The sequence below is a fragment of the Corvus cornix genome, chromosome 9, assembly GCF_000738735.6.
Source record: "Corvus cornix cornix isolate S_Up_H32 chromosome 9, ASM73873v5, whole genome shotgun sequence".
Taxonomy (NCBI): domain Eukaryota; kingdom Metazoa; phylum Chordata; class Aves; order Passeriformes; family Corvidae; genus Corvus; species Corvus cornix.
The window spans coordinates 18,251,903-18,323,991 of NC_046339.1; the positions used below are offsets into that span (position 1 = coordinate 18,251,903).

The 72,089-nt window shown below is 37.9% G+C and overlaps 1 long non-coding RNA gene across 1 annotated transcript; it reads right to left on the bottom strand.

Annotated features, from left to right (window-relative positions):
• Window positions 1-34,818: 34,818 nt before the first annotated feature.
• Window positions 34,819-57,676, bottom strand: LOC109145458. Its single transcript, XR_002046831.3, has 3 exons — window positions 57,447-57,676; window positions 55,097-55,196; window positions 34,819-35,227 (listed from the first exon to the last, which is right to left on the bottom strand). It is a non-coding gene; the product is annotated as an uncharacterized LOC109145458 (long non-coding RNA).
• Window positions 57,677-72,089: the final 14,413 nt, after the last annotated feature.

A 72,089-nucleotide genomic window follows, 5' to 3' on the forward strand; every position in this document is an offset into this window, starting at 1 on the left:
AAGTCCTTGATAAGTGGGCAGAGACCAGTTCCAAGTCTAAGCTCATACTTTTTTTCTAATGTTCCTGGAATGTCTTGAACTTAGAGCAGGATCAGAATTCCTTGTTCATAGTCCAGTTCATGTTAGTTTCACCAGCGGTTTTTTTTCTGATCAGACCTTGAACTAACTGAATAATTCAACACGATAAACCTGTTCATGATGCTCATTTCACTACTGGGTGAATGAAGTCTATGGGACCAGGAAGGATACCTTTTTTAACAAAAGGATATCATTGAAATCTGTGAGGTACATTCAAGAGCTAAGCTGGCTTTTTTTTTTCCATAATAAAACTGGCTTTGCTTCAGAAGCAATGGCTATTTTTGAAGGACTAAATATTACAGCTGGCTGAAAAAACTCTTTCTTGATAGTCAATGGAAATTAATGATTCTTATTTTAGTCTGGTCTGTAAAACATTGTACAAATAAAAATTCAGCAGCTTATCAATGTGCTATGCCTTACCTTCACAATGCCTATGATTTTGTTTATATATCTTTCTGTAGCATTCATTCAGCTGAGGAAAATCCTCTGTCATAATTTTTTTTACAGAGCTAGTGGTGTCTGCTAACTTCTGTTGGACAGATTTCTGGTTTAGCCCAAAGGTTATTTTTAAAAGAGAAAGCAATTCTTTGGCAAACTGGGACACAAGCAAAAGAATGCTTGAAGGTAGAAGTAGGACTTTGGGTCTTCCCACTGATTAGGTGGGGACCAAAAGCATGCAAAGCACCATAAAACTCGGTCCATTATTTTAGAAGATTATGGTTCTCTCTCACTGGATGGTGCATGAAGCCCTCGTGATTGATTTCCATATTAACAAGGAAAATTGGCCTTCATTTAGTTTAGTGGAATTCAGCAAAATGGCATCAAAGACAACACTGAGCAAGATGAACCAACTGCCGTCAACAAGTGCTTGGGAAATTTAAACAATATTTTACAAAAAGGGATAATTAATTATGAATTAATTAGAAACCGCACATGTAGTTGAATGTGCATGTATGTGGCACACAATAATTCTGAGAACATTAATTGAAATTCCCCTTTAAATTACCTGAATTTTGTACCAAGAGGCATGTAAGAACTTTGAGACTACTTTTCTAGATGTGTAGGATTTTCAGGCAAAAATTATTCTAACTCCCCTAAAAGAAACATTTCACATCTCTTACTGCTCATTGAATAAAAAATTTGCTCGTTTTTTAAAGCATTTATGTAAGAGTTTTGTAGGCATACAGGTAACGTACATTGTACACAAGGACTGTCTTTATCTCAGGCCTTGAAAAATGGTGTATGCCAATTCTGGAGTAATTTATTTCATGCCAGGTTTGCTACATCTTTAAAGTTTAATTTTCCTCTTTCAAGTCAGCTTTGGAGAAACATGTAACTGCAGTTGCTTCTATACTTCACTGAGCATCAGATTGAAAAGAGAAGGAACACAGATCTAAGAATATTAATGTTTGACGCTTCCAACTGATATGTGTAAAGTCTAAAGAATGTACAGCAAAAGACCACTATCATGCTAAAGTACGAACATAAATATATACAAGTCTATCTGAGTTGTGTTGATAACTGAGCTTGAGGAATGTGCATTATGTCCTGAGCTCTGACAGCTTTAACTAGACAGGAAAACACAAGCACCTTTTCTCTGATAACAGCTGGTGCATTGATAGTCTTTACCGACCTTATCTGAAGAATAATAAATGCTTCAGCTCCTCAGTTTGTCATTATTGCATTTCTTGGTTGATTTTTTATTTCCTTTGCCTTTTTAGTGTCAGATTCCTCAGATAATCAGGAAAAAAAAATCCAACCTTTCAACCTGCTCTAAAGGGATGACCGAGAGAAATGGCAGCAAGACACCTTCTAAGTGCTCGGTGGATTAAGAATGGCCAGACATTTTATAAGGCCCTGTGAAGTGGTGGCTGTGTTGACACCAGTGTCAAAGGCATGCAGAGCAGTTACCCCTGTCAAGGTAAGACCCTGCTGCACAAAAGATGCCAAAGAAGCTGATATGTACAAACCCCAGGGCTTTGAGTCTGGTCAGGTGAATACTCTTCCCTAACACCCCCCTCCAGCACACAGCCCAGGTGCTTCAGCCAGAGCACACTATTTTGTGCAGATGCAAGCAGCAGGAGAGTTATATAGGAAGCAAACTTTCTAGAAATCCCAAGATAACATGGGAAACATAATGATCTAAAGTGTGAGTGGTTGTCCTACATATAGCACCTTCAAGTTGGCTGGACTGTCCAATTATTGATCAGGAAGAAAATCTCACAAAAAATGTCAAACCAAAAGCCTTTTGTTTTCTCTAGTCTTAACATGTTGAGGCTTTTAGGTCAAATTCCAAAGGACACTGAGACAATCATGCTGTCTTCAAGAAAGCCAAACACTTACTAGTAATTTCACTACCTTTACTGCATATAAAACTGCATTGGGACTATGCAGTTTGTACTTCTAATTTTTTATTTTTAAAAAAAATTTCTCTTCTCCAACAAATAAACAAAAATACTTTCATGTAATTTTAAAAATGTTACTTTTTATTTAACACCATCCTTTGAATCAATTGCATAAAAGGCCACAACAAATAGGCATAAAACAAATATAGATATTAAAACACATCATGGGCTCTTCCTGTGTTAGCCTAATTCAGTTTCTTTGTTTACAAAATAAACATCAGTATAAATATTTAATACAGTAGCTGCAGTAAGAAAAAAGGAAAAACTATTATTATTGTGAGAATGCTGAGCGCCGTGGAAACTATCTTTTAAATTACAACTTTCTCTTAGCTTGAGCTAGAGCCTTTTTTCATAAAGGAAAAAGTCATAGTACATTAATGGCAAATATCCATCAGGAAATAAATCTAAAAGCAACTCAGGAAGTATATTGCTCTGAGAAAGACGGCTTTGCATTTGTGCCATGTTTATAATAAGCTCAATTCCAATATCTTGAAAATAACAGTAAATATTTAACACAAGGAATATTTCATAAGATTGCAATAAATGTTTAATACTATGCAACTTTGCAGTACTTCAAAAACGTATTGCTACAAATATTTATCTAGAAATTTAATTAAATACATGTATAATCCATGAAATAAACTACCTCAGCTTTGATTCAGCAAGCTGCTCTGCATAAATGCAGAGGTATGTCCCCATGCAGCTCTCTCTGTGCTGGAGCCTGAGACTGTGTGTTTGAACTCCCAACCCTTGCCCTGATCGAAGATTCATCAGTGTCAGGACTATTCCTCTCTTCTAACTACTCCTATACAAATTCACTGACTAACAAAATCAGTGTCTGACTGACCCAGTGTTGTACAAACTTAGGACTGTAACCTTTGCCTGGTATTCCTCGGAGTTAGATGATCCTTTCTCCTCGCACAGCCTGCCAAAATGGAATCATAATTGCATTAGCCTCAGGAGATGTCCTCCTTCTGGATTGCTTCCAGGATCCTGAATATCCAGCCTTCCTTTCCAAGGCTTCACTACTTGTGAAAGAAAATCACATCCTTTCATGTGCTGGCACAGGGCTAAATTTGATTTAATTCGTGTACGGGAAAGAATAGAGGGTACATTGAATCCAGGGAAGGGCAACTACAGACACTGGTAGGCCAATGTGGGGAGGAGTTTCTGGCTCAAAATCGCTCTATGGCTTTGTGTGGAACATGTGGCAAGAGCATGTAGATGTAGCCCCTTGTGGTGTTCAGTAACGTAAAATGTCTGATTGTCCTGTGCACCTCTTCAGTATATCCTTGCACCCGAAGGTCACCTGAGCTCACCTATTTTCCCCAGACTGCATAAGTTCCTAGAAGTCATCAGTCAGCCTTATATTTACTCATTTTTTCTGAAATGCCATTGTCTTTAAAAACACAGGCAGGGATTATTTTTGCACAGTTAGATTTCTTGTGGCCTAAAACACTTATAAAACCTTCTGGAATACTTTCTAGTAGTGCAGTGTTGCTGCAGGTCTGGAGTGAGATGCTGGTAGGGCCCCACTACAGCTTTCATTAAAAAGAGTTATTGGCCAGTTAAACCACTCCCTATCTGAGCATCAGGACAATAAGAAAACAATTCTGATAATTCTTGATTTAATTCTGTAGTGGAAATGTATTTCTGGCAATAGCATGTTAACAAAGCAATGAACATTTCCTCCTTTTTGTAAGTCATAGTGCAGTAGTCTGTGATCTCTTTAACCTATATTGGAATGATTTCCAGTGTAAAAAAAATTGGCTGTCTGGGAGAGGGGAAGTGAGGAAAAATAATGCAGGGAAGAAATTATCTGTAGCTTGAGTCTATTTGCTACTTTCTCTTTTGGAATCCATAACTTCATTTCCTGATTCTGTTTTTGTGGTACTGGTTATAAAAACAATTAAAGAAGCAAAATTCTGGTGTTTTATGTTTTCATAAACTATAACTAAACCCATTTTCTTTAAGTCCCCTTTCTCTTATATTACTATTTGCAAAACTTTATTACTCCTTTTGCTCTTTTTAATGCTGAAACGATACTATCATTGAACAGCTAAAAATATAGAACTTCATTTGACACCTCTTGTAGTGCTGTGACTATAATTTTTTCTACTGAAGTGCTGCTAGTCAGGGTAGAAATAGGCCCCGAGATTAAATAGAATTGACTGATTTCAGCAGGATTTGGATAAACCTTCAGAACTGCACAGATAGAAAGTGAGCATGACATGAAAAAAAGAATGGAGATATTTCAAGGAAGAGCATCTGCATGTTTTGTGGTTACCTAGTAGTAGTGATCATTGCTTCTCTTTTTTTTAGTTAAACATAGCTGAGCACATTAGGTGTGTGGTACCAGAGCTAAGTGTGGAGTTCTAGCATTTGACCCACTATCCATGTAGTCTGAAAATAAACTTAAGCACAAAATCAAGGAATAGTTTTCAATCTTTACAGGCTTTACATGACAAAATTACATTATGTTCATACTGAAATAAATTGAATTTGTAGAGCTGATTTTGGCAGGACAACCTCAGATGTTAGGGACCTGCATGGTCTCTGGACAGTACATGACCTACCTCAGCAATTTCTTGCATGAAGAGGCTTCCTCTGTTACCCAGGGTCCTGCTTGCTATCCTTTATAGTCCACACTGAAAGATACTCACTCCTCAAAGCTCCCTTCAAACTGATGACTATTTTCAAGCAGACCATCCTGAAAGGACCATTCTATATAATTGCTTTTCAATCTGCACCCTTTATTAGTAGCCCATTTGAACAATCAGCAAATACATACTACATGTAAAGGCATTTCTGAAGTCATATTTTGATGCTGCTGAATGGGGAGCCCTTAAAAAATACCCAACCTCTGTGTTGCTATGTGATGTGCTTAGAGAAAAGTCAAGTATTAAGTCAGACAGAGGGACTCTGTATGCATAGAAAAGATTTGGATCACAGCTTGATAAACCTGCATGCTTCTCAGGTTGAAGAACTTTAAAAAAAATACTACTGCTGTAGCTTGGGCCATTAGTTATTCCATGCTGGGCTCTGTATTCTTTGTGTGCGGAATACTTTGATAGAAACATTCCTTTCTTTTGAACTGTGTACTGTTTGTCATAACAGCATGGGATGTTGTGAAAGTTAAAAATGACACTGTCAGATTAATCATTTTAAAAACATTCCTTTTACTCTTTGTAAAAAAGGATAACCTTTGAAAATGCAAAGATGAAGTCAAGTAAATGGCTTTCTAGAAGACAAAATTGGTTCAGATTTTTTCAGATGACTCTGCAGATGATCTCTTGTTGTTTATGTTTAGTAGTTTAGTATTTCTGCTCTTCAGCAGACTTTGTGTCCTGCAGCCTAGCTCAGTTATTGTAGTGGGGTGTTACAATAGATTTACCTGCATATCCACCCTTTCCTGGTCCCCTTTTCAGAGTGGATCCATGCACTCCCTCTGTTTCTTATGAGTTAGACTGGCATTTTCAAAACTACAGTGCGTGGTGAAATTCTGTGTAAGCAAATCATCATTATACCTGCAGTATCAAACCAACGCTAATTGCAGTTTGAAGGGAATGAGGTTCATTTTTGTGAATATTATGAGAGACACATTTGTAAGGAAAATAGTTTCTCTGAACAATAATGTAGTGGCCTATGCTCATTCTACCTATGAGGAGTAGGGAATTTGGCTTTACTTCCTTGTGCTTCTGTTTAGGTAGGTGGCAATCTCACTCCTAACAAATACAGGGAAAATGTTTACAAAACAGGAGTATTTCCATCCAGATTAGTTTCTGGAGAAGATGCCTTTATCTGAGCAATGTTCGGAAATCTGGGGAGAGAGAGTCCTGTGTGCTACATCCATGGTACAAGCTTGAGGAAAATCTGCATGGGGCATTGCAAAGAGGGGATAAATGTGGACAATTTGTTGTGAACCTCACCTCAAGGTTAACAACCATTTGCAAAATGCCATCAAGTCTTCCTATAAAGAGCAAAGGTGCAACTGGTTAGAGGCAGTCAGTGTTTAACTGATACTGTCTCTGCTGTTTACAGACCCATATGTACATGTGAAATGCTGAGCCTGTGATTCACACATAAGAATTCAACCTTGCATTCTTTCCCCCCTCCTATCCCACGATCTGGCTCACTTGTTTCAGAGCACTGGGAGAAGAGTGCTGGAACCTTCCACTCATAACACCAGGACTCTGTGAGGAATCCATGGGACTGCTCTGCAGCTGGGGCTGTGCCATTTGCTGGCAGAAACCCAACAAGGCAGAGCAGGCCTCACCAGCTGCTGGGACTGTGATTGCTCCACTGTGTGGGACCTCACATCCTAAAGATATGCTTGACAAGGGCATAGGTCATTGTGCTGACACAGGCACCAGGAAAGGAGGTGTTTAAAGGACCTGCAGAAGAGGTGACAGCTGTAGATAAGCACACAGACATGCTTCATGTCAACAGGAACTGCTCATGGCCAAGCACTTCTGAAAATATTGGTACACTGCAGTAAGATGGCTGAATAGGTGCCAGAGCCTCTGGAAAATCAGGACTCCATTGTGAGGGCTGAGCACTTCTGCGAAGGCAGCCTGCAGAACTGCTGCAGATGGCCTGGCCCCCTCTCAACAGGCACAGATCACAGTTCCAAGGGCAGCAGGAGGGATCGGGCTCGGAGGTTGTGGGGAGGAGAGGCAGACAGGAGCTGGCAAAGGACAGGGTGTCAGGTGCAGCAGCTGTCCCAACAGGCACATTTGCCATGTCAGGATACTGCTCTCTCTCTGATCCAAGCACTGAATTCTAATTATATTTGCAATGTGTTGATTATCATGGTCAATCTTGTATTTTTGTTTGAGAGTTGTGTATTTCTGTTGTTTGAGAGTTTGCCAGCTGCTGGCTGAGGAGATGAACTAAAAACTCAAAATTAACCACAGCCACCTGAGAATATCAGAAATTCCCTTAGAGGGAACTCAACTGTAGTCTTGACTCTCTTATTCACTAAGAAACAATCTACCTGATCCCGAAATTTCCTTGGTTAATGGAGACATATTCTTCCCCTCTTTTTTTTTCTTTTGAGACCATGTATTGATTGCCTCAGCCTTTTCTACCCCCTGTATGAATCCTTAGAGAAATGCTGTAGTATTTCAAATCCTATAAAAGCAAACTTGAGTACCTTTTAGGGAAAAAAACCCAAAATAGTTAAGCTTATGACATGGTAAAAATTATAGTTATTGTCACTCATGTAACCTTGACTCTGAACCTAACTAGGAAATGGAAACAAAAATTAGGTCACTTCAGCTTCAGCTTCCTGCTCCCTCAAGAGCAAATCACTCCAGCAAGTAGGGAGAACATAGATGGAAGAGAGATCAATATCTTACCCCAAAGGTTTGCTAATATGGATGCAGGTGTAACAGTAGTAATATCCAATAGTTATTGGAATGAGGCCATTGCACCCTGTCAGTATCTGTTTGTGGAAAGTTAACACAGCGTGGGAACAAATTTCAATAGTAAAGCCAACAAATAATATTTATTATTGCTTTAGAAAGACATGAAAATGCACTGTCTTGCCACAGAACTTACTAGAGACAGGAGAAGGGCTGGTTAAAAGAACAGTGAAGCTGGAGTGGTTTAGCAGCACATTACCCAAGCCACACTCGCTGCAGAGACCACACCTCTGCCCTGCTTCCAGCTCTGGCACACAGGAAAAACAGCTCCTGAACACATATACACCTGAACCTTGACACTACTGAGCCAACACAGTCTGAGGTTTTGGTTAAATCAGCTGTATTCCAAATGATTACACAGAGTATTTTGCAATAATTTAATGTACAAGAATTTAAATTCAAAAAGGGCACCCAGAGGATTGAAATGGTGGATCTTGGAAAAGAAGTTTGGCACAAACTAAGTTAAAGTTCTTTATTAGGACAGCTGTGCTCTGATCTTTTCAGTATTCAACTAGGCAAAAGGAAAGAATATTTGAAGATTCAAAGAATGAAAAATTTCAAGGAATCTTGGGGTTCTATTATATGAATGAATTTAGGAGTTTATGTTAAACTTCCACAAGATCCTGCTGCAGACCCAATGTCACTTAACATTTCCATTGCTGTAGAGCACATACTCCATGGGAGTAAGGGTATCAGTGGGAAGGGCTTTGAGGAGAAGGTCCCAGTCCCAGGGAAGAAGGACAAGTTCCATATCAGAACTCAGCACGGGGAGTTATCCCACTGCATGGTGTGACATTTTCATTTAGGGGGTGTCCTAAGGAAATGGGCCCCTGTATTTTATACTGTGGCATCTGCATAAGAGGAGATTCTGCTCCCTGGAGCTTGCAGAAGATTATGCAAAGGAATCACAAAAGAAAGGATTAATTTTGCCAAACTGTATGTGCTATTTTTGATCAGTGAGCTCTCCTAACACCAGGGAGTGTGCTCTAGTAAGTGATAATCTATGTAGCTGAAGTAGGGGTGGCATATTTAGTTATATCAAATTAATGCACTGAAAAGCCTAAAATAATTTTGCCAAAAAATACCTACTGACCTTTCTGGTTGATTTTCCTATAAGGCAGGCATTAAAACCAGATCATATCTGTCACTTTTTTTTCAGGTAATATTTTGCTTAACTTTCACATGGCAGTCTCTTCCAATATAAAAAGGTGCTTTTTAAATCTTGATGTAAATAATATGCTTCTGCCATCCTAAGATTAACTCTTCAAACCCCAAATGCAATGTCCGAGTGGGATTTTATTGCTGATAGGTGAGATTACCTTGTACCAGTACTGAAATAACTACAGTTTTACTCACTTTTTGCAAGACGTGACCCTTAATGTGATAATTTGTATTGTTCAAAAGTCATGTATTTCATTGCCTCAGTTTTTTGAAAACTGTTCTAACCTTACCTTGTGTTACCATTCAGCAGCAGTTAATAATTGGAACGGGATCATTAAAGCAGGATCATCGCTCTGTGGAAGCAGAAAACAGGCATTGTTCCTGATTGCAGCTCTAATGATTCCAAGGGTGCAATCTCATAATTAGGTATGTCTTTAAAAGTTGTTTACTTTACTTGACTTCACAGAATTCAAGGAAGTGCAGTTAACTGTGGGTGAGTTTTTGCATGTGCTGTTGGCATGCTTTAAAATGCTACCCAACCTGTCCCCATCTCATGTCCTTGTGACTTGAGCATAATTAAATTTTGGAAAAATTTGGGTTCCCTTCTGAGCTGACATCTGATGGTTATCACCCAGGCATAACCTTCATTTTCAGCAAGCGACCTGGGCTGAACAAACACAGAGCACTTACATACTTTACAAGCCCACAGTTTATACAGAGATTATTTTATGTTTAGATATCACTCTTGAGCAACTGGGACAAAGCCAGCTGCAGATCTGTATAAACAACAGATTTTGCACATTAGATAGTTCTAAAGGATCTGTTATAGTATGAAGTATACTGAAAATCTAGCAGTGGAAATCTAGCTCCACCCAGAACTTTAAATTTTTTTTTGCCAAGAAAAGCAATAGGGTGGCATTTAGACCAAGAAAATATTGAAAGCAAATCAGATATGTGTACTGTTCTGAATGAGGAGTTGCTAGTGCTTTAAATGACTGCCAGATGTCAAATAGCAAAAAGTGTCTCCTTCCACAAAAGAATAGTTGACTAATAACTCACTTTAGAAGGCTGAGAAACCAGATCTCTTTCAGAGATATACTTAAACTGCAACATTTGATACGGGATAGGGGACAAGATGCAAATATGGATGTAATAGAGTTTACCCTATAATCAAAGGAGGAAGAAGAAAAGTCTTTGCATTTTTGGATACTGGACCTCCATAAAACAAGAATTAAGAACAAATGGCAAGAGCAACTTTCCTTTCTTCCACCAAAGAAGAAGCAGTAACTTATGACATTGGTTAAAGATTGATGGTCAGTATGAGAGCATATATTTCCCTGTGATAAATTCTCATATTGCAGGATGAATCATGGCTGAATAAAATGTGATACTCTTCTACATGCAGATCCTTATATCCCTATGAGTGACAGCAGGTGGAAATTGCATCTGTTTAGGAGGTTTTAATTTCTATATTTTAAAGACCTTTCTATCATATACAGAAATTAAACCCAGTTTAGTGCATGTCTCCTATATAATCAAAACATATATTGCTTATGAATTGAGATTTTTTCAAAATCATGTCCTTAAACTTGATATATTACCACAGGTTCAGCTAAAGAGCATCATGCTACACTATTATTAGTGTAGGTGGAAGAAATCCGTGCAGCAGTGGACAAGGAAGGAATTCTGACTCTATAACTTGTTTACATTTCAAAAGACTTTTTAGAGGTATAATCACAAGAGACTGGAGAAAAAGAGAAGTGAGGAAGTTAAAGTACAGTAATTCATCAAAAGACCATGTGAGGCAAAAAATACGAGTAATGAGAACAGAAGGTGAACTTTTATATTGGAAACCATAAAGTTTTGTGCTAGGACTAGAGCTGATCTGGAAGAAGAGGATAGACAGAAAAGTGTCAAAATCTGTTACTTTTGTGAAAGACAAGGAGAAAGTTTTGGAGAGAGTTGCAAAAGACTGGTGTTATATTAATTTCAAATCCCATTGTTTCTTCGACTGGAGTGGGTGCAAATGAAGTTAATGTGTTAAATCCATCCAACGGTTGTGACAAGTTTAATAATTTTTACTATTAAGCTATGGTTACTGCTAAAGGAAAGAGTAAGAGGTTTTATTAATTGTCTTAGGACTGCTTCTTAAAATTAAGGACCATTATTAGCCTGCATTAGGCTTTGATTAAAGTATGCTGAATGCATTTTTTTACACTGTATGCTGGGATTAGGAATTTTCGTTAATTGTGAAAATGAGTAGGACATAAGAGGATAGGTTATATATGTTAATTGGCAAATAACTGTATGTATTTTCTGCCTGGTTTTGAACAAGAGAGAAGATTGAGATAGATTTTTTTTTTCCAATTAAAAATACCACTTTTCTTAACTGTGATGGTTTAATTGTTTGCTGAGCTTGAAGTGCAAACCAGATTTTTTTCTTTTCTTGCTCATTTTAAGACGTTGGTTTATGGATACTACTTCTGGACTCCTCAGAAACACATCTAGTTCTATGATGAATTCTGCTTAAATTGCCCAAAATTATTTCACAAACAAATCTTTTGGCTGAGCACTAAAAGCAGGGGACAAGGTTAAACCTATCCCCACTGCAAGCCCCTCTCATTTGTAAGACAGGTGGCTTTGCTGACAAACTTAATAAGTTGAGGAACGCTTTAAAATAACTGGTAAAATATTTCCCAACATACAGGCTTTAAGATGTTACTCAGGTTAATTTATTGTTAGAGGATGATGCTTTATGCTTTCTACAAGCAGCAATTTGTGGGCAACTTACAGGACTGTAATTCTTGTGTGAGAAAGTGGGAGTAAAGAGGAGTTGAAACCCCTTCAGCCCCCGAATAAAAGGCTGGGGAAAATATGGTCCTTTAAGATTACATTGTTTGTACAGTGTCAGACAGACAAACACATGCTACAAACACAAAAAACCAGCAGGTTTTTAGGGTTATTCTGTTCCAAGAGAACTGTAAATTAAACTGAACATAAAATAACTGGGAATGGTAGTGATGCATGTAGGAGGAGTCGATCTCTGTTGTGGTATGCTGTGAAAGAAGTTATTTTGGCTGAAAAGAGCTACAACCTGGAGGAATGAGATATGTATAAAACCAAGATTACTGTGATTTTTATAGGCGACAATCACATTACGCTGACCTGGTGAGGCACGTGAGGCTTGAGGCTGTGGAGGATAACTGTATGGTGCCACAAATTATACTCTTACTTGCACCTTTTTTCAGCATCTGGTTTCTATTCCCTCTTCTGCTGCACTTCTATTGTGTAGTTTTGGGAGCTTTTTTTGTACTCTCAGCACTGTATTCACAAGGCACAGTAATGCATTCTACCAGAACGGTAATTAAACCAAAGAAAAGATTATTTTAAGTTTGGTTACACCCAGCCTTTTAATGTTTCCTGTAATATTTTTCTTTCCATTTCATGCTAATAAAATTTTGTTCTGGTTTTGGAGTCCACAGAGGGGAATTCACGGTGTATACAGCCAAAGCCAGGAGAAGCCTGAGGAGCAAACTGGCTGATCTGTCAGGAGAAAGCTGGACAGGGACTTTGCTCAGATGTGGCTTGGCTCCAGCCCCGTGTGTAGAGGATGCATGGTTTAACAGCCATGTGGAGCTCCCCTGCAACAGCGGGCTTTGGTTTGTTTTTCGTGTGTATGTATGTGACAGAGAAGAGGGGGAAGTAGCTGATTCCATTTACTTATTTTAGAACAACTCACCACTGTTTGTGGTGATGCTTTTTGCTTGGACTAGTCTGTGAGGTGTCCATAAGACATGACTCAGTTTGGAATAGCGTTTCAGCAATGTGGGTCAAAGGTAACATACCCAAAGATTAGCCAGGAAATGTTTTAGCAGCTGCATTTAATTTGCAGTGTTAGTCACAACAGTGTCTATTCGTTTTTTAGCCCATAGTGTGGTAGAACTGACAGCTGTGGGGTACTCCCACCTTCCAGAATCCTCCTCTTGTATTTTTATTTGCTCTTCTCCAGAGTCAAATCTCTTTCAGATTGCTAAGAGGCAGTCTTGTTTCCTGTGGTACTCAGTCTTTGAGCAAATTATTTTTTCATCAATCCAGATTCTATTTTGTTCTCCCTCTCATAGAAAACCATTCAACTATAACACGTCAACACTATGTTACCTTCAGGAAGGTCAGTGGGAAAAAATAAATAAACCATGTGACTTGAAAAGATATCTCTGAAATACACTTGCATACTCTTTTTGTTGGCATAGTCACCCACTCCCTGAAGAGTTTTGCTATGCCCAGGAGTTCAGAAGGCAGATATGCAAAATAAACTCCATTATTGTATTAGCAACTCTTCATAGTTTCCTACTAAACCTTTAGTATTTTACAGACATTTTTGGCCATGTGGTTAGAGCACAAGACTGCATTTTAAGAGCTCTGGTTTGATTCTTATTTCTGTCAGTGTGGTAGGGATATGCTTTTACTCCCTCAGTGCTTCAGATCATAAAGTGTTCATAACAAGACTTTCTTTTTTTCCCATTCCTTGTCTGTATTGTCTATTTATAATGTAAGGTCTTACTGGAAGACACCGTTTTTACAGCTGGGTGTTGGTATTTTTCCAGTCTCAAAGGTGTGTCTCAACAAAAATACATACATGTAGAGATTTATATACTATAGTGTGTATTTATTCATTATAATAGAATAGAAACACAATTGTTTCTCTATTATACATGAAAGGTAAATATAAATGCATAGAGATTTTTGAGTGATGCTTACTTTCACAATAACTAATATGAATAATTCAAAATTTTCAAGTGACACAGTTTTGATTACATCTTTGCATTATTAAAATACTGATAGTAAGATGTTTTTACACACATATCAGTAAAAGGGAGCTATAATGTGCAGAGGGACATTTAAATTCACATAAATCAATTTATGCTTATGGTTCTGTATCCCTGGTACTTTTAAATTAACTTCTTAATGTATATTTGCCTCCTGTCAGTGTATGGATTCAACTGGAGAGCTATTTTCAATAATTACAGTTCATTTCCCAGGAATCAGATGTTAGTGTACATGAAAGATCATTCCTGGCTGGTTTTTAGCCGCCTTGAGAGTTTTTGTTATTACAAATTAATTGAACCAGAAAAGTTGAGGATAAAAGTTGGCTTATCAGATTGAGTTGTGTTAGAGTGACTGATTGTTGCATAAGGAGAAGCAACAATAGGTGGGACTATCATCACCTGCTTGTTTTTAAGGACTAGATCAAAGAGACAAAGAGGATGTTTGGTTCCTCATGGATGCCTGAAGTCAAAGCCTGGATCTGCAATCTTTTGGTAACTAATTACACATTGGATTTGCTACCTGAGCTGTGTTGGTGCAGCCCTGGGCAGACTCATGCTGTAAATTGTAACAGAAGAGCTCTATTCCTTTTCCCATTAAAAAAAACCCCTTGGTGGGACTATTTTTTCAATCTGCTTGTCTTGGGTTAAGCAGGTGGGGCTCATGTGAAGCTGTGAGGTTTCCTCTACCTTGGTGTTCAGTGCTGCTTCATGAGCCCAGAAATTTTGTGAGATAGGTGCACAGTCAGCCAGCAAACCACCTTTCTAACCTGCCGCTAAGAAAGTCTCCCTTCCTCTTCCCATTTAAATGAAACAAAAGGAAAAATTAAAATAATTATTTAATTTAAAAATTATTTTTTGTTACATTTATTTGTCATTTTCCTTTTATTAGCAAGATAGAAAAATGAGGGCAGATGCAAAATATTGAAGTGGTAGTAGGTGAATGGAGAAAATATTGCTTTTAAAAAAAACTCCTTGTGGAAAGAATGTTTCTCTCAAAAACCTTCTATTAAATATACATTTCTATGTGAAAATTTTCATTTTAAGGTAATGAAGGCAACAACTGTTTTCCAATATTAAAATCATGTTGACACTGCTTCTTTGCGCGACTGAATTTTAAGGTTGATGTGATCATCCGTGCTGCCCAGGGGATTTGGCTACTCAGATCCCATTAGAAAAATCTCAATCTTCATCCCAATATTGACTGGAGAAACCATTATATTAAATTCTATTATAAGTTGTTATCTAACATGCTCAGTGTTGAGTGACAAGGAGAAAATGATAATGTATTCGCCTAGGGACTGTAAGACAAATGTTTCATGTGTTCCGTGGACTTCTGTTAGATAACATTATGGTCATGTTATACTAAATAGGCACTTCTTTCTGTTTATACTGAAGAAAGAATTTGAATTATTGACACAGGCAGATTCTTAAAATCCAGATCATGGTTTTTCAGCTTGATTTTTGAGATGAGTGCATTTTCTTGACACATTTCTAGAATTGCTAAATACCTCAGAGCTCACATTTAACATTTTATCAAGTAAATATTCTCCATGTGAGTTACAAAATGGAAATCACAAATACCACTGTATATTATGCAAATTACAAAAAGGCCTATCCCTATTTTTCAAACGGCTGCCTGTTCTTTAGGTGACACTAAGAATTTTTTTGAAAGGTACAGAAATGTGATTTCAAAGAAAGCTGTTCCTTTAAAACAGACGTTTTAAAATATATTCCTTACTTGGTACAGCATGGTTCCATTTAAACCTTCAAATTAAGCCCTAGTGATAACCAGGCTGGTGGTACTTGGCCAGGGGAGGACAGAGCCTGTCACCTACAGCCTGTTCCACGGCCCCTTCTCATGGCCCATGAGCACAGCCCTCTGTGCTGGACTGCAAGCTGCCCTTAGCCTGGGCAGCAGCTTTCCTCTGCTCAGTGAAGTGCTGAACAACATTCCTTACGTTCAACATTTCAGGCAGGCCAAGGATGGAAATGCTACTTGTTTTTTTGTTTTCATAGATGACCTCTTCTGGGTATCTTTAATAACAATATATTTCCTATAATTTCTTTGGGTGTGACATATTATTGCTTGCTTATCTCAAAGAGTTTCATGGGGTTTCTTCTGAAATATAGACCAAAATTGCAACAGGTCTTGTAACAGGAAAACAACTGATTGCTCTGAAAGAGAATTTATATGAGGACATATCAAGGCAATCAGTAAGATCTCAAACTATAAAAAATAGTGCAATATTCTGCTAAAATCTGTGAAGCTGGGCAGACTTGGAATGATTTTTCTCTTTTTCTATTTGTCTTGGATGCTAAAATAGAATAGAAATGTATTATGAAAAGCTTCACAAGTGATCAAGCCTTCTGAACTGTCAGATTTCTATAATAAAATGCAACTCAAGATGAAGTTTTTCAGTACAGCTGTCATTTTCAAATACCAATACATTCTCTGTGATTATGTTTCACAGACCTGTATTTCATCTCTTGTAAATACAAATCCTTTCCTTCAACTAACAAAGGTGACTCCAGCGAAAATATTTTAAGTGTGCTTCCACCTCCTCCCTTTAATTATATGATTCAAACTGAAAATAAAGAGGGCTTTCAAAGGCTTATTTTTTAATAAATAGTCTCAAAGGAACAAAGAACCATGGATTTACTCATAAGGTACAGTAGCTTCATGGCTGAGAGCAGAAGAGCACAAAGATTCACATTCTCTTGTTGCTTCAGTAGCTCTTTTCAAGATGTTTTCCATTTGACCTTTGCCACAAAGATGAGGTCTGTCCAGAATCTTTGAAAAAAGTAAAGGAAGGTCATGCAGAGATGTCTTAATATGAGCTTTGCACAAAGCTCTTTTCATGTCTACCTAAAAGCGGTGGACTATAGCAAATAAGTTGTGGACAGGACCACTCAAGCCCACATGGCCCGAAGGGACATCTTTTAGAGTGATCTTTTACCATCCTTTGTCAGTAATCTGCATAGATGCAGTCAATTGTCTAAAAGCTCTGTCCTTGTCTGGCAAATAAAGGATAGTGAATGTCTCAGTAGTCACATTCCTCTGCAGAAATGATGCAAATCAATTGCTCTAAATTTTTATCTCCTATTGTCTGAGATTCTAGAGGCTATTTTAGAGAAGCAGGGGAATTGCTAATTTTTAACAGTTCCAAAAAATTTAATCAAAATTATTTCATACTGACAATCAATAAGAAAAACTAAACTTGTCTACTAAATTGTGCTGATCTCTAATAGAGTTTCCTCTGATGTATGATTCTGGTTGAAAACTGTCTTTCTCTAAAAGGAAGTATATGGAAATAAGAAGTCTCACAGTCAAATTTTAGAGCTGTATTTCTCTTTGAGCAGGCTTGATGAAAGCATAAGAATAATAAATTGAAATGGTGTCTGAACTGAAAATAGGTTCAGAACAAGAATTTTCTTGCTTGTTTCTTAAATATTTTCTTGCCTTTCACTTTTAAATTACATGAAAATCTCACACATTCTAAAAAGTTTTCCAAATACTGGTGTTTTTTTTTGACAAAATAAACTGTGGAAAGGTTTCAGTTCCTGCCTGCAGAGTAATTGTATGTTGACTATGTGATCAAATTATCAAGTTTAACTGAAAGGAAGGTAAGAAGCTGCCCAGCCTGACAAAATGTCAGCTTAGCTGGAATGGAGGATGTGGGGGACCATTCAAATGGGCAAAGCTGATTAGAGTTACCAAACTACAGGGTAGAGGAGACTATAAAAGGTAAGATCTCTAATTAGCTGTTTGAGCCAGAGCTTCAAACTTCAGAGGTAGACTTGTGAACTGCATAAGAAAGGTTCTCAATAGGGGTTTTATTGTGGATTACAAAACTGGTGGCGAAACAAAGCAGGGAGAACAAGGAAGAATGACAGTTTTGGGGCACCTCCATCCTTCTCCTGTCATGTGTCATGCAGTCAGGTAAGAGAAAATTTTGGATTACAGTAGTTGACTTTATTTAAAGTCTGTCCAAGAAAAAACCCAGAATCCAGTCTGCAAAGGACTGGAATAGCAATAGGAAAGTACTAAAAGTTGTTACCAGATTCAGAGAAAAAGGGAATTAAATCCAGTAATAAGCACTGGTGAAGCTGCACCTTGAATACTTTGTTCAGTTTTTGGCATTTCACTGCAAGAAAAACATTGAAGGCCTGGAGTAAGTCCAGAGAAGGGAACAGAGCTGGGGAAGGCTCTTGAGCACAAGGGCAGCTAAGGGAGCTGGGGGTATTTAGCCTGGAAAAATGGAAACTCAGGGGGGAACTAATCATTCTCTTATCTAATCATTAACAACTACCTGAAAGAAGGGTGCAGCCAGGTGGGGGTCGTTCTCTTCTCCCAGGTAACAAGTGACAGCACAAGAGAAAATGGCCTCAAGTTGTGCCAGAGGAAGTTCAGTTTGGATATTAGGAAAAATTTCTTCACAGGAAGGATTACCAAACATTGGAATGTGTTGACCAGGGAAATGGTGGAGTCACCATGTCTGCAAGTGTTTAAAACACCTATAGATATGGTGCTTAGGGATATGATTTAGCGGTGGACTTGGCAGTGTTGGGTCAATGGTTGGACTTTATGATCTTAAAAGTATCCTCCAACCTAAATGATTCTGTGATCTATCATTCCATGATTGTATTTGCCTGTGGAAGATTTACAGAAAAGGCTTTATCATGTTCATTCTGTAAGGAACCATGTGTTTGATTTGGCCAAAACCAAAGACAGCCTGAATTCTGAGTATTTGGCCAATGCTACAAACATTGTTTTCCATGTACCAGTGTGTGTTTGAATAATTCAGTCTTCTAGTGAAAATTCCATAAGCATTACCTCCTGAATTAAGTTCTATGTTAATGATTCATTCATCATCATTATTGATTACTGTGGCTTTGGAATGGCAATGTTTAGGCTCATGTCTACTACTGCTAAGAAATTAATGCTATACATTATATAAATGTATGTGTACAAAGCTCCTAATGATTCTAAAGACATCTGCTATAATCACATTGTATTCCTTGGTAACCAGCACTGTCCATCATTGACAGTTGTGCCATGAATTTGGTGGCAGCACAGCTGGGTCTTCCTATTAAAATCTAAGGTAGATTGATGAATGAGTTCAGCAGTAGACCAGCTATTCAATATCACAGAATAAGGAACAATATAATTTTCTGGGAGTAGCAGCAAGTTTAAGCACTCAGAAGCAGCTGATTCTAGATATGTTGTAGAAAATCTAGGCTTCATAGGAAAAGAATAAAATGTGGCTGGACAAGCCAACCTTTTCCCAGTCAGTGGTTTTGAAACAGGTAAATTAGACATTGTCTAGAAAGGCAGTCCAGATGAAACCAACACCAACACCTGCACTCCTTGGTTATATTGATGTTAAACCTATGTGTGTGCTTTCTATTTCCACAGTTCTGAATCTGCCTGGGATGGCAGCATCCCTGTATTCTGAGAAAGGCACATCCTGATCTGTTGTGTGCCTCTTGGACATCTCCCTGATTTGAAACAGAACCACTACCACCCCATGAAGCTTTTGAAAATAATTGAGGTCTGACCAAAAACATGCAGTGGTTTTATAAGAAATTCATTTTTTCCTCTTCCTTTTTCTATGGAAAAGTTCTGGCTCCCTGGTTTATGGAAAGGAAAATATGTTGAGAACAAGCGGTTTTCTTGGTGCTGCCTAATGATAACTCTTTAAAATCAAACTTTCCATTGAGACATAGCAAATTCCCAACTCTTAATCCTTGCCACCAGAAAAGTGGAGCATCACAGAGTTAACAGTAATATTTATAGTCTTTTAAGTCCACTTTGCATGATTCATTTTTATTTTTGCAATATTGAACAGAATACTACTGAAAAGAATCCCTAATGATATGTTTTTAAAGATGCTAACTGAATACATTATTACTGGTTTTGAAAAGAACAAAAAAATTGCACACTTACAACATAATGCTTTCTTTTCAATATTTTCTATGAAACACTGGGAAAGCCTTGCTTGTTTTGTAAGACATCCATGAGACAGAACTCTAAACCTTGGTTGTGGTTGTAATCAATGCCAACAGAATCTCCCATTAACATCATCATGTTTTTGTTTTTCTGTCCTTTATCTACATAAAAATAAACCAATAGCCACATAAAAAGCTCAAATTTTTGGTAACCAACTAATTTAAAATCTGGAGTGAATTTTAAAAAATGTTGCATGAAAAACATTCCTCATGAAAACCTCATATATGAGTTTAGAGATCAGAGTTCCTGTCAGTAATATCAATTAACTGATCTCGTTTTTTACTTTGTTGGTTGTTGATTTAGGCAAAGAAGCTACCATTACAAGGACAGCATGCTTTAATGAGTCTAACTGAAGGAAAAGATGCAACAGTGGTGGAATTGGTGTTAGAAATTATGTCAGAGAAGGATGAAAAGTAAAATAGAACTGTTGATGTTGAAAATACCTTGCAATTTTAGTAAGTATAAATATCAAATATCTCCCTGAAATTGAAGAATTTGGTAAATTAAATGTGATTAACTAGAAAAATTGAGAATTACTTTAAAGGTCCATGAAACACTTGAAGGCAACAAGCCAGCATCCAACCAAAAGAAGGTTGTCATCTGGCACTACTGCTGCCCATTCTTCAAAACAGAAAGCATTCCTGACTTCAGTGGGTCTGTTTTTCTAGCAGACAAAACAATTATTTTTGGAAGCTATGTTGTTCACACAAGTCATCTCTGGCTGACCTCCAGCTAAGCTTTTCAGTCAGGAGACTGATCATCCCAAACTTAGCTCCTTCTGGCTAATTCAAGTGAATTTAGCATTGGACTAAACTTTTAAAAAACTATTCCTTTGTCAGCTCATCCACATGAATTTGTTTTTGTGCTGGTATGTCAGGTACTATGAGCAGAAAGCGACACACGTGTTTGTGTGTTCTAAATAAAAGCCTTTTGTGCATGGTTCATTACATAAATGATCTTTCTGTTTGATTAGGGGGTGGCAGAGCAGAGCTCATGTTTGAAAGATCAGGAACATTTTCACAGGTCACTGACTCTGTGTGTTTGCAAGTGAGCAAGTCTGGTGCAGTGTGTGTATCCAAGAGAGGGAGGGCACACAGTGACAAAGCTAGTCCTGCTGGAGATTTCCATGGTGTTTGAATGTGAATTTGGTTTTATGCAGACATTTTCTGTTGGGTTATGTGTGCAGCTGTAAGACATAATGAGATGTGCAGCCTTCCTTTCACAGTTACAGGCAAGCTGCAAGTGTGGTTCAGCCCTTCCTCTGAAAAAGGACCTGGCCCAATATGAACCCTGAATATTGCAACAAAACACCCACTGAAAGAAGAGAGAGAAGACAGAATCCGTGCCAAGTAGGTATTCCAAGTACGGGAGGCTCATTTTGCAGAGCCTAATGAGGGCTGAGAAACGGTGCTTCTGGGATCTGTCCAGATTTCATGAATGAGCCATGGGGAGACTGATGAAGGCTAATAATAGTCTCAAATTCCTCACTTAAATTTGTGTTCATCGTAGACTTACAGTCGTTAGGAGAGCAGCAGCCTCTGCTCTGCAGCAGTGTCCCAGCCTCAGCCACTGTTGCTGTTGGCCACCACGTGCCATTAAAAATGTTTTTTTCACAAACATGACCCTTTAAAGTACTTTTGCTCTGACATTTTTTATGAAGGCATGTTTGAAAACTCACTTTATGGAAAAGTTTTCCTTACTCTGCAAAGCCTTTCTGATGGACAGTTTGTTAAATTAGCCCCACCTTAATTTATGAAAAGCAATCTGGAAAGACCAGGATATTGGCATTGCATGGGATAAGTGAGGGAAGGGCAAAATGTGCCTGGCATTCTGTTGCTTAGAACTAAAAGTGACAGTGACTGTAGTTGGGACATATCAGAGGTTTTATCAGAAAAGCCTTCTCTGAAGTCATAACTCTTATTTATGTCAGGTGAACCCCCATATTCATCCAGGGAATTAAGTGTTGCTGTCACATGTCCTGGCTATTAGCTTCTGACAGTTTTTTGGCACATGTTTTAGCTTTGTGGGATTGATCCTGCACAGCTTAAATGAATGGAGACCTTGTGACTTGAAAGGGATGGAGGATCATTTCAGAGTCTGTAATATGAACTACGAGGGCGCTAAGTCCTTGTCAACCAGTTGTGGTTGCCTTAGATTTTTCAGAATTACTTGGGTACCTTGAAGAGCCTTCAATATCTCTGGCCCTTAATATCCCTATCATACATTTCCTCCCACCTGAGAACAGAATATCAGGAATCAGTTCTAAAAGTGCAAACATACACAAGTTGCAACACTGAAAATTATTTTCCAAAAGACTTAGCTCTTGGATGTAGATCAAGCGGGAGAAAGAATATGGAAAGAAAAGTAACTGGGAGGAAAAACTAAAAAAGTAAGGTATTTTCTCCTGTGTGCTATAGGCACATAACTTTTATTAATTTGCCTAGAGTATAACTCTGTTCTGACTTGATAATGACTCCAGTTCAGGTGGAATCTATAAATGGTTAATGGCAAGTTAGAGCAAATTATTCTTTTTGACTGCAAATTGCTCAAGTCTGCTGTGTGGAAAAAGAGGCCGATGATGAGTGCAGAACATGGTTTTTGTAAAAGGGTTTTCTTTCAAACATCCCAACCAAGATGTTTATTAACAGGGAAATAATAGCAATTTTTTGCTAAAGTTTTGAAACTGAAGGGACCATCTATTTACCACATTCAGCTCTGGTTTGTCATTACACAGGACGATAACTTTCTCACCATTACAAAAAAAAAAAGGAAAGAAATATGAGAGTGCTATCAAAGGGATAACAACACACATCTTGCTCTAGGGTTTGTGGCAGTAATTCATATGTATACCAACAGTGGCATGACATTAGGATGCTCTCTCAGATTTTTCCTTCTCGATTGAAAAACTAATTCAAGATTATAAGAACCCTTTTGGGCTCATAATTTGAAATTTTTTATTCTTATTAAGATTTTCTTTCAAAGCTGTTTCCCAAAGCTGTTCTTGGCAGGCTGGGGTGGATGGTTTTTTTTCCATTATCTGTCTTTATTCCTAAATTTTTACATTCTTGCTCTTTACCTTTTTCCATCTTCATGCTTTTGTTTCACTATCACCTTTTCATTCCCTGGACTCCTATTCCTAGTGTGTCCCAGTATGAACAAGGCTGTTCCTTGCAGCTCGACTGGTGTGCTCTGGGAGCTCTCCCAAGGTTTGGGTCAGAGAGCTGCAGAGGGTTTGACTGGGATTTACTGAGCCTATGCAGAAGCTGCAGCCATAGGTCACAGCTTTAGGGCAGGCAGGAAAACAGAAAGAAGCTGGGAAGAGTTAATTCCTATTTCATCCAGAAGTATTGGAAAATTAATGTGGGTGGCCTGTGGTTTGGGTGGATTTGAGGTAATGTTTCCTCACCTTTCTTGTTACTCCTGTCTGTTCTGTGCTTCTAAACCTGTTTGACAATTGTCTTCCCCAGCTGTTTCCCCAAATTGGGAAACACTATTTGCCAACAAACACCCTGCTGTTTTTCTTCCTGCAATACCCTTATCAGTGGAAGTGAGCATTTTGTTGTGATAGAGGGCCATTAGTCAGGAAGATCTACTTTTATAAGAACAGGAGGCTGTACATGGTGTTGCGCAGCTGAACTGACGTAAATGGCACCACTCAATTTTCAGAATGAGAACTTGGGCAACACTGAGTGAAGCAATGTTTAATCCACTGAAATGCTTGGGCCTATCTCTTTACAATGCCCTTTAACACATTGGAGGGAGGTCTTATCCATGTAAACTGCTGCACACAGGGGAAGCTTCTGGCACCTGCTCAGAGAAGTCACTCCTGTAACTCCCCCACTACTAAAAAAATCTTGCCATGCAACCCCAATACACCATGGCATTTACACATGGGCCAACATCAATTCTCATTTTAAAATAGCCTATTTCCCCCTGTTTCAGTACTACAGAGCAGATATTTGCTGCAGTTTAACCAGGTTTAATTTTAACTGAAAATCACTGGAATGGAAGAAGGGGAATTACCTTTCTTTTTCTTTTTTTTTTTTTTTTCTCCAGTTAGTGAACTTAGAAATGCTTTGAGAAGAAAGGCAAGAAATAGAACAGGAAATTTGTTTGTGGCTTTCTTACCTGAACTATCCATAAGGCTCTGAGGGTCACACCTGACTTGGAGTTATAGAAATGGCCATGGTTCAATGATGGTACTGTCTAAGAGCAAACCATGTGGCAAGGATTTAGTTTCCTCTTGACCTTTGATAACCTCCATTTGTGTCCAGCTGCATGCTAGGACTTCACATGCAGAACAACATTTGGTAGTAGATTTTGTCACAAAAAGGATGAAGGATGTATTGCAGCCTAAATCTGACACAGAGTTTGACTTTTAAGTGGTGGGTTGTGAATGAACAGTACCCACCTTGGGATGTACTTTTACTTGCACTCTCCTCCTTGTGGAAGAAATGTTTCTACAGAATCTGCAGTCTTCTGTGTTCAGGTAACCCCACAATTTATACCATTATAACTAATAGCTTTGGAAACATCTCCAGGCTGCATAAAGAGCTGACTCCTACAAGGGAGAGGAAAACTTTGATGGTTGTAGTTATATTTTCACTGTTTCAATAGGAAACTTTACTGTCTCTCATTTAATAGATTCACTTTGAATTTACTTCCTGCCCTTTAAAGATGGCCTATTCACTTCCCTGGACTTATTATTTCAGAAGCTTTCACTTAAGAAAGTTCTTTCTGTAAATTAATTAATCTGTAGTGCAGATTTATTCTTCAGCATGTCCACATTTGATATATACAGTATTTAAGTTTGTATTCACTTAGCAGAGCATTTACTCCATTATCATGTAATCATTTCCAGTCCAAATACAGAATCTAAAGATTAATGTACTATAAATTTCTCCTTGCAGAAGTTTTATTGCTATATTAGTTATTAAGTTATGTTTGCATTGATCTTCCAGATTAGGAATGGTAGATAAGAGAGTTGTTTATGTTTTAAATTAAAGTGAGTGTTTTACAGTCAGTTCAGACTGAAAGGCTAAAGATGATGGCACACACACTATATTTACAGCTGGTCAAATGATGCCAATCAAATTTGAAAAAATCAGGAAGAGTTTTGACATGGTTTTATGAACTGCCATGCTTTTCTTTTTTCCTTCATTTTCTGGGAAAGCGATAGATTTTTTTTTAAAGGCCACTAAATGCATGATTGGGAAAAAGTGGAAAAAATACTGTATCTATCTTCAAGTTTTTTTACTTCCCCAGAACAAAATGTTATCTCACACTTCCAATTCTTTTTCTGTTCAATGTGTCCTAAACTCCTTCATGTCAAGGAGACTAAGCAAAAAATAAGTAACTAAGGCAACCCTTAGCTCCTAGAGAAGCTTGATCACCTCCATGTGGAGCTGGCCAGTAGCTCAAAATGGAACATAAATACTTAACATCAGCTTAAGACAGGGTACAAGGGTGTTGAGGATTCACTAAGCCATAACTTCATTGTAACTGAAAAATCCATAGGGTCACTATTTTCCCTATGAGGCAGAATGTTCTTAACTGACACTCCCACTGGTATCTGCTCCATTTAAGTGTTGTTGTATTTGTTGTACTGTTGTGAGGAAAGTTGCTGAAATCTCGGTCTGATCTGTATGGAAGTCTCAGAGATTTTAGGGAAGAAAAGAAATTATTTTCTGTATTATTTTCTCTTGATATCCAAAATTTCTTTCCAGTTCCAGGAATATAATCTTGGACTGTAAGCCGAAATGTGTCATGTATTATTCTCTATATGCCATATTTACACACTGTATGATTATGTCATACACATTATATGATGTGATACGTAGTTATTTGTTGGACAAAACCCACACTGTGTATATCAGATTTAAGAACATATCTGTAGCTCCAAAGGTTGTGTGCTTACATCTGTTTGCCCATATGGACAGTGGTAGTGCCTGTATGGGTAATCCTGAAAAGTGTTTTGCTTGTTTTCACTTCTCTTTTCCTTTCTCTGCTTTCTCTAATCTTTGACAAGTTACTACTCTGTTACTACCCTAACACTAATCCCCATTAAGAACAAGACAAAACAACAGCAACAAAAAAGCCATAAGCAAAGCTTTTGAAGAACATTGGTGTATATTATTTGGAAAAATGTGTATCATCTGTATTAAGATCTGTTATACAAGTTACATAGAGGTATAATATAAACATTTTATGAGAGATGCATGCAGTTTTCATTGTCCCAGCTAAATTTCTAGCCCTCTGAAATGCAACTCAAGCACAAGCATGTTGGGTTAGTCAAGAAGAGAAAATTTACATTCTCTGTTTCACTTCCTGAATGTCATTCCCATCCCTTTTTTCATCAGTTATTAAAATGCACAAAGCCGCTTCTGCCAGCCCACTTATCCCCTGCACTCTGAATCAGAGTATCCACAAAGAGTGTTTCCTCTGCACTTGGAGCTGTCACAGATGGACTGGAAGAGCTGCTTTCTGGTGATTCAGTGCAGCAGGGGACACATGCTCCAATGACAGTAGTGGTGCACAATTAACATCGGCTAAAAGAGCGCAAAGGAAATTGCAGCGCAGAGTGAAAAGCTGCAGAGCCCTTAGCTGTAACTCACTCAGGGCTTTCCAATTCTCTTTGCAATAAGGCAAAAAGGCAAGTTAATAAAGCACTGAATATTTTTGTAAGGCAAACTAATGGCATATTTTAATATAGACTTACGAAATATCAATAGACTAAGGCTGACTTCCATACAAAAAATGTTCCTAGAGAGAATTGGCGGAACTCAAATTATGAATTGTCTTGGGTTTGCCATTCTTTAGTAAAAATTTACAAAACACAACCTCAGTTTCCTTGATCATTTTAATACTTTAAAAAAGAAAAATGATCCCAACGGATCTTTACTGAGAAGGAGGTTTTACTGTGAGTCCCCCTGTACTGCCATGCTAATCAATAGTTATGAGTGATTGCTACAACTAATCCGTAAGATATAGGACTGAAGGATGGAGAGTTTTTCAAAATTTTGCTCTGCATCTCCCAGGATGGGAGCAGCCCTTCCACTTGGATATGATGGGCTTATTCCAATCAGTGCTGTTATTCCCTAATTCTATCTGGGCATGAAAACCACCACATTATCTGATGTGTGGTGCTGCTTCTCCTCCTCAGCCCTGAAACATCACTGTAACAGCCACGTGCTTGCCTGGTAAAATAAATAGCTCTAATGATCTCCCCAGCAGCCCCCGCAGACTCTGGAACTCTTCTCCATTTTCAAGGTCACAACTCTGCTTGAGGTTAATAAATTCATGAATTAATAATACTAAGCACTTTTCATCCAGGAGTGTCAAAGGTGAGAAACCATTTTTAGTCCCATTTTTATCAAGGAGGAAATTGAGCTGTAGAAGTGAGATGTACAAAATTATTTTGGAAGCCAATGGTAGATCCAGGAAAAGAACATAATTTTGTGCACTCAGCTTGCATTGTAGCCACTGCATCACAATGCTTCGTGGTGCCTTATTAAAGTTGAGATTTAAGTTCCACAAGAGTCAGGAAATTAAACTCTGCCACACAGTGTGTTCATTGTACATTTTTATTGGACATGGCCTATAGGTTACCTAGTGATCATCCTTCTGACAAAGGATAGTTTTCAGAGAACCTTACACTAGTAAGTGATGCATATTTCTTTGTTTGCTCTGTCTAATTTGTGTAATACCATAACTGCAAGCAAAACAACATACATTTTATTATTCTAATTTTCAGGACTGTACTAATCAGGGGCACTCTATTACTTTTCCTTTTTAAAAATTACTTATCAAATGCTTACAATAAAAATAAGTGTCTTAAACACTTTTCTGGGATAGTCCAGAAATTATTCAGCCACTTTGGAGCTCTCATGGAACATGAGTAGAGTAATGGGAAAGTATCCAGGATGAAGACCATCCCCTTCTGGAAGTGATCTCTTGTTATGCTTAGTTTTGACATTCCTTGAAAAAATGTTTTATTCAGCAAGGATGTTCTGTCTGTTCCTACCAGCCCCATTTCCCCAAAGGATCTCTTGACTGTCTATTATAATTCTTGTTCCACTCACAAAACACTTTCTTGAAATGAGCACTTCTAACAAGCACCTCTATTCATGTAAGCACTCCAGAAAATCCTCTAGATGGTTAAGAAGAGATGCTGAAGAAACACTCAGAACTGAGTAAAGCCTTTATCTGCCAGAAAATTTTGGGAGAGTTATTCTTGAGACACACTGAATGCTCTGCCAGGCACGTCAGCTACTATTTAGCCATTTAACAAGTGAAATAGCTTCAGGTACAGTCCTGTGCAGAATATACAGATAATTCGTTAACCTGGGGGCTGAGACAGGTGGGCTGGTTATTTGACATGCTCTGGACAGGTCAGTTTTATTGTTAAAATCCTGAAATTGCTTCTAGAAATAAACTGTAATGTTATCTTGCATTTATAAAAACTGGTTTAAGCTTCAATTAAGTATTGATTTTTTAAAGAGTTTCTTTTCGCAAAAGGCAGCCATTATGTAATGCATGTTGCAGTAGCAGTGGTCCTACCTCTACTGATTTAATGACACGATTTTTTTTCCTAATCTTAAGCTTTTTTTTTCCTAATTTCAGCAATATTTTTACTGAAATGCTTCTGTGTTGTCTCTGCAGACTCAGACTGTACCATTTGTAAATTTCTTTTGAAAGAGAACTTAACGGAGGAATGACAGTTTGAAAAACACACTGTAATGGCACTATAGTGGCTGGAGAGCAGTGGCAGCGATATAGGCTAGAGGAATGAAAGGTGTTGTTTACCTGTGTAGCCGGTGCAGCACATTGACTGGCAGCTTCTCCACAGCCACCAGAGTACTCAGATCCTGAATATTTGATGCTCTGACCCTGTCTGTAGAAGAACTGGGTCAGCTTTGATTTTGCAGAAGCATTTTCAGTCCATACCACCTGTCAGTCCCTGGAGGACAGGCCTTGTCATTTGCTTAGAGTGGCACTTTCTGCCTTTTGGGTTTGAAAAATGAAATGCCATTTGGTTTGGCATTTAGAATTTCTACTGCTCTGTACATTTAAATCACAATTATTTCTGCATAGAAATACTTACCTTTCTACAAATAATTTCTTTTTTTCCTCCCCCTGCTTCTAAGGGCAGATGCTTCTAATTTCCTGTTAAAGATTCCAAATAATATAGTTTAGCAATGTGGCAATTTCCCATGTTAACAAACGGGACAATTACCACTAGAGGGCTTGAATAAGGGCCCAAATCTTACCTCTGTTACACCCTTTACAGCCTGGAGTAATTTAATGGAAAATACAGTTGCCGATTTTCCTTTAAATTTGAAAGACAGGATGACAGTTGTTCGTTTTTATTTTAAATTAAATCGAAGTTCAGCTTAATACATCATGTAAGTGATTTGCTTCTTTAAAGTTCTGCTAAAAAGGAGACAGAAATTTTCTGAGATAGCTCTTGGAAAATTAAACCGTCTCTTAATTATGAAGACTAACCATTACTCTTTAAAGTCAGTTTGCAGCCTGGTCCTTTAAATGCCTTTAAGGTGACTGTGTTTAAGGACAGAATCTCCTGTGTGGCACTTGGCAGTGCTGAGCCGAGGGGACCCAGGGGCCGGGGTGCTCGTGTGCACCAGACTTCACCACGGTGCAAACACTAATCCAAAGCAACAAAATTTCTCTGGGGTCTAATGACTAAAATTCATTTAATAATACTTAGCACTTACCACTTTGGGTACATCTTCAAAGAGCTGAACTAATAGCAGCTAATTTAATCTTCAAACAAGCAGAGTGAGGAGCATTATCATTGTTGTTTAACTGGGGGCAGAGCAAAGGAATGGCACTGCAGAGAAACACAAACCAACACCTCCATCCAGCTGCTTTGTGCGTCACTAAGAGGAAAGGTTTTTAGTGGATTTAATTCTTATGGATATTTCAGGGTAGCTGCTGACTCTTCCCAAATCCTAAATAGCTATTATTTAAAAATCTAAGGGTAAAATCAAGGTTACAAGATGGAGCGGGGGAAAGGCAGGGAAAGAAAACAAAAGGAAAAAGTATGTTTCTATGGGCCTGGAAACACATTCCCTGTTACAGGAGATATATCAACTGTCAAGGAGGAGAGGTGCTTCTGCTCCTTCTCCCCAGAGCTGTGGATCTCAAGGGGCCCTTTTACCCCCATCTACGTTATTTTAAAAGGGCAACAAAGCACGTTGAGCTGGGCACCTTCAGCAGCCTGCTCTGCCATGGGATTGCTTCTATGGGAATACCCTGAGGTGGCTTAGGGAGGTAAAACATAGTACTGTAAAGTGGGAAAAATGCCAGAAACAGAGAATAGTTTGAGGAGTAAACAGGGACATGGAAGGGCAACCTATAAAGGAACAGTGTAATTGTTTCTAAATAAAAGATGAGTTCTGGCTGGAGGCTTGATTTAATGAAGCCATTGACAAGTCTTTTTGTAAAAACTATCAAAAATCTAGAGATCTGGGCTCACAGAAAGAGGGGCTTGATGAATTTCTAAAGTTTGTATTCAGCCTTCTCTGCAGTCTGCAATAGGTATGAATTAATAGCCAGATTGAAAATCAGCAAACTCAGGGCTAATGCTCAGGTGCTCAGGTTTAAGTACACATCCAATAGCACCATCTTCAGAAAGGGACACAGTGAATAATTGGTTCTCTGCCATTGCAAATCCAAAACCAAGCATGGAAGCACAGACTTTAAGTACTTACGTGTGTGTGTCACGCACATATATTTATATGCATAAAATTAACACTAGTTTGAAGCAAACAATCCAGTTACAATCCAGTTCAAAATTACTAACACCTGGTTTTTCACAAACACACTTTTACATATTAATATGTTTAAGCGTCACTTTCTGCAGGAATTGCAATAATGCTTAGGTCAAGTGAGGCTGTTTGTTTAAGAATTTTAGTATTTTTAGGTATTTTACTTTTTAGCAAAGCCGCAGGGCACATGAAGGAAAAGATACTTTAAATTAGAGAATTAGAACTTTTTGCTTTAGGAATGGAAAAAAACCCTTTTTTATTTTTTAGTAATTTTATTATTAATATTATTATTCAAATATGAGGGTGGGTTTTTTTTAATGAATAGCTTATTGCCTAAATTTTTATACAGAAGAGAGCAACTATATTTCTTTACAATGCTGGGCATTTTGCCATGTTTTTCATACTCCAACACCTGGTCTCCAGCCCCTAGTCCTCCCTGGCAATGACTGGTCCAGTGGAGCAGCGATTCCTCCTGTCAGCCAAGTCAGTATATCTGCAATGTGTGTTGGTTGTTTCCTCTGTGCACCTCCTGCCACTGTTTCCTCTCACTTCAGAGCTTGCGGAGATTGAGATCCAGAGCGGTTACAGGATGTCCAGGTTAGGGCACATGATGATGAAGAGAACAAATCTCCTTCATCTCTTCCTCTTTTTTGATGATTTCACTGCATAAACAGTCCCTGCAATGCTCAAAATGCTGCACACCATTGTAACAGTATATTTTTTTTTAAGCTGGCTCATTTTCCTGGCCTTGTTCTTGTCATGGATCCAACTCAGGTGAAAATGAAAAATGATAAAATACAGCATTAGTCACTGCTTTGGAGGACAGGTACAGGGCAGAAATTCCGGGTGCCTTAGGCAGGTAAGTAGTAATAGGTTACCTGCCTAAGGCATTTGCTCAAAGAGCAGTGATAGTCCCTTCTATGACTGCAGAAAAAAATCTTGGAAGAGGAAGAGATGTAGCGTGATCACAGAGCGCTCAGAACGTATTCATTGCTCTGCTTTGTCTTTGTAAATCTTTCCAATGTTCAGCAGGACAGCTGTGCTGTAGCTGCTAGCTATTAGGGCTGCACACTGCTTTTCAAATTTACAGCTGTGTGCTTGTCATTTCCAGATGCAGTTTTACTAAGACAGTCACTCAGGAAACGTTGTGAGAAGCAGCAGGTTTCCAGTAAAACATGCCCATAAACACCACGGTTGCTGGCAAAATAAGACTTACACCCAGATGCTTTAGGAGAAAAACAGTCTATTCTTTGTTCACTTTTACCCTGAGGGTTCAGCTCAGCTCCATAAATATGTACAATGGAGCAGCCCATCCAGCTTGGCTGGTGGACGGGACACGCAATTCCCCATCTCAGACGCTTCTGCTATTTCTGTTGCATGGATCTGTTCAAGGATTCTATCTGAGGCAAATAAATCAGAAAGCTGTTTCAATCAAAACTCAAATCGTAGGCTATATGGTTATTTTGTTCTCAGCTCAGCTGTGGCTAGTTGAAAACTGGACTTCAGCTGAGAAATTCAAGAACCCAGAGAGTGAAATGCACAAAACTCCTGCTGTTTCTGAGTTATCCCAACAAAACCCATTCCCAGTTCCATCAGACTCTGGAAACAGCAGAGTGCAGCACAAAGATTGCAGAGATTTAATTGGCACCTGAAGAAGGATAAGCAAGGTAGGGAGCACGGGCTGCTCAGGCACTGCTGTCCTGCTGCTATTGGATGAAAGGACTAACCAGAATCGGGGATTTTTTGTACGCTGCATTTTGCAAATTAAGATTATAACTGTGACTGGTAACAATTAATCACATGACAGCTTTTTCTCATTTGTTTCTCCCAGCTTTTCTTAAGTAAAAGATCTTCCTCAATCAGTTTCCACTTAGGTGGCAAGCAGCTTCCGTCTCATGGAAGACTGGGAAAAGTGTGTATCTGCGTTGATATTTGCCCCCTGGTAATGAGGGGAAGGGTTTGTAGTCTGCTTAAACTCAGATGGGAGCCAGGTGCCCACCAAGCTGCTCTATCACTCCCCTCCTCAGCTGGACAGTGGAGAGAAAATATAACAGAATTCTCCTGGGCTGAGATAAGGACTGGGAGATATCCCTCACCAGTTACCATCATGGTAACTCAGGAAAAAATTAATTGAATTTTTTACCAATCAAATCAGAGTAGGATATATATAATCATATAACACCTTCCCTCCAAACCTTCCAGGTTAACTTTACTTCCCATTTTCTCTGCCTCCTCCCTGGCAGTGATGCAGGGGGATGGGAATGGAGGTTTTGGTCAGTTCACCACACATTGTTTCTTCCACTGCTCCCTCCTCAGCGGGAGGACTTCTCACACACTTCCCCTGCTCCAGCATGGGGTCTCTTCCATGGGAGAGCGTTCTCCATGAACTTCTCCAACAAAAGGCCATCCCACAGGCTGAAGTTCTTCATGAACTGCTCCACTGTGGGTCCCTTCCATGGGGTGCAGTCTTTAGGAACAGAATGCTCCGCTGTGGGTCTCCCACAGGATCACAGGTCCTGCAAGCAAAACTGATCCAGAGTGTTGACCCCATGGAGTCACAGCCTGTTAGGGCATCACCCTGCTCCAGTGTGGGCTCCTCCACAGGCTGCAGGTGGATCTCTGCTCCCCATGGACCTCCAAGGGCTGCAGAAGCACAGCTGCCTCTCCATGGGCTGCACCTCGGACTGCCTGGACAACCTCCTGCCCCTCCTTCAGCACTGACCTGGGGATCTGCAGGACTTTTGCTCTCCCACATCCTCACTCCTCTCCCCAGGTGCAGCTGTGCAGTTTTTTTCCTCTTTAATACATTATCCCAGAGGTGCTGCCACTGTCTCTGACAGGCTCAGCCTTGGCCAGCAGTGGATCTGTCTTGTGTTCTTTTAGACACAGGGGAAGCTTCTGGCACCTCCTCAGAGAAGTCACCCCTGTGTCTCCCCTGCTCCCCAGACCTTGCCATGCAAACCCAATACAACAGCGTAGCATAAACAGAGCACTTTATCTTTCTCTCTCATCTCTCTGATGGAGCAGGGCATTTATTTTTCTGGCAAGTGTTGTGTTTTCTTTTTAGCCTGTGTACCCCCTCTGTAGCATAGAAATAATTTCCTTATAGCTGTTTTTACAGTGCAGGGTAAAAGTTGATGTATTCATTACCAAGGCTCCCCAGGCATTTTTTTGTGCAATTTATAGAGATGTACTGGATGAAAGATATCCACTGCCAACTTGTCAGCCCAAGCATGGGACTGTGCAGTCCCACTCAGCAAGTGCGTTGTCTCGTGATTCCTGCCGGCTCTCCAGTGGCTTTGGAAAAAAGCAGAGGAGACTTGAGAGCCAAAACAATAGTGACAAATTGAAATGTAGAACCTGTACTTCAGAGCATGTCCTGCCCCTGCACACATGGTGCAGACTGATCTCTACCCCTCGAGATCCTCTCTTATTTTGTAGAATGCTTCATTTCAGAAGACACACAAGGCAAAGAAGCAGCTCCTTCTCTTTGCTGTGCAGCTAATTAAAATGTAGGACATGGTACTAGCAACACATCAATAATGCTGTAATATACAAATTTTGCACCTACTACACGTTGACCAGAGCTGACACTTCTTGTAGGAGAAAAACATGTATTACCCTGAGGATTAAAAGAAGAAAATGTTGACATAAACTGCTTAGAATTGTGAGCTGAGAAAGTTATTCCTAGCCATTGTCAGATTCTTTTCCTAAAGGATGACGAGCCTCATCACAAATGGAAATCTCTACTGCTTTAGTAGCTTTGTTTGTGATCTGGCTTCTTTCACTCCTTCTGCATGGAAATGCTCCCCCTATGAATGTTTTTACTTCTTTCATACTATTTTTTCAGGTGTGCCTTGAGATTGGCAATCCAGTGCATAAAATACCAAACTCTGGAAATTTCAAAAATAGGATTTTTTTGCAGTCTACAATAGAAAAACATTTATTTATGAATTTTAATAAAAATTTTGCAGGGTTTTAAGATTGTCTTTCTCATTTCTTCCTTTCTTTCTGTGTCTTTCAACTTTTTTTGCCAATGGACACTGAGTTTCATGCTAGTAAATCTTCATTGCACTTCCATCTCAATTTTAGATTTCAATTTTATTTTTTATTCCCCTTTTCTTTTCTCTTTCTTTTTTCTTATTAGTAAAGTTAAGTCCAAACCTGTGATTTCTTTAGAATATTTATTTATTTTTGGAAGTTTTCATTCCTCTATACAGCTTCAACAGCTATAAATCAAGAGATTTTAATCTAGTCTCACACTGGTTTTTGTCACGTCTCTTGTCCCATTACTGTCCAGTGAGTATCCCGGCAAGAGCATTCCTTGGCCCGGTAACACTTCTCACCTTTTGTACCAACTGTTAATTTTCTCCAAGGTGTTGTGGTCTAGCATAGCTTTGGCAATGAGGTCCTTCACAGATAGGAGCAGTTGTGAGCTGGGCTCTGGATGTTCCTGGGTGTTAAAGCAGCTTCAGGCTCCCTCAGTTTCTGTGACCTGGCTGGTACAGCTTCAGCACAAGCAAACCACACCCTGAGACACATGCAATAGAGAAAAAGGTAAAGAAATTGAATTAATTGAAAAACATAATTAATGCAAACAAGAAGAAGAATTGCCAGAATTGCCTGCTTGTACTGAGCAAGAAGTTTCATTCTATCAACAGAGAGTGCATCCAGGTCAAAGTTAAAAATAATAAGATAAGTGCTTACTTTGAGTGAGTGTGAATAGCAAGGAAAAGGTATTAGCAAAGATTCTCTGGAACCATCTTTCAAGGTAGACCAAGTTCTGAACCTCTGTGTATACTGTAGAGTTAGATGATACAGGGTCAACAGGATACCTTTTGAATCATTAATTGAGGTGTATGCTTAAAGTTGATTAGGCAGCTAAAGCTCAGTGAGAGAAAGGTGATTCTTTGCCTCTTGTTTGCTGTTTTCAGGAATTGTGTTGATTGCATCATGCAGGCAGGAAAGGGTGAAGCACAGTGGTTAGGTCACCTTAATGAGGGCAAATGAAATGTGTTTCTTCCAAAGAGGTGGAGAACCTTTTTAATTAGACATTTGTGGAACGCTATTATTCTTTTATATGTTATTTTTATTGTGGTTGTTTTCCCAGGAATCTTCATTTAACAGAGGGATGTTTTATGTGGTGTGTTCTGGTGTTGTGCATGGAGGCAGATGTTTTTATTTTTTGATTTTTCTTCTCAGGATCAAGGAGTATATATAACATATATAGTACTTTTAGACACACCATTTTTGTCACTCAAAAGTAACAGAAATAGCAGCTTTTCATATATACCATTTCCCACAAAGTAGATGAAACATGACTTCTGGGGGATCTGTTTGGTTGTGCTTTGTAGTTTTACATGTCTGCACTCTGCAGTAAAAAGTTCTATGAAAATTCCTTTATCATTACTTTAATAGATGAACCTTTCTCATAGAAAAATGTCCAAAAAAAAAAGTCTCCAGATGGCAGCCTACTGTCTCCATGTATCCACTATATTTTGAAAGTAAATTAGAAAATTCGGGAATTTTGTAAAGATTTTGAAAATTTTTCTCATCCTTGAATTTTTGGTGCGAAAAAATCTAGACTAGAGCTGGAAAGAAACCCTGAAGGGATTTAACCTGAAGACCAAATGCTTGATCACTACAGATCCCTTCCCATCTTCTGGAAAGAGCAACTTCCTAAAGATGCTCCCTGGGGGATGTATGTGGATGTTTGAAAGGAGAGGAATAAGAAACAAGGCAAGCAAGCAGGCATCTACCTCTGCATTTGATGATGATTTAATAAGAACAAATTTATGTGTTTAACAAATGTTATGCTTCATCAGGGCTTCATGTTCAGATGCTAGGAAGACGTCTGGATGAGACAGTTGGAGTTTCCATTCCAGCTTCTGGAGCTGGATTTCTAAACCTTTTCTTTCAAAGCAGAACTGCCATGGAGGAGCTAATGCCCTTATTTAATATAATAACGCTGTGATTAATATATCCTGTCAGTGTGTGGGAAACCTGAATTCAATTTCCTCGTGTGCCTGAGGGATTTGAACTCCAGACCACACAAAGTGACCTGATCAGCAAGCTACACTATTTTGTGGGTGCAGAAGACTCTCTTCATACTTTCTAAGTCATCCAAACAACACGCAAAGCCATCTGAAGGAAGGCTGATTGCTCTGCTATCTGGTAGTTGGTGTTCAGAAAACACAGGGCACTGAACACAGCTTCTATTCTCTGAGCAGTGCCTCTATCAGGAGCTGGCTATCCAAGGTGCCTGTTCCAGCCCTGTGCTTATGGACTGTGAGCCAGTGGGTATTTTCTGAGAATTTGAATATGGGCTCTGCAGATCCAGCATATGAATGTGTACCCAGGCACTAATCCCACACAAGTGTGTCAAGCTTCTCCCTGCTGTCTGAAAACATCCAGAAGCTTTGGGGAGCAGGACATCCCAAACATCTGAAAGGATGAGGCAACCACGGGTTACAAATTTGCTGAGGGCACAGGAATCAGTCCACAGCTTTTTGTAGGTTCAAGGCAAGAACCTCTCTCAGCTGAAGAAAAGGCTGAAATTTCTTAATCAGGTTAGTGAGTTTGCAGGGCAATACCATGCTTTCTGATTACATTGGGTATGGTTGCCTACAATTCCAACTCAACAGTTATAACTGTTACATTTTATTGTCCCCTTGGTTATTTTCATTCCCAGTGCCACTACAGCTCTGAAACCAATTGTGGACGTGTGTAGGTCAAGGGGAAGGAAAATTAAGGGTCATCTTAAGTTTATACAGTGGTGCTTTTTCATTTTCTGTAAAACTAACTACATTTAGGCTCCCTGTCGGGTAAGCCTTTTTTCCCTTGTCTGTTATTTTCAAAGAAGAGAGTGCATATGACAGTCTGAGAATAGCACCAGCCTGAACACAGATGGTAGGGATTACACCACACTGAGCCTTGACCTTCAAAAGCTCACCGTTCCTTTTCAAGGTTTCTCTTCTTTGACAGGTGTACTGGCTTTTGTCAATTACTTTCATTAATGCATTTTTTTCATTATGATCAATTACCTGTGGTTTAGATTGTGTCTCAAAATTACAGCAAGGCAGGTTCCAAACTGGAAAGCTGAAACTGTTTTCCATATTTTTCCCCTTTCTGTTGCCCCAAAGTACCCTGAAGCACTCAGAGATTTAACTCATAATGGAGAAATATCACCCAGTTCCTGCTCATTTCCATTAAGCACTTGGTCTGTGAGATTCTGGCTGAAGCACAAGGCTAAACCTCACAGATCAGGTTTGCAGGGGACTGTATTTAAAAGATACTATTTTCTGAGATGTTGCAAATTATTAAAAAAATTAATATGGGAACAGAAGTTAAGCACTGACTTTATAACGTGGAAGGAAAGTTTTCACAGGCCAGATAGAGCCCTTCTGTAACGTGTTGGTACCAGAGTGTAAATATCAAATGGAAATCAGCTATTTCAGGCCAAGGTAATTGAAGTAAATGGTATGCACTGGTACAGATGAAAACAGGATTCAGCCTTTTCTTTCTCAGAGATACTGGCAAGCTGGTCAGAAATCCAAATGCTTATTGCCAACCTCATGCCTTGAACAGCCAGAGCCATGGCAGTCCATGCAGGACCTGGCTGCTGATGTAAGAACAGATTCTCTTGGGAGTTTGGTTTTCCTCTGCTGTTTTGGGACCAGCTGAAAATGCCATAAATGGTTCTTCTTAACATCACAGAGTGACGTCTGTGACTGTAAGAGTGGTGGGAATCAATGACCAGTCAGGAGGACAGTGCAAGTTTCTCCCACTGTTCAGCATCTCACCAAAAAGTGTGGTTTGAATTTATTTCCGACAGAAGGTCAAATTTTTCTGGTAACAATCTACTTGTTCCAAACCCAAAGCTATCTTTTCAGGACATATATAATGAGGAATCAGATCATACCTGCCAGTTTATGGCATTAAGGCAAAATGAGACTCTCTGTCCCCTCAGGTGTCTCACGTGGCCTCCTGGCTCTCTGAAGCTAGAACGAGGGGCAGAAAGGCTGGGCTGGGTTTGACCTGCCTGCGCATTTTGCCCTTTATTCACACAGGAGAGCATCAGAGCTGCAAAAAGACTACACATAGTGTGGCCTGGCTCCTCTCGCCCAAATGACTGTGGATGGGTTCTCAACGGCAAGAGAGATGAAGGGAAGGATTGAAATGTTTTTCTGGCTCAGTGCCTCCTTTCACACAGTGCTGAAACTGGAGGGATGATCTAGTCCCAAACCAAACCTTAAAAGGTGCTAACATACAGGACAGCCAGAGGGATAGAAACTCCTCATCGTTCACAAGGGAGATAAGCAATTAATGCTCATTAATGTTAATAAGAGTTACTGTGTAAATCCTCTGTTTCCTGGACCAAGTAAAAGAAAGTCTAAAACCATAATAAATCTGTCTCAAATTTAGTAATATTTATTCCAACTACAGTATAATCACAAGAATAACATTGTGGTGCTGTAAAACATGTTGAAATATAGTGTTACATCATCACTGCTATTTGTTACTATAATTTTATCCAATAAATTATGGTGCAATCCATGCCTTGGGATTAAAACGACAGATTTAATGTGGCATTTTTAGTCTGCATAATGCTCGTGGTTCAGGACAATAAGAGTTTTTATCTAAAGTAAATAGGTGATAAAAAAAGCCACACGAGACTGGCTTTCATTTTAAAACTTCATTAAAAAGGGATTTGTCATTATCACTAAATATGAGAGGAAAAAAAATCAAAACCTGAAATGCTCCATAAATTGACTCCATTTTTACCACATGACTTCTAATTTGAAATTTACTTTACAAACAAATGGTACTAATTTCCCATAAAAATCTCAATCACATTCAAAATGAGCTATTCACTTTGAAAGCCACGAGCTACCTAAAAGCTAAAGACAATTACAGAGTAGGGGTTTTTTTTGTATCAACACTGAAATGAAAATGATTTTCAGACTCCTCAGATTCCAGTAAATGCAACTTAGATCCCTCATGAGTACTCTGCAGTGAATAATGGAGAAACTAAGCCAAATATATGCAGGATTCTGGGTTTTTTTGGTTGGTTGGTTGATTTTTTGTGGGTTTTTTTTGACAAATAATAGGAGAGTAGTAACATACAATACATTCCAGAAACTGAGGTATCTAGAAATAATTTGCTCAGGTGGAATCTTCCTAAAATTGAATACAGTACCTACACTGTGCCTTATCTTCAGGTTTAGCAGTTGTTTTAGCAGTAACAGGAAGCATTTATTTTAAACAAAAAGGTTTTGGAAAAGAGGGGATAACATTAATTTCTTCTATATATACCATTACACATTAAAACCCTGGAAATAATTTCATCACTGAAGTGATGCATCTGAGGCTGCACAAACCCTATTTTGCATCTTTCCTTTACATGAAAATCACTCCAGAAAGAGTCAGCCTTTATTTGTATGAGGTGCTTGCAGACACTCAGGAAAACCTGACCAGTGGCTACTCAGGTTAGAGAATACAACAAAACGCTCTCATCCAGAGGGTCTCTGAGGAATGGTCTGGTTCAGTGAAAGTTCCTGACATGGATTCTGGGTATTTATGGGTTATTCCATTCCTCAGCAGAAGAGCCTCTGTCAAAACACTGTAGCAAGAAATTGCAGTAATACAATGATACAAATGAAAGTAGTTCCTTAATAATAATTTTTTCACACTTTTTATCAGTGAATTCTCACAGAGTACTATTATAGGTGGTAAAAAATTATCTGAGATAGATAATCTTTCTGTTGTGGGCTTGTGCTTATGAAATCTGGTTATTAATGATACTCTGTAGAACAAAACCCTGCAGTAAATAAAAAATAAAATATAAAAAGACAAAAAGCTTTAAATGATGTAAAATTACTTATCAGAAATATTATAATTCACTGCTGAAAGTGTACCTAAATTGAAAATGTGTTTCATAAACTGCCCCACTCCAAAAAAGTTTGTGAAAAGTTTTTAACAAAATATTTTTTCTTTGTGATATGTACTTTTATTTTATTAAAAACCTGGGACTTTTTCTCTGATTTTTTTTTTCAAAGAGAAACATTCTATATGACTAGTTAATATTTTATGATTATGTTCTGAAATCACCATTTTCCTTGCTGATTTGAGCTTAAATTTGGAAAATCCCTTGGGCATCTGTTTATTGTCACCATGAAAAATATGGGAAAAAGAGGAATACAGAACACACGTCAGTGGACTACACCAAATGTTTGCTTAATGCTAAGCTTGTGCTTAAATTATTCTGATATGAGCCTGAGATTAATTCCAGCAGAAAACTAAACAATCACCAATTAAAAATGTGAATAAATTATGTTGTTTATCAGATCAGATCAGATTGAGATGAGCATGAGTATCTCTGAAAGGTACATTCTACATGAAGTTGTAGGAGTAAAATTTGGACAAGAGTTTAGAACTACTCTACTTAGTTGGAGAGCAATTAATTCAGGTCCAAAATGGAAATTTATCAAAAGCTTAGGTTCAGGTCATATTTATAAGCACTCAACAAGAATGTACAGATCTTAAGATCTGCCTAAATGTGCTATTGCTGTGAGAAATTATCCCAAAACTTGGTGCATACTTTGTTCTTTAAGTCAATGCTTTGTTCTTTAATTGGAAAGGTCTTAAACATATAATATGTCAAATTAAAGTAAAATAATCTGTTATTTTTCATATTAATTACATAATTACATTACACCACTATAAAATTGCTTCCAGTCTAATTATGTCTAGGCAGAGATTACTGGTAATTAATATAACAAATAATTTTGACTACAACTAGCAGTAATTGCTTTCTTGAAGACTTTTCTAAAACCTTTGAGTAATTTTGTTACTTCTACATACAGTACTGCAACAATTCTTTAGCACTTAGCAATTAATTACCTAAAGAAATCAGTAATTAATTGGTACATGGAATTGCATATTTGAAACAGAACGAGAAGAGGGGATACATTTGTTTTTGGAAGTGTTGGTGAATGGCTCCCTTGGTTAATGGCTCCACACTGGTGAGTGTAAGAGGCTCGGGGTGCACACACATGCACTGATGGCTGGGAGCAGGAATGTCATCCAAAGGGAAAGTGGGACAAGAAATTCCTGATTCACTTAAAAGATGATCAATGCTGTGAAATAATTTGGGGACCTCTGATATACTATATTATCTCAGGGCATGGCACACTAAAATACGAGCCTGCAAATGTCTGGCATTTAAAAGCCCATCTACTACCATGTTTTATACCCATCTTATCAGTAAATCTCTTTCTAAAAAGATACATGATCTAAAATTTAAAAGTAAAATTTAATTTCCTCTCCTTACCAAATACTGTCCCTCAGTACCAGGCTCATGTTTCAAGATCCATTTCACTAAGGAATCATTTTCATCTTCTGTACTCTGTGAGGCCTCTTTATGTCAGATATTTATCCATGTTTTATGTTTTTGTCTGACCTTATCTTCCCCCTAAGGCTGAGATAGCAATTGCTGCTGCTGCCACTCGTGTCTATCCATTCCCTAAAGTCTTTGTGACCTATTAATCAAGGTGGGAAAAATTTCACAACACTGGGAAAGAAGGACTTCTTAAAGTAAGGAAAAATTAGGTAAAATAAATTAATTTCAGGAATCATGAATCTCTCTCTGAAATTAAATTTCTGGTGCTCTGTAATAGATGTACAAGACAATAGCATGAGTTAATACATCTCTAACAAAGCACACAAGCCTCTTTCTCCAGCTCGTCAGCTTGGAATCATCCACAGATGTTTATAAAGTGAACTAAAGTCTGTTTTTTCTTTCTTTTTCTCTAAAATTTAAGTTTTATGGTTTTGTAACACCACTGACTTTATTGGACATGTGGATGTTTCAAAAAAGCTTTATTTTGGAAGCTTTGGATTTTGAGCTCCCAAACTTAAGCCAGTATTTATATTTTTATTGTTAATATTATTAATAAGCTAAACAAAATCTAAAATGGAACTCAAGTTTCTCAATAAACAATAGAATCAGAAAATCAAAATGTTCTTTTCCAAATATCCTACAAATTTTGAGAAAAATACCCAGGTTTTAAAAGAGTAAAACTCATAACCCTCTTTCACTTTGTTGTTCTATTAATGTAATAAGCCAAAAATATCCTCTATACTAAAAAGAATAAATATATTCTGCATCCCAGCCTAAAGGTTTAATGTGGAGATACTGTATTCCTGTGGAAACTGGATCCAAGTTATAATGAGTATGATTCCAGAAAGCGTTCCTCAAGCTGTTACTTGCAGGCTTGAGTTTAAGAAAAAACCTTCTTTGGGAATTTATTATTGCATTGCTCATAAAACATCATCCCATAGTTTTATTTCACTGGCTTGTGACATACAAAAATCAGACAAGGATTAGCTGACTGTAATGCCAAATATATGAGAACAATCCCTTTGTACCTGACAGCAAATTGCAAACAGCAGCTCTGATTCTATGAGTTCATATTTCACAAGTGCTGAAATATTCAACAATTTATTAAGAGTTGATACTTATTTTTTTCTCTGATAGAAAATGCAGTGTTCCTCCAAATATTTGAAGTGATATCAAGAGGTCTGTGTTCTGAAAAGAGAAATCTTGGGAATTTCGAAGTGGCCTTGTTAAATTAATAAACACCAGTAATGAACTAATGAAAGCCCTACAGTTCTGATAGACATGCACATATCAACATTCATACACCCACCAATGTCTTGCAGTCTATATTTTAGCACTCAGTGCAGGAATACTTGATGCTTTGTACTCACTGCAATGTTTGGAAGAGGTTCTTAAAAACTTCATAGCATCTTTTACCTTGTGGTTTGTGCAAGAGGGTTTTGCACAGGGTGAAAAATACTGTACAGTTTAAGGAAAGGTAATACAATTAAATCCATTGCAATGATTTACAGGATAATCTAGTAATCTAGAAGTCATATATTTTATATGTAAAGGTAATAAACAATAAAATTGTGATGAGAAGCAGCTTCAATTCTAGCATTTGCTCATACTCTGAGCTGAAGAAAAGTAACATCTTTTCCCCCAAAAAGGAAAGATATTTCACAAAACCAGAAATTATTAATTTTGATTTATTCTTCTTTCATTTTTAAGAAAATGGGTGTTGCTGTAATAGACAAAGAACAGGAAAGAGGGGGCTCTTTTGTGAATATCAGCACAAGGTATGCAAAAATTTGTCATATATGTAAAGATTTGGCAGAGAATTATGCAAATATGTGGAGGATTCTATTCCTTTTTTGATGAAGTCATATGGCTGCCCATGCACCAGGCTTCACAGAGAGTCCTTGCAAAAAACATGCAAAGGCAGAAACACTTTAGTTCTGTTCATGCTATCAAAATGTAGTGGAGTTGAACCCTTCAGGAAAGAGTCCTGACAGCTTCCAGGGCCACACTGCAAGCAGTGCAATACTGCTGAACACAGCTGATAAGCCACATCAGAAGCCTCCCTGGCAATATTGCTTTTCTGGGGAGATTCTGCTTCGTGTATGCTCGCTATCTTACAACACCCGCACCTTGTGCTCAGGTGAAAAGAGGGAATTTGTTTCTGAGGGAGGAAAGATGTACACTGTGTTTTCAGTCAGAGACTGGGTTATAAATCTTTCCACTAGTACAGATGCACGTAATGGGATGCACAAACAATGTAATATGGGAACTTTTCTTAATTTGGCATTTATTTACTCATAAATTCCACTGAACAGGACTGCAGAAACATTTGAAGGATTTTTTAATGAAGCAATGTATTATTGCAGTACCTTTTCTTCTTTTGTTTCATGTAGTTTAGCAAAAAACTGTTTAAGGACTGCTTTAGAAAGAGAAATGAAATGTTAGAAGTTGAAATGAAGCCAAAGTGTGCCCTTGCTTACAGGCCTCACTGTCACATGAAGATTACCAGGCACCTGTTGTCATAAGATGTATGCATTCATTGTGTTTATTTTGGTTTTGATACCAGAGGCAAAAATGCTGCTTCATTTTATAATAAGTCAGGAAATTTGTTCACACAGTTTAAATGTGAGTGTTGCAATGGGTGACCTGCTGTGTTCTTCTCAACTCCCAGATGCTTACATTCATGGATAGGTGGATATCTCTTCCTCCTTTATCTGAAGAGGAGAATTACATAAGAAATCCATCTTGTTTTAAGGAGTTGGTTAAGGCTCCTAACATTCAGTAGAGGAAGAAACTCTCCCTGCCCACCCCCCCCGCCAAAATATCACTGGAGGGAATATTGCATTCTCCTTGTCCTGCTAGATCCATTATCATTAGTTAGAGCAGGTAAGCAGATGTGCAGTTTTCATAAATGCAGGACAACATGTGTAAAGGGAAATACAGACCGGACTATTCCATTCTTATTAATTTGCATGCACGTTAGGCTTGTCCAAACACATTAGGTGTAATCGTCTCCCTTCCCAAAGATCTCTGAAGCATAGTGGGGTAGACCATAAGGTCAGGAGAAGAGGGAATTGCCACAGCAGCTGTCATCGAGCAAGTGACTCAGCTGAAAAGTTCGCAAGGGCCTCTTTCCTTCTCTAACAGCCCTCTAGAAAGTGCAGCCCTCAGCTCCACGCTGATTGCTGGTCCTGGTGAGCTACAAACATTGCTTGGGTGTGATTAAACTTTTGCACTGAGCAATGGCTGAACATAAGGCCAGACTCCTTGGCTGGTGTATTTCTGCTCAGCAGGACCAGGACTATTTTGAATGGCTGCTGACCTGACACCAGGCATTCCATAGCACAGAGCAAAGGATCATTCTTTGGGGCAAATCCAGAACAGTTATAACACAGCTTTTGGGCTCAGTCTGACTTTGCACCTGTGTCAAAGCAATTAAATTTAGGCCAATTGTGGTGTTTAAAAAAGGATCACATCTGGGTAGCCACAATAAATTAAATGGCAAAGCAAATTGCAATCAAGTCTCAGGTGTAGAGAAAAGGTTCTTATGTTCCTTTAGGTACTATTTTGAAAAGGGAGGCATCAATACAAGTTTTTAGAATGGAATGTCAGAAACACCATGTAACCATACAGTAATGGAAATATTTAGTCAGATGAAGTTAGTTTGGCATTAGAAATTTGACTGGTTTCTTGAATTCCAGTTTTTCCACATTCAGGACAATGTGTTTCTAGTGACCAAAGGCCTCTGTAAACCTTTCCCTTGAGAATCCTGGCACTGCTGTCCCTTGATCCGTATTAGTCATTTGGATTAGCTCTATTTCAGCTGCTTTATAGGCCAACATTTCAGTGTTCGAAAGGTCTTGAAATGAACTGGTGCACAAGTGAAGCCCTCTAGTCTACAGGGATGATGGAGAATGCCTGGGAAGGAAAAACCCTATGGTCAATAATTACAGCCTAGGGAGGGTAGGTCCAGTTCACCAAACCACTGGGGAAAGGGGTTGTTTAAGGAAAGCAGCAACATTGGCTCTCGTATTAATTTGTATTAACATTACCAACTTCAGCAGCAGAAATCACTATCTAGGCTGATAAGCAATTAAGAGATGAGTCCTGAATATATATGTAATTCACTAGACAGGATTATTTTTTCAGTGAGACACGCTCAGCCAGGAGGGTTTAGATGCTGACAGCACCGTAGTTGGGTTTGTACTTTTTTCCCTTTAATTTCCCCCCCCACTCCTGATCTTTGTTTGCTTTGCTTTGCTGCTTTTCCCTTTCTTTTGGAAGTCCAGAGGTTGAGTAATGTCTGTGTGTTCTCTCATTGAAGACTAACAGGATACAGATGATTCCTTTTATTTGTTTGTTTCTCATCAAAACCCCCCACAATTATCTCTCTGGATCACAGACTAATCATTAATTGTAAAATCTCTGTATCAGGAGTATTCTAGACTTTTTAGACATGTCACCTGTTTGATTTCATAAATACACATCTGGGAAAGGCTTGTTTTCACTCTGGCAACCTTCTCTTGTCCCAAGATCAGTAGGGACTTCTGTTTTAAAACACACATAATTTACTATTATTTTATAGTTTCTTGCTTACATGCTTTTATCAAATGTTTCACAATATTTGGTATTTCTCCTCAAGTCCCATTTCCTTGGGTAATGTGATTATGTGAGACTCTTGGGTGTCATTTAAGAAAAATTAATTTCTTTCTCTTTTAGCTTAACAGAAAAGTGTAAAAACATGAACCAAGTGCATTCTAAAAGCTGGAAAGCCAAAGGCAATCCAAAAGAACACACAGTTTATAATTTTTAAAAATAAGCTTCTTTACATGTAATATTCATATATTTGGAAGGATGAGACCATGTCCTTCCTGGGACAGTCAGTTCAACATGGCTGTTACATGGACACGGCTATGGAGTCTTGCAGTGTATATATGCAGAAATAGATTTTGAATTAACAGATGGTGGCCTTTCATGTTTGTCTGTTTTCTTAGCTTCCTGTATAAAAATCAGTTATTTCTGTTTGTTGAGGGAAATGATGCAGTTTCTTTGCAATTGTAAAATTAAAATCCCTAAAAGCAGTGATGAGCTTTTTACAGTATTAGCAAACGCTTTCTAAATTCTGAGATACTAAGATGGCAGGCAATCAATCAAAATTAGTAATTAAATTAACATAATTTTTTAAAGTTTCTTTAAATTCATAAGGGAAATAATAATGAGTATTCACTAATAACTTTTCATATTCCTGATTTATCTGTCCTTGAAAGGACATCTGCCTTTTCAAGGCAGATAAGGCCTACGTACAGACTTTTCCTCACCTATGCATAATAAATATGATGAAAATAGGATGAAAATAGCCCTCTCCTGAGTCCCGTGGACTACTTTAGTAGCAGATATTTTGGATTGAATCTGGAGGCAGTGTCCTCAAATAAGTACAGATATCAGATTGAGATAACCAGGATGCAATAATTAATTTCAGAAAAAAAAAAAAGGCTCATTTCAATTCCTTTGTAAAGTGCCAAAGCATCAATTCAAATTATTTGTGGTTTATTTCAGTAATATATGAAGGTAGCCAAATATTCAGTTTCATAACCATGTCAAAGTGCAGACTTTAGTCCTAACTTAAACCATCATGGCCATCTGCAATAAAAATCATTCTCACTTTGCTTTGCAAAACCATTGTTAAGCTTGTAGACTAAACATTCAACCACTGCAAGCAGTCAGCAGCTTTATTACTTCTCCTGCCGCTGCAGAGGCATCCTGGATTCAATTTGTCTAAATACATCAAAGTATTTTAATTTTGAAATACCCCAAGCATTTTGGAAAGTTTAAAGGCTATTTGTCTTCAGAAATGTTTGAATGTAAACTCAAATGAAAATCATCTTGATGATTTTTTTCCAGTTTAAATGACTGTCACATTCCTGTTCTGAGAAGCCCCTGAAGCTCCAATATACAGTTTCCCCCTCCTTTTTTTCCCCCAAGTAATTATAAGTGAGCCAGTTTTAAGTTACGTGGTCATATTGGCTTCCTTCATTCTGAGACTCCTCTATTTCTGTAGAGTTCAACGAATTAAACACTTACTAAGCCATCAGCTTGTCTCAACTTCTCTTCAAGCCTTTTTTTTTTTCTCCCTTTCATTAACACTAGATTGCAAATAAATACACAGTCAATTGACCCATCAGGATAAGACTACATGTAGCTGGTTCTGGGCTAAAAATGACAGGAATGTCTGAGCTGGCTGAACAGTATTCAGCAAACGCAAAACTAGGCAACAAATGGGTATCTGGCCAAACAGCCACAAAATAATTTTATCTGAAAATACATTAACTACTTTGAAATATATGAAAAATCATACAAATTTAGTAAAATATTTGGTATTTTGGCCATTAATTCACTGACATTTTTACTTGCTTTTTTTGAAGTTTCAAAACTTATACATACATATGCATAACCAGAAGTTTATTTTGGTCATTATATGTAGTATTAAGTCAATGCCTAGACAGACTTCCTGATAGCACCTTTATCTATTTAAAATTCCTCTAAAGTAATAAAATCCTCGTGGTTACAGGCATAAGTTTTTGCAACCAAGTGTGTTATTTGGATATTAGAAATATATATGCATTCAGCTTATAAAATCATTGGGCTGAAAAGGCCTTGTGAGTTCAGCTCAGTCCTTTCCCCATGCCCAGGACAGAATCACCTGAACTTGTGTCATTCCTACCAATGTTACTCCTACCACATGTTTGTCAAAAAAGAGACGTTGGCAGGATCAGGGCATCCCCACTAAAACTGTCTGTCCCAGTGAGTCCCTCTATCTAAATTGGAATTTTTTTCTCCTAACCTGAATTCTTAATGTAAGCCTGTTATTTTTGTTATTTTTTATTATTTATTTGTTATTAATTAACAACATAAATAACAAGTTATATGCTTCCTTTTTCCAGTATCTTTATTTGTACTTGAAGCCCATTGTTACACTTCATGTCATCCCTTTCCTCTATATTGTCAGTCCCCTGCTTGACCAGTCATTATTTGCAGATCATGGGTTACAGCACTTGGTTTGAACTCACTGTTCTCCTCTGGATGCCAGTTTTTAGACTCTCTCTACTGTGCCTGTCTCTCTTGGATGCGTCACCCAGAGCTGAAGCTCCAGGGAAAGGACACAGGGATCCCTCTGCAGATTACACAGACTGGCTTGTGCTTGGTGCTCTTTGTCTTACAAGGGATGCCAGAGCAGTATAGATAATTCTGCAACCTACAGTCATTTAAACAACTGGAAATTCCTAAATATGTCAGTCCTAATTAGAGACAAAGGACCTGATTCATTGGGAAATCCACACTTCTGTCTTGTATGCCTTAGAATGAAAACTTCTATAAACATGAAGTCCCACTTGTGTAAATTTTGTTGTTGATACTGTTGGTTTTTAAAAAGAAAAGAACAAGGTATTTAAAATTGCTCTGCCATTTTCCCTCCTGGGCTGGTAACCTGTATGGCTGCAGATTCTTTCAGTCTCACAATATTAGTTACCACAAAATTACACAGTTGTGAGAAGAAAAATGTGTCACAGTAAGTTAAAGGATGTTTAAATATAGTTCTTATTTTATAACTTGGGCACTATATTCCCATTTTCAAACTGCCAATGAACCACTGGGAATTTTCTTTTACTTGCTGATCCTCCTTAAGGCCTCTATGAATAGCAGAGAAAACAACTTCACTGTAATAAAAGCAGGGGGTAGTTTTCCTTTTTTAAAATTGAGGCATTGGGTAAAATAAAGGTCATTGCAACAACCTTTGAAAGAACAGAAAGAGTAATTTTCCCCCCTTTTGCTTTTTTACTGGTTTTCAATGCAATGTGAAAAATCATTTTTAAGTTTGTCCATCTGTTTTACATAAAACCTCATCTGACCTTACACAAAGTGAAACAAATGCAGAAAAAGCTTTGCTGTTGGGCTCTTGCCAGTAGGAGGGAGCAAAAAGAAAAGAATATGTAAAGTTAGATCCTACTCTGGTGTAAATTAGCCCAGTTCCAGTGCAGACTTAGATTGATTTATACCAGCAGAGGCCAAGGCTTGTATTTCTTATAAAAGCCAGACTTGTTAGACCCAGCCCTGCTACCATTGAAATCACCTAGAGCTTTGCTATTTATTTTTGGGGGGAGAAGGACCCTCAGCAAAGGAGCCAGTTTGGTGCAGATAAACAGGACACATCCAGCCATGCAGTGGATGTGGCATTCAGCAGCTTGAGGAGAAAGGTTTCAGTGTGAGAAACAGATTGTGGAAGGTGTGAGGTGGGGCTTGAGCTGCACCCTAACTTTGTACAGTTGCTGTACCCACTGAAGTAGAGCATATCTCCAGGCTCAGGAGATGCTCTGATACCAGACTTGAGGCAAAGATATGCTCACACACCGTGGTGGGGCTCCTGTCCTGCTGCTTTTCTCCTGTTAGCCTAACCTGGCTCATGCAGTGTTATCATATGGAACAAAAATGGATCCTGAGGCAGAGTGTGCCAGGTGCGGAATTAGGCAAAGCATGCAGAAGCAGAGCACACCAGGAGAAAAACACCATCTTTAAATCCTCACACATCTTACCCTGTACTTCTGTAATGCTTCTGTTAATATGTCTGAGGGGGAGCCATGCCCATTATAACAACACTCCTATCTAATATGATTAATGAGTATAAAGTAAGGTTCAAGCTTTTAATTAAAAAGGCAATCATAAGTTACTGAACAGTGAAGGTCTAGCTAAGTTTCTCAGAAGTAGGTTATTTAATAGAATGAGATGGCCCAAAGAGGCAATGGGCCAAAAATCTCTCCTCAGTCATATTTTGTTTTCAGGTACTGACTTTGATTTATAGCAGAGAGTAGAACTGGATCTATACAGAAATGAGCACATATATATGTGTATTTCAGTGTGCACATATGGTGATGCCTAAATTTAAAGATTGCCTAAACTTTCCATTAATAGCCACTTTTTCCTGTTGCTTGTTAAGTTCCCATACTTCTCAGAATGAAAATGCTTTGTAGGATAACTGCCACAATTTAAACATTTTCTTGTGTGCAAAAAAACCTCTCAGAAATGTTTTGACAAGGTCAAGAAAAGACTTTAGGATAGACTCTCTATAGGCTCTAAACTTCTAAATGAGTTTCAACATTTGGATTGAAAGTGGTTGCTGTGTACTTATCAGAGATCTGCCTCTTTTTTCTTTCTTATTGAAAATAGTCCAAATATGACCATGTCATGGATTTCAGTTCACCCATGTCTAATAAAAACTTGACAGAGTTTGACATATTCTGTAAATTTATCATTTTATGTTTCAATTAACTTAAAATGAAATTTACAATATAGCTTATTTCATACATTTATCTCTGGCCTCTGAACACAGTATCCTCTGTCTACGTTTACAAGGATGAAATAAGATGGAATATTTGCAATGAATTACCAGGGGTTTTTTAGGGAAAAAAAAATTTACTTAAATAATTTACATTCTCAAATACAAATAACATACTATAAGGCATAAGAATACAATTATTTTACCTGAATGAATTGTCCATCAAATACAATGTCTTATTGACCAAGAGTGTCAAGAAATGTGAGCAAAATACCCAAGCATTAATTTTATTCTAGAGAAGCTTAATTTTGGGGGCAATTAGTATCTGTCTTCTCAGTGCACCTGCAGGTTTTATATTCTTATCCATTTCTATTCTATCTAAAATAACTGTATTAATCACCAAAAAGGTAAAACAACTGACATCAAATGCCTTCCACTTTGTTTAGAATTATAAAACTAATGTGTAAATGAATCAACACTGAGTGGAATGGTCAGCCTTCTCTTTTTTTGTGTGTTTTATGGTACTATTTAAAGTGGGTAAAAATCACTAATTTCCATATTGAAAACACTGAAGTAATCAGAAAACAGTGGGCTGGAGGAGGAGAACACATGGCAAGAGTTAAGAGTAGAAATCGCTCACATTTAAGGACATTTTTCATATATGAACACACTTTCCCAGAAATGTTTATGTCAAGCAAAGAAATTATTCACCTAGAAAAAAAGTCACATATGGTAGAAGCAATATATCTATATCTATATCTATCTATATCATCTGTATCTATATCTATATCTATATAAACTATATCTATCTATACCTATATCTATATATCCCCTTCCTATACAGAAGGAGAAAATGCAGAGGGTTTTTGTCACCTACCAGCTTTTGGGAGCCTTTTCTGACCATTTTACATTTGCTCACCTAATTCAGCCAGAGGTTTTTGGTTCTCTTAGCAAAAGAAGTAAACATTTGAGACAAGAAATGTTTTCTAGAACCACAGAATGGTCAGCCTGTCTTTCTAACCTGCCTGAGGCGGGCAACCTTCACAGCTGGGCCTTTTTTCAGGCACGTCTAATGCTGTGTGCCAGCAGGCTTCCAAAGGCATTCCAGCTTCTCTCCCAAATTAGAGGATGAGCCTATAAAAGCTGCCTGTAGCAATAGTTACAGGGCCGGTAACAGCAAATTGCTGACCAGCCGGGGAAAGCTGTTCCTCAAATGGACAAAGCTGTTCTGGGGTAGCTGCTGCCCCACTGAGGGGCAGGGATTGTTGTCTCCTGCTAAATTTGTCCTCCAGTGTGAGCTGGGATTTACAGTTTGCTCCAGCCTTTGTGTGAGCTGATGCAGCTCTGACCAGATGATTCCCTAGGAAAGGATTCCTGCCGGGCCATTCTGGCTGGCGGCCAAGCCCTGCTCCTCTGGGTGTCTGTCTGTCTGAAGTCTTTGGGAATGGCTCTTGCTACTCACCCTCAGCATCTTGTCCCAGATATTCCTCCTGTGCTCCAGAGTGCTTTTGTGGTTTGGGGTGAGAGGAGGCAGAAAACATAAAAAACCAGCAGCTCTGGAACTGCTCTCTAAGAGCATTTAGGTATTTGATAGTACTTATTTGAACCATTGCTTGCTATCTGTTCTTTTTTTCCCCATAAAAATAACAAATAACCAGAGTGATGAATTGTGTTCCTGAATTATTACATAGGACCTCCAGGTATGCTAAAGTTTTGGTTATAGTATTTCAGAAAATAGCATTTCAGAAAATACCATTTGGAGGATACTTGTTCCCCTCTTAGACTGATTCAGGTCTCTGAATTGACAAAGCATTTGACAATCATTCTTGGCAGCATTTTGATACTCTCTTTTGTTGTTGTTGTTGCTGTTTTAAAGGAAAGTTAGAGATCTCATCAAATAAAATTTATTTAACTTAGATGATGCACAAGCTACTCCACCTCTGCAATCACAAAGAGGAAAAACCATACCCAAAGAAAATGCATTGCATAATTGCTCTGTATCTCATCACCTCCACAATCTTTTTCTTTGTTCCCAATTTACTAATGGGGTACAAGAACAACAACATGTTGCAATTTCACAGCCAGTCTCAGCTTATTCAGCTGTAGTAGGTAGAGTTTTTTTTTTCTTTTTCCTATTCAATTCTAATCCACCTGCTTGGAAAAACATAGTTTAATACACCTTTAGCAGAATACCTCTAGGCTGTGTCAGTAGGATTCGTGATCAAGTCACCCTGAGTGACTCCTCTCTCAAAGTATTTGGTCTGTCTTGTATCATCTGTTGCATTAGTGCTTCCCTGGTTCTTCTGGACAATTAAATTTGCTAAACCAATTGAATTCTCCTATAAATATGTGAGTAATCAAACTCTTAAGGAAGGATTGTTCCAAGTGTAGCAGATCTTGCAGCAGATACCAAAATACAGACACATTTCACAGAAATGGAAAATACTGCACTAAATCAGACTGTTGTGCTCATATTTGGTCACTGAATGAAACATTACATACTGACAGATATTCCCTGGCAGTTCTCAGGTAAAGGTAATTCACAGATTCCATCATTGGCTGAACTCGAAAATTCTTTAAGCATCATATGAATATATAAAAAAAGTAAATAATGACAATAGTTCTCCTGCTATTTTTGTTCATCTTTCTGATGGGGAGCTGAGAATACTTCCTGAGTAGCTTTGATCTTAGCTGCAAAATTTGGATCTCTGGAATACAGACAGCAAATAGCTGACTGCTGAAGTATGCAGATGAGTTGAATCCCTGTGGTCTCTACAGGTGTCCCTGTGAGGCAGATGAATCTGACTGAAGGTAAAATAATAGAAAAATCGAAAACCTAGTGTAAATTAAAGAGATTTCTATTTGTTGAAACAAGATTTGCTTAAACCGCAAGTTTCAGTGCTTTAAAAGCATGCTGACATGGAACAAGGTGCTATTTTTTTAAGAGCTGTAGGGCATTCTTCCAGTCATTTGAGGAAAATGCACTACATGTTCTAAAAAAGAATACTGTATCCATTCTTGTAATGCAGGTTCATTAAGCATCAGATTGATTTATTGTATTGTTTCCTTTATAAATTATTTTCATTATGTTTTATCACAGTACATGACTACTGCCCTAAGGGAATATGCAGGAATGAGCTGAATGGCAAGTGTAATAGACTGTTTTAATTAAAATAGTGTAATGCATATTTCAGTGCTATTAACAAAAACAAAATTGATTTTATTTTCTGGGTAATTGAATATATTAAGGCCAAGGTGCTGCTTTTCTATTGTTTAACCCTCTGAGTTCAACTTCATTTGATGCTTTGAGCAGGAATTCCTGGAGAAGAAGAAAACATAAACAAGAATTTCAACAGTGAAAACCCTTGATCGTTTCCAGTGTCTTTGAGGGAGCTCCAGACAGTGAGGACACCAATCCACAACAGAGAAAAGCACATTATTACTCTACGCTTTTTAACCTGATGTTCTGTGGAGACAGCAGTCACTTGCCACCATAATTCCATTAGTTAATGAGCACTTCAGGAATTTGTCCATCATAAGAAAAACCCTTTAAAATTACAGTCAATCAATGACACCTATTCTTCTAAGTGGCTTTCTTTTCCCCTTTTTCTTTTGATTTATATTGGGTATGAGTCTTTTTTATTTCCTTTACCCTCCAGATACCAAAAGTTTACCTTTTAGCAAGAAGATGCATTGTGCCAGACGGTGACAGACATGGGCAAAAGAGGTTAATGACTTCTGAGCAGAGAATTCAGATGAAGACAACCAACCAACCTAGAAAATGAACAGAGAGATGGGTTACATGACCCATCTGTCCTTGAAAAGAACCATTTTGCCTAAAAATGTTTGTCTACCAAACCCTAATTACCAGAACGTCCCCCCCTTTCACCAATGGAATTTTCACTGGAAACTGCTACTTTGCAATAAATATTATAAAGGGTGTTTCTGAATCAGCTATTATGGTCCCCTGGATTTTTATCACTTGTCAGGATAGAATGTTGTATCATCAGTTCTGAGGTGTCTCTTCTTATAGCGGAGACACTGTGGATATGGAAGATCTTATCTCCCATTTTATGGGGTGAAAAATTGTGGTTTTAAAAGTAAATACTAAATGTGCCAGGAGCTGGTTCACCATTTGTAAAGACTGCCCTATTTCTCAGGGGTATGCAACTTGCTAAAAAGGAATGGTATTGTGAAATTAAGAAATAGTATCTGTAATTTTAGCTATGTCTTTTTAAAGGAAAAACCAAACCAAACCAAACCCACTCCAACCATCCTGAAGCAGTATCAACTATGGTAATGTCTGTCTGGGATATATATATAATTTAGGAATAAATCAAATGGCTGAACTGAAAGATAAGTCAGAAATTCAAAATAAAGCAAAGCCAGACAGCACGAAAAGAGTTACTGCTGCTCCATTCAGTTACTCTGGGGATACCCAGACAACACTAATCATTGTAGTAGTCTGAAGCTCTTCGCTATAAATCCTATACCCTTTAAAATAAAATATGGGTATCTTCTTTTCCCTATCAAAGATTTTCTGTTGGAACTCATTTACTCAACAAGAGCCTTTTACAAATGATGGTCCTGCTTTTACAACAGAAGAAGGCCATAATTAAACTGGTGAGTCATCACTCCACTGGGTTTCACAGGAAATCCCTTATTACTTTAAAGCACCTGCTGTAGCTCTTCGACTCATTTCCCAGAGAAGAGTTGCAGTTACAGATTGATTCCAAATAGTTCCCATAAAAGAATAGACCAGTGAACTGGTTTTACATAAATTTCAGTCTTTATAGTTTCTCTTCCTCTGCAATTAATGAGATCTGGCTGAATCCCCAGTTACTTCTGGGTCGTGATTTATAAAGCACAAGTCAAGATTCAGACTTTTTGAAAATGATTTCCCACATTTTCATGTTATTAGCTCATTTCTAACAGTGCATTTCTCCATGTTTCTTCTTCTTGGAACTGGTCACCTTTAATCTGTTACAAGATGTTTTTAATTATTAACAGGAATACGTTGAACTCTACTGAAAAGTATTTAAATACTACAACATGACAAAATTACATGTACATTGTCTATTTCTCTATTTTGTTAAATGGCTATTAACTATTTAATTTTTCAATATTCAATATTGAATTCAATCAATGCATTTAAAAAATCTAAACCATAACATTCTAAGATCAGCATATTACATATTGTAGATACTAGCATTAAATAGACAAAAAATAATTGCGTGCTCATCTGCTGTATAAAATTTTAAAGAGAAAAGATATGTATAAGCCAAGAGAAATCAAAGCATTAAGTTTAGATTCAGTAATTAGATTACGTCAGAACAAAACAGAAAATTTCATTCTGAAATATGCCCAAATATTCCAAATATATCAGAAGTTTTGGAAACTATTTTTAAGTGCTGCTCTAAATGAATTATAATGATCAAATAATCCTAAGCAAACTGTGATAATTTAGGCAGATAAAAATTATTTCAGAATAAGGAAACTAATATTTTCATAGATAAGAATATTATAGAACCAGGATTCAGACAGTTTAGCTTTGGAAGAAGAAACAAATCTTCATTATTCATGACCAAACATAGTTTGTATCCTCATTTAGATTGCAGTATTTTTGCTCAATACAAATGTTCTGTAATAAAAAAATAAGGTCCAGACTTTAAAGCAATTGTTTAGAAAATAACATGTTCTTACTGTGCCAACAAATGCAAGTAAAAAAGGAATCAAATGAGTTTCATGAAAAGAGATAAGTTTAGAATTAACAGAAATCTAAAATGCAAGTAACTGCCAGGGCTAACGAACTACATTTAAAAAATGCAGGGTTAAAGACAGTTTTTATTTAGAGTATAACATTTCACTGCAGTTTGGAAGTAAAATAGAAGGGCTGTTTTTTAAAGGAAAAACATCAAATAGTTTCACTCAAACATATGGTCAGGGAGTTAAACTTTTGCACTTTTTTTAGGTGACCCATGTTTGCAAAACACAAAAGATAATTCAGTTTGTTCAGAAACTCACTCAAACCTTTCTGGGTCAAATCTTCACCTTCGTCGGGGAACATTCCCATTGAAGTCAACCTTTAGCACTTTCTCTTCTCAAGCATCCAGCTCTGGTGTATTCTGTGAGGAAAAAAGATCCTCAGATGTCTGTCTGCAGTGTGTTCTGTGGAGAACTGCTGCAAGGAATAAGAATGGTAGCAAATACACTGAGCATCCTGGGTTGCTTTAGCAAGCTCACAGCTTCCATCACCACTGAAAAAGGAATTACAATTTGCTCAGGAGTAGACAGCCTTTAATGTTGTGCTTCACCAGAAGTGATATGACAAAAATGCATATTTACCTTTGACTTTTTTATTTGAACTCTTACACTCTTGTCATTTATCTTTTGTTTACATTTTTACATGTCAGTCTTGAAAATCATTGTCCATTTACAAAGTTCATGTAGGAGTAACCCCACTAGTCACTGTCACCCAGGAAGAATGTGGACAGTGACCAGCAGAAAATAGATGCTATCAGGTATCTCTTCAAGACTTTTCAGCGTCATTAGAGGGCAAAGTCTTCAAGACTCAGGTAATAATTTTTTATTCAAACCTGTATTTGCACAAGTCACTCAGTGCCCAGCACAGTGGATGTCACTCCTTTTGGAATCCCTGTTATCATGATACATTATATTTCTATCACAAAGACCTGCAATCAAGGATTAATAATGTAACCATTAAAGTTTCTCCTACTAAAGTTTCTCCTACATTTTCTACTAATCTGTGCCTGAACCTTGTCCTGACTTTCTGTCCTTAGAAGTCAGCCAGCCTTGCTTCTCTCAAGGCAAAATGTCTGGCAAACAGAAACTCTCTGCTGCTCTCAGACAAGATACTAATGTAACTTAATTTTCCATAAATAGCTCCTGCATCATCTAAGTTCAGCTATTCCTGTCTGCTAATACTGTCTGCACACACTGACTTGCTCATATAGAGCTTCTCTGAAGTCCAATCCACTCCAGCCAAATATGATTTTTCAGGCTGAGATTTATGCAGCAGCTTTGGCTCTGAACCAGAGCTGGAACTGGACAGCTGGAACAAGAATTATCTGGCAGCAGATTCAAATATAAGTGCTGTGGAAACCTGTAAGATTTTTCTCTATCAAATGCACACAGAACTGAAAAATAATCACAATAAACCATCTTTCTTGAACTGAATAAAAAATACTGATTTTTTTTAATAGTCTTGTGAGTCAGTCAAGGGTGAAAATTCTTGTCCTCCAGCTCTTGTTTTTTAAGGAGTGTGAATTCCAAACTTGTCTATACCATTATGGAGCAGACCCTCATGAAATTAGCGCATTAAAATGAATTTACCCAATGTTTTGGTAATCCAGTATACCTCTGACACTTAATGTAGTGATATTTATGAAGGAAATTAGGTCATAGAGACATCCTAAGACCTTGTGTTACATTTTAACAGTAGGATCAATTTAAAATCTTAGGCAATGAGTCTAGAAAAGACTTGGAGGATTCATCTCTAGGCTACAGTCAGGCCAACCCTGCGGATGTGTTACATTCTCAGTATTTCAGACACATTTGTCTAACCTCTTCTCAAAGTAATGGTGGTCTCATAACCACCTTTTCAGTGCAGTTGAATATCAGTTAGCCTTTCAGATGAAATATTTTCGCAGGCTGGCCTGTATCTTATACATTGAACTGTTATTATTTTTATCTCATTTCCAGTACAGAGAAAAAGGTATTCTCCATTGAGGCCAACTGCTGTGCATGTACATGTATCGTTCTGACTGTCCATTCTGTTAGAGAAACCCAAATCTTTCACTCTTGCATCTGTTCATTTTTTTCACTTTGCTTTGAAATCTCTCTCTTTCTTCACATTTCCTTTCAATATTCCCAAAAGACAGTTGTTCTCCTGGTCAAGGAATCAGAATCAGGCCAGAACCTGTATCAAAACACCTTTGCACAATTCATTTAATGTCTGGAAGTAGTTCTAAAAAAAATAGATGCGAGGTATAATGAAGAGAAAAAGAAGTAAGAAATAAAATATTTCACTCCTTTCTTCCTCAAACAAGGTATATTCCTTTTTAACTGGGATGAAAGATAATTCTGAGTATCTCTTAATCACTTCTTTCAATGTCTTTAGATCTTTTACCATTGTTGTGATACTTCCACCCCTATTTTGGGTGTGTATCCCTGTAGCCACATCAGGAATGGGAGGGATTCAGGGAGTTTCTGAGTGGTGGGGATGGTGCTGTGACAAATACTTCCCTGAAGAGCCGAAGCATTCAGGGAAGAAATGATGTGTAAATTTGTCCACTCTGCGTTATCCTGGCTATTGGTTATCTCGCTGCTTTCAAGAAATACAGTCCAACAATTCAGACAGATTATTCTAATGCATAGACAAAAAAAATTATGCAACTTCAGGAATATGAACCATAAGGTTGATTCCTCATCCAGTCTAGAAATTCATATATAAATACATAATTAACTAATATTTAGTTGATTAAATAAATTCTTGGTGGTGTAAGGTACAGAGTAAATTATTTATTTATCTATACATTTAAAATAACTCTGTTTTGTCTGATTAGGTTGTCAGAAAAAGCAATTTGTACTGTCCTTAATGCCCTAATGCAATTTCTAAAAAAAGCTTTCTCTTCTTCTTTTTTTTTGTTTGTTTTTTCTTGTTGCTCTTTGTTTGTTTGTGTTTTTTGTTTTGCATATTGTACAATTTATATAGCTATAATTTATATATATTTTTGGACTGTGGTGGAACAGGTAACTATTTCACAACTGAAGAAAAAGCAGGATGTATTTAATGATGGAAAGGTGTGTCTCAGCAATGTATTATCTAGAGGTTTGGAAAAGGGATTCAATTTAAATGAAATGACAGAAAGCAAATCTGTCAACATATCTGTGCTCTGGTGCTTCTCTGAGTCATGAAACTCCCAAGTTGAAAAGAAAAGTTACAAATGAGACACCAAGAAAAAAACCCAAACAGTTCTTTTAAAGATGCAAATTAAAATTTTACTCCTTGACAAAATGTGATTAATTGCACATAGATTACTGCTCACCATAATACAAGGCAATTATCTCTATTGTGTCCAATCCCAGGAAAGTAGCACAGGGAGAGAATTGTGCTTCAGATTATGCCCACTCCTTCTGTATTTAATGTACAAATATATGAAAACAATTACACACAAATAACTTATTAAATATTACTGAATGCAATAAAATATAACCCAAGATAAGATACCAGGGGTGTGAAGGAATTTGATGAAGAGGCAAGTACCTGTATCTGCAACTAATTCCCATTTGTTTGGGAGCCCAATGTGACGTGACATGATTCCTAACAGCACTTGCTTTGTTTCCTCCATTGTCTCAGCTTGACCTTCAGCAGATTAACGTGGCATCACTCTAAAAAAGCTGAAGGAATGTAAAGAGGGGTTGCATGTGTACATTAGAGTAAGATAATGTATTGTGCAGGGATTAAAAGTAATAGATTGTGCTTGAGGGTATTTACATGATGTTTTATCACTTCTTGCAAGGGTGGAGCGTTCAGAGATTTTAATTCTTTTGTTTTGGACCATAAAATTACAAAGAATATGAATTTCATCTGAGGATAACCTAGTTTGTGCTAATTCACCTTCAGAAATAGGCAAGTTAGCCAGAAGTCATTAGAAGACAGAAGTCCCAGTCTTAGACCACCTTACTTGTGGACAGACCCCTCTGAGAAGTGAGAAAAACACAGTGGAAATTACTTTCTTGATGTTCCTCCTGGTTTTGCCTGGAAGTTGTTTTGTACTCATACAAATGAACACATTATTTCATTCCCACCTTACCCCCATCTTTCTGTGACTTCTGGCAGTAAATGTGTCTCATGTTTATGTACCAGATTCTTATAAATGTACACATAGATCATGTAAAATAGAGTCTTCATAGGAATGGCATGAAACCAGAAAGGATCTGTTTTCCCTTCACTGCTGTGATGTGTTCAGAGCTGGCTGCTTTATAGCAAAATATTACCAGGCATCCATTTTATCTCTTGTAAAGTAATTTGAGTATACACAGGTACTTTACATGTACAGCATTGTAATGAGATTTTTTTTTTTAAAGCACTCCCTGTCAGAGTCAGCACAGGAAAACTCAAACAATCTGAAAATCTTGTGTCTTTAGGAAGAAATGTTTTAACACACCAACATGGACACGTGATGTTCCTTATCCTCTCTTTGCAAAGTGTGTTGCTTTGGTTAAGATAGATTTGTAAACATATGATCAAAGCAAATGGAACTTGGCCTGTACCCTATCAATATGTGCTATACCCTGTCCTTAAATTAGAGAGGGGTGGTTTTCTCTAACATCTCACTGACATCTGCATAGGGTAGATAAGTCTAGTACTGTCTTCCTCACAGCTCAGGTGGAAAAGTGTCATGGTTCTACATGAATAGAACCAAGCTTACCAGGACTGGGCACAGGAGAAGTGGATTTTTATCCTCTGGAACAAAACCTATGCCCAATTTTTGTTCAGAGCACAGAAACAAACATATTAGTAACATGTATCTCTCCTGTACTCCCAGACACAGGAAGATTCTCAATTTCAACAGTTTTGGAGGTGATGGCTTATATTGTATATTAAGTGATTATGGAACTATTTTTGCATGACAGAAGTCTCTCTGGTGCTTTTAAAAGTTCATCTACATAAGGCCCAAATTAACAGACATCTTAATTGTTCAAGAACAGGATGACAAGGACGGCACTTCTGGCTTAAATATATAGAAATCATGCAGCTGGATGTGAATCCTATCTTCCCCACTTCTCTCTGTACTTGAAATTAAGAGTATGGAAATCACCCCTAAACCCCTGAGCTTGAAGACTGAATCTTCAGTTTCTTGCCTGAATGACAATTGAATTACCATTTAGGCTTATTGTAATATTATAAACAGAGCATTTATGCTAAGCTGTAAAATAACTACTGAATCATTTTATGCAATGGTAGAAATAAAAGCTGGTAAACTGTATTTGAAGCACATAAAATACAATTAGAGATGCAGATTAGCCTTGAGGAACAAGCTCAACAAGAAACCAAATGAATCAACTTCAGACAAGTTTCGCTAAGAGCTTTATGATATTCAGACTTCAGCAGTGTTGCTCTCCAGAACAGATAATTAAAGAATTAAGTAATGGTGTCTATTTGCCAACTCTGGCACTTTTTGGTCTGATATCATGCTACTCCCATACCCATTTCTGTCCCAAAATATCAGCTAATTTGGCTTTCACTTCTCCAAAGAAAATGAACGAATAATCCCGGAGTAGCGAAAATTGTAGCAAATGCATCCTACAGAAACTGTTTCTATGAGTTGTTACAAGTAGTCATATATTAAGCTGGTATCTACTGTCTGTGGTTAAACTGCAACGATTTATTCCAGATAAGCATTCTGGTCCTTGCTTGTAAATGTGTCTCTCGCTCGTGTGCTCAGGCTGAGCTGCACTGCAGGCTCAGGTGCTGCTGAGAGGGAGACAAGAGGGCAGGAGATTACCGTGTTCACTTTTAAAATTGTGCAGAATTGAACTGGGGGGAACCAACAATGTTTTCATCAACACCTAACATTTTGTTTGCATGCAAATTCCGTTTCAGGGTAAGGAGTACCTGAATGAGCCAGGTCATCCCTCTGTCTGATCTTTCTCGATACCTTACTGTGGACAAATATAAGTGACCAGAATGAGTGAAATTCATGGAAGTTACATCATTTCCCCCCAAAGAACTAACCCACAACATAAAAAACAATTCCAACAAACAAACAAACAAAAAAACCCAACAAACCACAGTGAGACATCACAACCCAAAACTTTAAATTCAATTTAACAATGCATTTAAGTAAGTAGCAGTGCAAGTACATATAGAATTCAGTGATTCAGCAGAGCTCTTACCTGAAACTGTAGATAACTATTCCCACTGTGCTATCACCTCCTTCCAAGTTCCCAAGATGCTGCTGAACAAATGTACAAGCAGTTTTCTTGGTAATGACCTCAGTGAAAATTGAGTAGAAACATCGTTTTTAAGCAAGTGTTCAGCAAGTGGGCATCAGTACTGAATTAAAGGTACTTGACTCAGGTCTTCGTATCTTTTCTGATGAACAGTCCAGAAATAACACTCCTGGAAAACTGACCCCAAGCACTCCCTGACTGGCACTTCAACCTTTTCACTGGGTCAAGGATGTGATGTGTGAAAGAGAGAAGGATAAATATGAGCAGCATCTTTCAGTATTGCTCTGAACCCCACCGTGCAGGATGGGCAATTTGTTGGAACTGGACGATAGGAGAACAAGGTCATGAAGCTTAATACCCTCTCCTTGGTTTTGACTCCCTTGTGAATGATAAGAATTTAGGACTCAGGACCAAAAATTGTTCATAGTTTAAAACAGAAGGAATACCCGGAATTTCCTTCTACGGAACTGTATAAATTTCTTCTAAAAAAAACCTAATAAGCACTTGGCATGCTCTAAGCCTGCCCTCACTGCTGTATTGTAATGCTTTCTATTGGATATTGGTGATGTTTTTTGGAATTAAAACTAAGACATTCAAAGAAACCCAGAACAGAATCTTTTACTCAGCTATAGCTTTGTCGGAACAATTTAATTCCCTAATCTTTCTGAGTTAATTGTTTACTAAATGAGTCACCATACCCCCAGGTCCCTCAGTCTACTGTGCATTGCTTAAGACAGTCTGTATGTGTTTACAAATGTTAAATTACATAAGTGAAAATAAAAATACATTCTGTGTAACACATCATAAATATAATAACAATTTTTTCTCCTTCAAGACCAAGGGGAAAACATGAAGTGTGCAGACAGACTATATTATAAATAGAGAATGTATTAGATTATGTGACTATATTTTATTCTTTGAACTTCTGATATTCTAGTCCAGAAGAATAATTTTCTGCTTCCTCTCCACATTATATGGTAGCTGTTTTCTTTGTTAGTCCACATGGAAAACCCACTGTTAAAACTACTAAACTACTTAAGTTTAAAGCTAAGAAAAATGGAGGTCTTTATGATACAGGATAATACCAAATTTTTGACATTCCTTTTAAATTAGGACACAAGCTGAAAATCGAAAATATTCCAAGGAAAAAACAGGCAAAAAAATTGCAATATTTTTATTTAAAATAGGATAGGAAAAAATGTAGGTATTTTCACATTAGCCTGAAATGGCTGGCATCACACATACGCACACACCCCTCCTCCATTTCAGTTTAATATTAATTTTTTTTCTAGTTATTTTCAGACAGCTTCCTGGAATTTAAGGTAAAGTCCTGATGCCTTTCTTTTTGTTTGCTTTTGGGGTTTTTTTATTTTTTTGGGTTTGTTTGTTTGGTTTGTTTTTGTTTTGCTTTGTTTTGTTATTGTTGTTGTTGGTTTTTTTAAATAAACAGTATCTAAAATAGAATAGATTTATTTGGTAAAACTGAAAATATTTGTAGAAAACTTGGTTTTGTGCCCATTAAGGGAAAAAAAAAAAACCAACAAAACAACCCAAAACTGCAGTACTTGGAAACAATTACTGCCTTGTGTTCAAATTATAACAGTTGTGCTCTCCATTCCACAGATTCTGCTCATAGGCATCCCAAAGCAAAGCAAAGGTTACCCAATCTGCCAGATGTACCCAGGACAATAACAACAGCAAAATTATACAGTTTCCATGGGTTGAAATGAGCTCAGGCACATAATCAACAAACAACGAAAACTGTTGTGAATGAGAAATTATTTTTTTGTAAAACAGCTAAATAATCTCCAGATTTTCAGTCCTGGTCCTCATGGACCTCGTGTTCTCCTCATGTATCTTCTACACTTAGAAAGTATCTTCAGAACAAAACTTAGGAAATAAAAATACATCTTTTTACTGGATGCAGAGCGATGTGTTCCATGGATTAAGTAAAGGGATTTTAATAGTCTCCATTTTCATTTTAACTAGCTCCCCACAGTTGTTGGCTAATTTTTTTTTTGGTTCTCCACACTGCTACAAAGGCTAAGGCCTTAATATCAAACATTGTACTCTGAAGGAAGGAGAAGAAATGGCTAAATCATGTAACTCCTTCTCTTTCTTATACTGAATTTAGACCAATTGTTTCTAATCTTTACATAGCTGGAGGTTTGCTGCTCCTTTTCAGATTTGAAGAAGTATTTACCAGGTGTTTTTCTACCTCAAATTGTCTGATGAAAGATACTCTCTACCCTGCTTCTCTTATATCCTTGGATCATGGCTACAACAATCCTACTGTAACAGATAGAAGGAATTCTATGGTCCCTGTGTAATCATCTGAGGAAAACCAGTAACTCAGTAAAATTTTCCTTCTTTACTTACCCTTCTTAAAATCACAAACACATATTGATAATGCTCCTGTAGGCCTAAAAGGACTAAAGCACTCGGTAGGTCTTTGCAATAGAAGGGATAAACTTCACTTCTGATCTTGTTTACAGGTTAGAGAAGGTCTCATATGAGATCTCAGATAGACCCCTGACTCAGGCACAGGGTGAAAATCAAGTGTAGCGCTTTGTGTTCAATTGTCTGTCTGCAAATGGAGATGATGCATGATGGTTTTTCACAAATGTTGTTCACAATCAAGTTCAAAATCACTGATACAAGAAAGGCTTTCCATTGATTTCAGCAGCCTCTGAACCATGCTGTCAATGGAAAAAGAAAGAAAAAGAAAAAAAAATTAAATTAACTAACCTATGCTTAAGACAACAGGTGCACACAGAGGTGTTTTTAAGACCACTGAAAAACACATCTGAACTTTTATGCATCTTTTGCTTTCTGTCAGAAAATCTTGGCCTTTCTAGCCTAAGTACCATGGGGTTTTCTTAAGGATTAAACACCTAAGGAGTGTTGAAATCGGATCTAATCTCATAAATCACCCAGGCAGTTCTGCAAACGTTCACTTCTCGTTCCTTTCAGTGAGGTGAGGTTCAAGCCTGGTTAGACAACTCCAGTGTTCTGCATCCCACAGTGTTCCGTCAGCACCTGCCTCTTGCTGCCCATCAGGGTACTGGCTCAGAGCTGCACAATTCCTCAGGGATAATTTTACCTGTTGAGCTCAACACCTTTCCTGATTTCTCAGCCTAGGCCCTTGCCTTCTGTTTATGCTCGAGTTTTGAAATCTAATTTGCTGTATAGCACAAGCCTCATTGACTGTGGTAGCACAATCTGGGTATTTAAGTAAATTAGTTGATAGTTATTTCTAATGTGCAGCAAAGTATTTGCAGGAAATTTGGATTGTTTTCTTTATTCTTGCTAAAATGCTATTCAAGGAACCTAGATGACATTAATTTTAATTAGGCTGATATTATTCAGAACTAATAAAATACACGAATAATAACATTCTTCTGTTGTCAGTAAAACACATATACTTTTGCATTTGTTATTTGAACAGCCTTTTTCCTTTAAAACGTGTTCTTAAGCTGCAATCTGGTGCCACCTATTTGATTAATAGCAGAGTATGTTAATTTTATTTAATTTCACCATTTTTGGACAGAATAGTCAGCTCTCTTATTCAGAAAAATGAGCTAATTTGAAAAAGCAAGAACTAATTTCAGACAAGTGCTTCCACAAGATGATTTCCCAGACTTATGCATGCCCTGTTTCCAATGACTTAACAATCACATTAACTTTTCAATGGCTCCATTGCATTGCTGGACAGGCTGATGGAGTGATATAGATATGTTGTTCATCCAAACCATAACCCAGCAAAGCAGTTAAGTGTATGAATACCTTAAACATATCTGTACTTCACTAAAATACATTCAGCTACTCACAGGTTCACCTCTGTATGTGCTTTGTTGGATGGAAGCCACAATTACCAATCTGCTGAAGTGGAGCTTAGTAAAATATATTGAGAGGAACCATCTCTGTGAATAAAAATAACAGTTTGGGAATGAGTTAACCATAAAATTACTAGAATTTAATTTTCTCTATCATTATAGGGAAGGGTATTAAAAAATCTTTCCACATTGGTCTGTGTAGTAATTCTGAGCTGACTCTTGAGACTTAATGCATAACTCACCCCCACAGCCTTTCCAGTGATGCCTGTTCTCAGTCTTTTGGTCTTTCTTCATTTTAACACAGCTCTCTCTGTCTTAATGTAACTCTAGATCCACAGTGTAGTGGGGTCTTCTTCCGAGAACTCTCAAAAGGTCTGTTGCTATTCACTCTCTCTGAAATGAGGCACAAATCTTGATGCTTTCATTCATGAGAGTCATTCAAGAGATAACACAGCTTTTATTACTTGCTTACCTTGAGGAGGGACACAGTAAACCAGCAACTGCTGGTGCTTTATGGGCTTTTTAACATAGTATCCCTTCTTTTCCCTAATTATACAGGAAATTTCCATCATTTTACAATTTTACTCCTGGCAATATCCCATACCTGCCATGCATGGAGCCGGTGCTGTGGAACTAAGAGCAACATTAGCAACAGCCACCAATGCTACTGCTTCACCTTGAATTAAAGAGAAGGGAGGAGCTCTGCAAAGAATACAGACATTTTAACTGGTTAGGAGAATGCCTATTCAAAACTGTTATAGTTTGGGTAAAATTCCAATATTCTGTCTGAGGTTACTTTTACATATTTTTAAGTGACCTGATGATTCCATACTCAATATGCACTGAACATGTACTATGTTTTCCTATTGTTCTGTTCCTCTCTGAGCTGACTTGTAACTTAAACAGACCTCTTGTATTTCACGCAAGAATGCAGTAATATAAGTATGCAAGACAAGAAAGTTTAAAATAAATGGGAAAAGAGAAATTATTTTCATCACATGGGAGCTGGAAGTGGTGGAGAGTCTTCAGTCATGCTCCTTCAGTGGACATAAAGGACAGACTGAAGTCTATACAATAATATACTAAATACTAGTTTTATATCAGACAGGATATGAGAGAGCTCATGGAGTAGCACCCATGGTACTCTTGCTGTTCTCCAGCACACAAACTGTAATGAAATAATTTTGTTTAATCGAATTTAGGTTAAGGTACGTATTTTAAACTAGACAATTATATCCTCCAACCAACTGTACCTGCTCTTGAGAAAACATCATAATGACTCCAAGACAGATAGGATCATTATACTACATTTCTGAATGAATTTACACCTCAATTTTTCTTTGTTTTAGGTGGCTGGGGAAGCATTAGAAATTTTCTGAGCTAACAAGACTCAGAAATAAGTATGTAGTTTGTTTTGTCAGAAAGAGACAGCAGAACCACCCTGCCTCTGGAGTCAGTGCTTCATCTCTCATCTGTGAATGTTCATTCCCATTGAGCATGTTCACTGGAGCTGGAATAACTCCAGAGGTGTTGGTCACCCTTTGTGTCTGGGCAAGGAGAGGAAGTTGTGCTCCTTCACGAGCTCCTGCTGTAGCTTCATGCTGCAGGTACTTAGAGAGATGCTGACAAAGTTAAGAGCCCAAGTAACACTGAAGCTGTGGCTTCTGTCTTCCCCATGCTTGGGCAGGCCGAGCCTCTGGAGCTCTGACTGCAGAGCCAAACCAGGGCTTTGCTCCACAAAGCCACAAGAGGTGTTACACTGTCAAGAAGATGTTACTTACAGACAGGGCAAATATGTAGAAGTAAAAGGGCCTTGAATGAACTGAAATCAACTTCTCTCCTTTTCACTACTTGTACTGCTTTAAAATAAAATTGCCAGGTTTACAGATGAATTTTTTACTTTGTAGAGAAGCCTGGAAAATTCTGTTAGCAGAAGAGTGACCTCCCTTAGAGTTTATGAGATTGAAAAACCTTACATAAACTATACTTCACTCCACAATAACTCATTATATTTCCATTTTATTTAATTTAAAGCAGTGTGGTTTATAATCAATGAAGTTCCTTCGCTGAAGAGAAGGAGGTTTTAGCTTCAGAACAAACACACAGCATTTTTTCATTTCCTTAATCTTGTGCTGTAGGTGGTCAGTTCCAACTGCTGCATTTGGCACTGGAAATTTGTCTAGTTTAAAGCCAAGTAAAACAGACACAGAATAGCTAAATTGAAAAATTGAATTTAATATGTTAAGTATTATGCTGCAGTTTACATAATATCAGTGTTCCCTAGAGTTATATATTATTGTTGTAATGTTCTTTGACACAGATTGCTATGAACCAGGAGTGATTAAAGGGCAGGTAGAAACATTAGGTTTGCTCTTGGGGAAAAAAATATTGAAACATGGTATAAAATTTATGTGGCTGAAGAAGATGCTACTACAGAGTGATGCAGTGATAGAGGCTCCATGTGGTTGGGCAGAATTTTGGCTGATGGGGCCATAACTCACAATTTGAGACAATAATGTGGAGATTACAAGTGGCTCCCTGCTCTTTCTTTACTACTGACACAGACAACTCCTTAATGTCCTTTGCAGGAGGAAGAGAGAAGTATTTAGATAAGGGCCATCATTTTTAATGTTGTCACTTCTCAGGAATTTGAGAATGCACTGGCAGAGCCATATTCAGTAGCATCTAGTCCAACACATCTCAGGGGTGATGTCCCAGACAAGGAGCAGTGCAGGCAGACAGTGCAGCACAGCACTCAGCTGCTCCCGTGGCACGGGATCCCTCTGGGAAAGACACCATCACCTTTCACTCCAGTGCTGCACTGGCTGCTCTTCAGGACCTGAACATTAATCAGTTCAGTGTTGGGTGGCAGCCTGAGGACTTTTCTGCACTTAGTAAGTTCTGCACTGCATTGCACAGTTTGTCCTGTGCTGGGAGAGCTGCAAAATGGCAAAATGGTAGAACAAGCCCTGGGACACATTTCAGTGGCTTTGGATGGCCAGGCCCCTGCCTGGAGAAACCCACATTGATCTATTGACTCCAATATGACCACCGTGCTTGCAGGAGCTGAGAATCCAGCCTAGACCTTCCACCTTTCTTGACCTCTCTTTAACTGCCATATTCAGCAGTCTTTTCTTGGACAAACGGTTCGATTTGTGTACTCTAGCAAGCGAGCTCTCACTGACGAAATATCATCAAAAAATGTGAATTTTGAAACTAGTTTATTTGTGCTACTTTGTTGCTTGGTAATGACCCTATACCTAAAACCTTAGTGTCCATCTAGGAAAACTCCCATCTTTCAAGATAAAACTCAGAACAGTGCTAACTCACTGCAAAGGTCACAGCCTTGAGGGAATTTTCTCCCCTTGAGCCTAGACAACAATAAGCCTAACATGGGTTTAATGGGGAAATGGAAAATTGACCCTGGCCCTGTTTTTAAGGAGAACTTTGTTTAGTTCACTCCTGGAGTGTAGATGTCTGCCTTACAGATCACAGTCACAAACTCTTCAGAGAGTTCATAAACTGGAAGAAAGCACAAAATCAATGAAAATAAGCAAATTTTTCCAAATTTATTATCACTAACAAGTGTTGCTTTTAACTCCAAATTTATGCCACTAGAACTGTAGCATAATATTCTTTATTTATACTACAAACTACTCAAATATTAATTTCCTTTCAAACCAAGGGTCTGAACCCACCTTGAGTTCAAAGACAAGTTCAAGAAGCATTTGGGCAATGCTCCCACGCACATGGTGATTCTTAGGGTGTCCTGCCAAACTGACTGGTCCCTTCCAATTCAGCACGTTCTGAGATTCTAGGAAAAATCATCACCATGTTCAATGAGAGGAAAACTGGGCCTAAGTTTGCTGGTTTTAGAGCTGCTAAAATGCTAAATGCTATAAAGTTTTTATATTTTTGACATCTAAGTAGAATAAGTAGTTGAGCAAATAATCTTTCAGTTATCTTAGGAAAATGCTTGTCTTTTTAATATCTGAAAATGACAGCTTTGTAGTTCTATTTTCATTTTATCCATCATTTCTAATTGCAGAGTAGAGTGCTACTTTCTCAACTGCCTGTAACTTCTGTGGTCATTTATTCCACTGCAAAAAGGGTGGAAAAGACACTACTCAGTGCTGTTTAATCCTTAAACTGCCTATATTGAATTCTTGCCTTTTGAAAGCTGATATTTATATTACTCTATCTGTGATTGCTACATTTCCTAATGGATATAGTTATAGAGAAGAGGAAAATTATGGTGCTAGTTAAGACATAAAAAACCCTTAAAATTTATCATTATCTATTTTTCAGTACTCCCAATGTCCAACAAATAGTGTTGTCCTCTTTCAGTAAAATTCTAGCAAGAAGCCTGCACTGGAGTCTGGAAAAATTATCATCCTGAAGAATAACTTATATCTCCAGAAATCAGCAGACTCTTGAAATATAGACAGAAACACCAGCTAGTACATGCAGAGCAGTATTTGTCTGGGCTCTCTCCCCTGCCCAGAATCAAATTACTTCAGAATTAAAGCTTGAAAAGTGATAAGTTCCAATGTTTAGGGAAAAAAAATCACTACACTACAGGTCAATGAAAGAAATAATGAAAATATAGTAAGGTATTCAGAATAGCTTAACTGAAACAAATTCACATTAGCTGATTGTCTGGTCATATATAAATATTTATGACAGAAATTGTGTGGATATGTAATGCAGGGGTGGAGCTGGGGAGAAAGAGATGATCAGATTTATGTGTGACAGGACAGGCTTGTTCCTGCCATTCTGGCTACGCACCTTTCCAAAAGGGGGAACCTTCTTATTGATAGCAGTAATTGAATGTAGTAAGAGCTGTCCCTGG